We start from the raw sequence: 72,089 nt of genomic DNA, 5'->3' as shown, positions 1-72,089 counted from the left end.
GTTTTTTTTAATCATTGTTTTAATGTATACAAGTTCTGTTCTCTTACAGACTGAGATGACACTGATATTATTGCACACCCGTGGCTATAAATTTGGCTCGGCACCATGTGATTTTTCCTAGAGTACATACAATTAACGATTAACAAACAGCTCTTCCACTATATTTAGTTCTATTACGGGTCCTTGACCTTAAATTATATATTATATATATTGTACATGACCAAACAATTAAGAGAGGATATGAGTTCTACGAGCTTCCTCTTTGTTAATCGGAAACATTGTGTCTGATTTAATTACTAAGTAGTTTAATGAACAAGTTCTTGTAGGCGCACACATTTCAATGTGTCTTAAATTTCTGTGTGTGCATCAGTGCTGGTGCTCCTTCCATGTGTATAATATAAATTATAAACATGTTTATATGTTGAATCTGTATGTTTTTCTTAGTTTAACTTTAATCAACCTCATTTTGAATAATAATTGCAGTGACTGCTGTATCTGGTGGACTAGAAGCTTGGAAAATTTTGGAAGATCCATCTAATCACATTGATCTTGTATTAACTGAGGTAGAAATGCCATCTTTATCTGGTGTTGGTTTATTGGCCAATATGACAAGCCACAAAACTTGCAAGAACATTCCTTTGATTAGTAAGTATCTTTCCTTTTTACCAGCTCTAGCTAGATATATTCATCATTGCCAGTTTTTATTTTTAGTTTCTGAATACATTGCAACACTTGTTCGAGTTTATGTGTGCAGTGATGTCGTCTAATGATTCAATGGGTATAGTCTTCAAGTGCTTGTCAAAAGGCGCAGTAGACTTTCTAGTGAAGCCTATTCGAAAGAATGAGCTTAAAAATCTTTGGCAGCATGTTTGGAGAAAATGTCACAGTGTGAGTTATTATAATTGTATTAGTGTAGTTGATGCATATACTTACAGGAATACATGATATTATAATATACTCGCTATTAAGTGTGTTTTACATTGTAAAAAGAACTAATGTAATCTATGATAATAGGCAACAACAGGAATTTTAAAAAGTATCTAAATTTGTTGTTAATTTAATACGTATGTCTCTCGAATTTAGTATAAAACTAATTTTTCTGATTCGGAATTAAAATTAGGTCCATCTATACATGCGAGTTTTGCTCTAATCTCACAGTGTTTCGTTCTTGGGATTTTAATTCCTTTTTATCTGGTGAACAATTTAATTCTATAATCTTCTGCACTTGAAAATTCGTGCAGCGGTAAATGTTTTGTGGTTGTTTCAACTATACATGTCTTTAATTATCTTTTTTCATCGCTATTTTTTCAAGATATTTTACCATGTTCTTGATCTATGTTCGGTGCGATTTATGTACCATTATTGAATTTATACTTAAATAGGTTTCCATAAAAGTTAATATAGTGAGATGATAGTTCAGTAATTCATGTTGACTGTTCCTGAGAGAAAGTTTTGGTGATAATCTGATTTTGGTAAGAATCAAAAGGTTTAACAAACAAAGTGCAAGTTCTAACTTTATTAATTCAAAGATTGTATAATTACTCCGAAGCCAAGATTTAACTCACTATACTACACTAATGTCTAATTTATTGTCCTCCAATCAGTATAGCTCCAGCGGAAGTGAGAGTGGTATACGTATTCAGAATATCTCAAAGTCCAGCTTTGAAGAGTCAGATAATAATACTGGAAGCAACGGTGATGATATTAACTGGAGCACTGGTTTGAATGTTAAGGACGGAAGTGACAATGGTAGTGGGACTAAGGTATACTCGATATTAGCTATCATCTTTTGCTCCACTTATCTATGCTATATATTTATTGTATCTTGATGCTGTGAAATTGAATGTTTACTTGGTTCAGATAAAGTCTAAATAATATTATCATTACTAGCAAGAAGAGGCTATAATTTTTGGGTAAATTAACTCTAGTTTTAGTGATAATATTTGTCATCAATATTTTGCTGGTTTACCCTGCATCAATTGGCATCTTGCTGATCTAGAAAGGGTTTAACCACCATGAAAACGGCCTGTAAATGAGCTGTATCAATTACTTTATCTCTAAAAAGTAAAATATTATCAACTTATTTTAGGTAAAAGTTGCTTATCAGACTAAACAATCAGGCTATTCAGGCCCTAAATCCTAGTGGAATTGTCCTTGTGGGTTTACCATCACAATTGTATCTTAATCTTGAATATGAAAAGTAGAATGAGAAGTGGTTAGGTTTCTTCAGCAATAACTAGACAAGAGTGCAGTGGAGGCATAATGAAAGGGAGTGAGGTAAATGCAAGGAGATGAAAGATAGGCATGTGGAATAAGCAGAACAGCTGTTATGTCCGTGCATCACCTAATTTACATAGCTGATAGCTGAATGGACAATCTTTTTCTTGACTAGAGGGTTTCAAAATTCAGAAACCTGCCATTTTCGTTCTCAAGTTTACAACACCAAGTAGGGTGATTTTCACCAGATTAGATTGTCACGGGACTAGAAACTAGGTGTATCTATAATCAAATTTAGTGACATGCCAGCCTATTAAACATCGAACATCAGAACTCTGATGTGGGAATCTGGAATGCCTATTGGTGCTAAATGGGTTATGGGCGGGGGTTTAGCCATGATACAATGTTTTATTTGCATGTTATATATAGTTGTATGATATTGGAAGTCTGTCAATTTTGAGTGGCGGAGTCAGAGGGTAATAAAACTGGTATGAAATGTAAGAGTTGCTTCTGCGTGCTGGTAATTAGAAAACAGAGGTATACATCAATATGAATGTGATATATAATATTATAGCTTTTATTAATATCTTCACAGACATTTTAGCCCAAAGAACAAATCGAAACCAAATGTAACCTATTCATGTCCTTGTTTTCCAGAATTCTTGGTCAGAAAGGATGGCAGAAGTTGACAAGAGTCAAGCAGTGACACTATCTGACAGATTAGGGGGTCCAGCTGATAGCACTTGCGCTCAAGTTCGTCATTCAAGGTCCAGAGCACGTACTGACTACTGGGTAACAAGTGGGTGCAACAAAGAGGAGGTTGAACATGGTATGAGTACTCTGCCATGAAATATCTAATCTGATTCAAGTTAGAGTTGGCAGCTTCTTGTTTATATTAGCGTTGTAATAAGATGTAGAATTCCACCATGCAGGAAATTCATCAGTGGGAAAATACTTGGAGACAGCAATCCTTAAAAATCCGGTTATGAATATATCACTTGAACCAATCAGGAAGGAATCGAAGAAAGATAACGAGGAATCAGAAAAAAGGGTAGTGGAGCTCAATGATGAAGCAGCAAATGACAAGTCGAAAACGGGAACTTCAGACTATATGTGTATAATTACCAACAGTAACAGTACTAATCCTCGGATCAAAAGTGTACCTACCGAAGACACCCTGTCCAAGATTATCAATGTTAAAGATAAGACCATATATGAAACTAACGTATTGCCTTCCATTGAACTTGATTTGAATAAACCAATAGATGATGCCAAGATCACGAGAAACATTTTGAGACATTCTAACCTTTCAGCTTTCACTAGGTAAAAAAAATTACGATCTCCATAGCATCAAAATTACAACTATATGTTGAAAATCTTGACACTGATCATATTTATGATTTTATATAATGCAGGTATAACATTACTTCGAGTGTTAATGGAACTCCGACGGGAAATGTTGGCAGCTGCTCCCCGCTTGATAATAGTTCAGAAGCAGAAAAGACAAGAATGATGCACAATTTGGAATCTAATTCACTTGGAACTCCTAATCAGCATTGTGGTAGTAGCAATAATGATGATATGGGCTCATCAACTAACAATAACTTATCCAAGCCAGTTATTGAAATGCAAAAGGCCAGATCATTAATTAATGCTCATCCTGATACTGCATTTCAGTTCAAAAACTGTGATAAATCTTCTACGAAACCTGAAGTACAAGGTCTTGCTGATCCTGGAATAACTCAAGGACAGACTCCACATCGGCAGGTCCAAGTTCAGCACCATCATCATCATTACCACCATCACCACCACCATGTTCATGATATTAAAGAAAAAGAACAGCTTTCTGATCATAATAGCCTGTCTTTCAAAAGCAATGCATCAGCTTCACACTTTGGGTCTTCCGATGCTGTAACTGCACCGATTGAAGGAAATGCAGCCAACTTTTGTTTAAATACAAGTGCTTCTGGCAGTAATAACGGGAGTGGTGCTGAAAATGGTAGCAATGGGCAAAATGCAGACAAGACAGCTGGAACAGCAGAAGGAGCAACTATGGCTGGCGAGAATAAAGGTTCTAGAAAATGTGGTGGTGAAGATTTACATGGGAGTCGACTTAAGAGCGGGCTTGATCAAAACCGGTCAGCACAAAGAGCAGCCGCCTTGGATAAATTTCGTCAGAAGAGGAAAGATAGATGCTTTGACAAAAAGGTACCATTTGGTCTTTAATCATCCTCTTTCCACACTTAAATTTTGTGTGTGTGTGTGTGTTGTGGGATGGAGGGGGAGGGGGGTGTCCAACATTAGTAATGGAGCGAACTCCATTTAAGAAAACATGCAATACGAAGGCTAAGGAATGCTAGCACTTCCCTAAACTTATCCACTTCAGATATGAAAATTAAAGAAAATATCGCTCTTTAAAAGCTTAAAGCTCACATCTAAACATTTCTGATTTCTTATGCTTACATTATATAGATAGTATCAGCTAATAATAAAACACGTAACAACCCTACATTGGTTAATGACAATTCTTCACGATAAATACTGACTAGGCAACTCGCCATTTAGGGTAACTCACCTTTAGTGGAGGCAACTCAACATTTAAGGTAATCTGCAACACGAAGGCTAGGGAATGCTAAGCCCTCTCAAATGTATCCACTTCGGATATGAAATATAAAGACAAATATTATCCTTTAGAAGCTTAAAACCCAGATTCAAACATTTCTAAATTTCTCATGCTAATACAATGTAGATAGTATCAGCTAATAACGAAACAACAATACATAGGTAAATGAAAATTATTCATGATGGATAAAGAATAGGCAACTCGCCGTTAGTGATAGAGGCTAGCACCTCCCAGACGTATCCACTTCAGATATGAAAAATAAAGACACTATCATCCTTTAGGCTTAAAACCAAGATTCACATATTTCTGATTTCTCACTGCGAAACAACTCTACATTGATAATACAAAATTTTTCAAGATAGATACTGGATAGGCAACTTGCCATTTAGGGTAACTCGCCATTAGTGGAGACAACTCACCATTGAAAGAAACCTGCAACACGAAGGCTAGGGAATGGCTAGCACCTCCCAAATGTATCCACTCCCCCGGATATGACAAATAAAGACAATATCAACCTTTCAAAGCTTAAAACCCAAACTTAAACATTTCCGATTTCTCATGCTTAGACAATATAGATAGTATCAGCAAATAACGAACAATGCTACATTGGTAAATGAAAATTCTTCAGGATAGATACTGAGTAGGCAACTCACCATTGAAGGAACCTGCAAAGCGAACAATACATAATGATAGTACCTTTCAAATGTATATACTGGGGATACAAAAATTAAGAGAAATCTTCTGCAAAAAGCTTGAAAGTCCAAATTAAATCATTTCTGATTCTCATGCTCGTAAAATATATACACTAGCAGCTAATTTAGAAAAAACTCTACATTGGTTGATGAAATTCCTTTTAGATACTCAACGAGCAAACCTGCAGAGGTAGTAGTGAGTAGCCTGAAGGTATTAACATACTTGTGACGAAATGCAGTTAACACCTAGCAGAGGCTTGGAAACTTGGAATTCTGTCTTACTATGTTAATAGCAGTGCATAAAAATGATGATATCAAGCTTATATATGAGTTTAATGTTTGCATATTTTTGGTAGCTGTTTTTTTAAAAAGTATCAAGGGAGGGAAAAGTATCAAGAGCATTTCTGACACCTTTAATGTAAAAAAAATGTTTAAGAACAGGAAGCAGAACTGATTCTGTTTTTTCCTTCTATAGATGTAATGTTGTTTTTTTAAATAGTTTTTTTTTTATTTTAGAGCAACTCTTTTAAAGAAAATAAGCGTTTATCAAATAGCTTGAAAAAGAACATGGGTTCTTTGGTTCTGGTATCATATTATTTATTATATATGTCAAATTCATGAAAGACCTTATAATACAAGGCCACTTTTGGTTACAAGCTTTTTAATGTACAAGTTTTACAAATTATGAAATTCACCATCTAAATCTCTGTGGCTTTTCAAATAGAGTAATTCTAGAGCTTCCAATTTTTTTCCAAAATATGAGTTGTCAAATTTTGATTGATTTATCTCACATAAATAAAATGGAATCCGTATGTATTAATATGAATTCCACTAGTTAAATTGCGCAATGTGTCATTTAGAAATAATTTTGGGATCCATGTTGGGCTTGTGGGCATTGCTTTACCAACTATACGTAGAATTAACTAAAATCCGGAACCTGAAATTATGTTATTAGTACATAAAACAGCATCCGCTAAAATGTAAATATCATTGAACTAAGAACATACAAATATTAAATCCTATCCACCAGGTCAGTAATTTCTCTTACTAGAATAATTTGATTTGTATTTGAACATGAGCATTGCAAATGTATATATAATTATATATGTACGTGTGTGTGGGGCCATAGAAGCTATACAAAGGCTTAGGTCCGGCTTTTGATTTATAGTAAGAATACTGAATGCTAGTATTCTACTCTTTTTTTCATATTTTTAAAGTATATATTTGAGCTATATATTATCGAATGAATTATATTATTACTTAGCCATGCGAAAGAAGTGGTGATATTGGCCAGTCAATTACGAGTACAGAATGATACTACTATCGATTTATCATCATAGGACTACAGTGCAATTTTCTTTCTGTCAGTTGCCGTCAGATCCCTAAAACTATTTAATAAAATACTATTTAATAAAATACTGATACATAAATATGTTTTTCTTTCTTAATAATCTTCAGGTACGCTACCATAACAGAAAGAGATTGGCAGAACAGAGACCACGGGTAAAGGGGCAATTTGTCCGACAGGTGGTGGTTGAAGACAAAATTAGTGATCCAAACAGCTAACCCAGCCTTCTCACCTTGTAATGTAATGCGCAGTGTACATGAAGTTTATTGCAAGAAAATGGAGAGTATTTCACATCTTTTGGAAAAAAATGTGGTTGATAGGACAGCGTGGAACTGAAAGATGGTAAATGGGAAATCCAAGTTAATGTTGAACATGGGAGTACACTTGCAGTCACATGTTTGTATAATGTACCGAGACTAGCAAAGAATAACCTCTTGAAATAGTTTTTTCTTTTAATACCTTTTTTAAATAGTTACCCTTGCCTATGTGAATTATATGAATTTGTTGTACATGATCTTTCATCATCTCTTACATGTAAAAGAGGGCATCTATTTTGCGGCATGTGCGTCGTACACTGTAGATTTCCAACAAAAAAATATATATAGTAAGATCTTGTTTGTTTTGTCAATTTATGATCACGTAGGAACTTGAACTTCTACCGTAACCAAAATACATTAAGTTACATAAATTCAATTCAAGGAATTATAAGTTACATGATTAAGTTACATCGAAACAAACGAGGCTCAAGTTATTTATCCATTCATCTATATATTTTTAATGAATATTCATTAATTTATCTATTTTTCAAATGGGTACCCATAACCCATATTAAATATAAAATCACTAAATTCATGGATATATCCAAAAATTTACCCAATGGGTAAATAAATTTACCCATGACCCATATTAAGTATAAAATCTATATATCCATAGATATATCCATATAAGTTTATCCATTTTTTTACCCATCAAAACACTAAACATGGAAAAATTTTGAATTTTAAATTTAAACATCTTATCTAAGGAAAGATTTGCATGATTTTCTCACATCTGTTACAACACTAATTCAATGATAATTATTGGTTTCCTTATTCTCTCTCATTCTTTATTTACACATTCAATTGTTTTTTTTTTTGAAATTCAAATTTTCTTAATTATCTCTATCCAATCAAATTACCCAATTAATATTATATGCGTGCTACTCAAGATCCACAATTTTAGCCACGAATACGATAAAACTATCTATTCAAATATATCTACCTTCAAAAACCGCTATTTCAATTATATCAGACATTTATCTCTCTCATTCTTCTATTTTCAATTTTTTTTTCTTTTTATTCGACTTTTTACTCTCTTTTTTTGTAATTTTAGTATAATTTTTTGTATTGATTTGATATGTCGTCTCTTTTACTCTTTCTTTTTTTTTTATTTTATTATTATTTTTTTGTATTGATTTGGTATGTTTGTATAAATATTCTTAATCTACATTTATAATTTGAAATTCAAAAAGTAAGCTATCTATGGAAAAAGATTTTAGACTAATCAATCATGCATGATTTACTCCTTTATTTGTTATATTTTTAAATTTTGAATTTCATACTTATCTATAGAAATTATCACTCTTTGATTTGTAAATTGAGTTAAATTATTGATATATATACGTCTGTTATTCTTCTTCTCTCAAATTTCAAATCTCAGAATCTCATTTTCTCTCTTTCTTTTTGCAGGTTACATGTAGATTTTAATTGAGTTTCATTTGCTAATGAACAAACAAGTTAGTACATCATAGTTCTTCTTTTTTCTGTTTTTCTTTTAATTCGTCTCTGCACTCCTTTCTTTATGTAATTTTAGTGTTGTTTTTTGTATTGATAATATGTTTGTACTATTTCCAAGCATTGTTGGGTTAAGAATACTTGGAGGTCTGTTAGTTATGTCATGATGGATTTTGTTGTTATTTTGGTATTGCTGACGATGGCATTGCACTATGAGCATTACGTAATTTTGTAAAATATTACAAATGTGAGTTCCTGCAAGAGAATCAGCCATATAACTCACCATCAGAACTATGGAAATATTGAGAAAGATGAATTTTGGGTTCCTGTAAAGTTTCTTCACTCTCATACTCATTACTCAAGAATTATTTTTTCACAGTTCCTTATAATAAAATGTGCATCAATGTTTTATATTTTGGTTTCGGCTACCAGAAAAGATATATAAAAGTCTGTCAGTCCACATTAAACTTCTGAGATTCAAGATTCCTTTTCCCATATTTGCATATCTTCATATCTGGTGAGAAATTATCTCTGTTTTGATAGAAGCTAACATATGTCTCTAAGTTTTTAGAACATAAAAACTCATAATTTCTACGTATAATCTGCATAAATAACATATCAACAAAAGTCCAGGGAAGAAAGGTTCACAGTTCAACCCATATAGTGATATATTTCATCTGAGTGAGAAGAATTTGGTGGTAACGTCGACATTGTGTTGGACTGCAATGCTAGCTTTCCTTGGCTACATGGCTAATACATTTGGCTAGGACTGCTGTAGTTAATACTATTAAACTGCAGTGATATTGTACCTTATATCATGTATCATGCAAAGAAGTGCTGATGCAATTGGCAATGATGGAGGAAGCTAATGCTAGAGGTATGAATTGAAGTTTAATAGTAATGCCATATTTAAGTGTTAGTGTAGGTGATTTTTGCTAATTTGTAGTATGTTGCTTAGTCAGCTTCAAATTTCTAAATTATGACCAAGTAATGTAAGATTGTAAAGTAAATAGTGAGCGGGTTCTTTTTTAGTATATTTGGTCCAAGAGTATGTGAGACTGCATGTTATGTTTAATAATTGTATTAGTATCTTCTTCATGAGGTTTGAACTATCAGGGTATATCAATTGACTTTATAAAAAAAAGGACGTTTTTATAGTTACAGAAATTGCAAAGTATATAAATAATAAATTTAGTACAAGTTGATTCATTTTTACATTTTATTGAAAAAAATAGATTAAAAAGTGTCATAGCATATAAATAATAATTTAGTTTATATGCATACTTTTTATTGTATTTAACTAATAAAATTATTAAGTTCATTCAAATTATATACAAAAAAATATTATGAAGATAAAAGTGCAATATTAAATTATGAAAAGTTTGGATAAATTATGTAACCTTATGTAATATTGATTTTGAGGTCAATTATCTTTTGATATTAAAATCTCAAATACTGAATGAATTAATGAAAATCTCAAAAAATTTAAAAAAGAGATAGTGTGATATTTATGTGATATTTTTATGCATTTCAAAATATATGCATACACAGTTTACATTTTCAAAAAAATTATATTTATCTGCATTTCAAAATCATTGTTATATTTTATGTAATTTTAATTTTTTTACAGCAAATTATGTCGAGAAAATAAATATTTTAATTTTATAATATTTTTTCTAAGAATTAATTTTATAATACTTAAAATAGGAGGTGTCAATGTTAGGTGAATATAAGTAATATTAAATTGAATTTTTAATAAAAAATTCTGTTAGAAAAATAATTATAATACACTAATGTTTACTTTTGTAAATTGTATACATCAAATATAACATAGTGGTTGTCAATTAACATATTTTAAAATAACTTATGTAGAGTATTTATATATATATATATTTTTTCAAAGTTTAAAGTGTGAGGTATTGCCATGGCAAGTAATATTGAACTAAATTGTATATCAAAATTCAGCTATTTTGATATACTTTTCATTTGTCTATAGTATATATTTACATTTTGACAATTAATGTAATTTATATAATTTTAAATTTTTTTACATCAAACTGTGTCGAGAAAATAAATATTTTGATTTTATTATTTTTTTTGAATAATTAATTTTATAATGTTTAAAATTGGAGGTGTGAGTTTAAGGTGGCTATCAGTAATATTAAAATGATTTTTTAACAAAAAGTTTTTGTTGCAAAATAATATTAATGCACTAATATATATTTTTGCAAATTGTATACATCATTTATAATATAATAGTTGTCAAATGACATAATTTAAAATAACTTATGTAAAGTATATATATTTATTTTTTCAAAGTTTAAAGTGCGAGGTCGGGTGATATTGAACTAAATTGTATGTTATTTTGAATATAACTAAATAATTTTTATTTATATATATTTACCTTTTGACAATTAATGTAATTTTTGTAATTTTAAAATATTTTAATTTTATTATCTTTTTTTTGAAAAAATAATTTTATAATGTTTAAAATTGGAAGTGTCAGTTTAAGATGGATATCAATAATATTAAAATAATTTTTTAATAAAAAAATTTCGTTGTAAAATAATTTTAATGCACTAATGTTTTACTTTTGCAAATTGTATACAAATCATCAAATATAACATAGTGATTTTCAATTAACATATTTTAAAATAACTTATTTCAAAGTTTAAAGTGTCAGGTGTGGGACCCGAGTAATGTTAAACTAATTGATATGTTTAACAATTGTATTAGTGTTTTCTTCGTGAGGTTTGAACTATCAGGCTTGCTCTGTTCTATTTTAATATATTAATTGATTTTGTAAAAAAAGAACTTACAGAAATTGCATAGTATATAAATAATAAATTTAGTACAAATTTATACATTTTTACATTTTATTGAAAAAATCAGATTAAATAGTATAATAGTATAAAAAAAAATTAGTTTATATGAATACTTTTTATTGTATTTAACTAATAAAATTATTAAGTTCATTCAAATTATGTATAAAACAATATTGGATAGATAAAAGTGCAATATTAAACTATGAAAAGTTTGGATAAATTATGTAACCTTATGTAATATTGATTTTGAGGTCAATTATCTTTTTATATTAAAATATCAAATATTGAATGAATTAATGAAAATCTCCAAAAATTTAAAAAAGAGATAGTGTGATATTTATATGATATTTTTATGCATTTCAAAATATATGCATACACAGTTTACATTTTCGAAAAATTATATTTATCTGCATTTCAAAATCATTGTTATATATTATATAATTTTAAATTTTTTACACCAAACTATGTCGAGAATAGAAATATTTTAATTTTATAATATATTTTTCAATAATTAATTTTATAATGCTTAAAATAGGAGGTGTTGAGGTGGATATCAGTAATATTAAAATGAATTTTTTATAGAAAAATTCAGTTAGAAAATAATTTTAATGTACTAATGTTTGCTTTTGTAAATTGTATACATCAAGTATAAGTTGTCAATTAACATATTTTAAAATAACTTATATAGAGTATTTATATTTTTTTCAAAGTTTAAAGTGTGAGGTGTCGCCTAACGTGATGGCGGGTAATATTGAACTAAATCTTATATCAAAATTTAGCTATTATTTTGAATATTTTAATTTTATTATCTTTTTTTTTGAAGAATTCATTTTATAATGTTTAAAATTGGAAGTGTCACTTTAAGGTGACTATCAGTAATATTAAAATGTTGAAGAATCAAAATTTGTGTCGACGGGTATTTCAACCATCCTTATATTACTTCTATGTCATCTATGTCGTTTTCAAACCTGATTAGCATTTGATAACGTCATATTTTTTGTTAGAGTTCTCATCTCCTTTTATAATCTAACTAAAGTAGGTTATAAGGTTAATATCTAAAACAAGTGCATTACTGCATCTTTTTATGTAGATATTCAGTTATTATTACAATTTCGTCAATATTATTTTGTGTATGATGTTCCATGCACGGTTAATCTTAGATTTATGTGAAAAGTTTAAACATGATAGCGGTTTTAAGCATGTTGAAGGGGATTTTGACTCACAACAAGAAAATGGTTATCAAAACAACTTGATAATAATCACACGCTGCTCAAACATAGGGGAGTAAAAAAATGTGGTATCACTGATACACATACTACATTATTTGTTTATTACTTATTCTTCTATTTCTTTTTATTTTGACATTATTAGTGGCAAGTTTAAATACAACATATCTTATAAATATTCCAGAATTTAACTTTTTTAAGGGGAACTAATGAATATGCTTTCTATCCGGGTGATTATGTTATCGATGTGCGCATTTTTATACCTATATCCTTTTCATCACCCTCAAATGCAAGTTACGCGTGACCGGTTATATTGTTACATTTCTTACCGTGTTAGACACAATATTCATGAAACAAGTTTTCTAAACTCTCAATCATATTCTTTGGATTACAATTGACAGAGAATATTGTGGATACACAAACTTTCAGTCAATTAATCAATGAAAATAGTGCATATCTGTTTAAAAGTTGAAAATATTATGCAACTCTACCATAATCAACTTCATTTAACTGTTTTATATATTCACATGCTTGGGCTCTCAACCTATACTCAAACATCAGAAGAACATAATAGAGATACACATTCTTGATTTTCTCAAATATAAATTGAAGTTTTATATTATTTATTAAGTTTCTCCTCTTCTTGCATTCAGATATGAACGACCATCAGCATTTTTCCGCTTTGGATGCTACTCAAGTAGCTTGGAAATTGAAGGTTCCAGTGACAAGAATGTGGATATCAAGGAATAACCATGGTGAGGCAATCAAGCATAATCTTATTATGTTGGACTGTGAGGTGTGATTTAATTATATTAGTTGCATTTGAACCATTGTTCATATCTCTTGGCGCATATTCTGCATATTAACATCCTAATTTTAATCCCGATGATGAGAAATCCTGATTTCTTCTGCAACAAGATATGATCAAGATCATGATATGTTCCTGGATTTCTCCTTCATCAGGATATGAATCAATATCAGGATATGAATCAGGGTTTGTTAGCATCAGGATTAGAATCATCATGTGATTACAATCTTAACTTTCAATTAGATTCTCCATGATTACAATTCACAAAGAATATTATGGCTACACAAATTCTCAGTCAATTAATCAATGAAAATAGTGCATATCTGTTTAAAAGTTAAAAAGATTATACAACTCTACCATAATCAATTTCGTTTAACCGTACTATATATTCACATGTCTGGGCTCTCAACCTATACTCAAACATCAAAAGAAGGTTTAGAGGTACACAATTTTTATTTTGTCAAATATACATTGAAGTTCCATAGTAATATATTAAGCTTCTCCTCTTTTTGCATTCAGATATGGACGACCATCAACATTTGTCCGCTCTGGATGTTACTCAAGTAGCTTGGACATTGAAGGTTCGAGCGAACAATCCTATTTCTCACATCTATCGGAGCATACTCTACATATTAATATCCTGATTCTAATCTTGATGCTGAGAAATCCTGATTTCTTATGCAACAAGATATGAATCAGGGTTTGTCAGTATCGGGATTAGAATGAGGATGTGATTACAATCTTAACTCTCAATTATATTCTCCATGATTACAATTCACATAGAATATTATGGCAAATTCAACATTAGGATTAGAATCAGGATGTGAATACGAATAGTATATTGTTTCATATCTATGTTTTTAGTTAACTTTTTTAATAACATTTGCAGAACACACATATGCTTGCAATCTTGCCATTAGCTATTTGGAATCAATTTGTGAATTCCATTACATCTACTGTTCAAGAGACTTCCAACAAATCTTTTAGGAAATTGGAGAATCATTTTGCAAATTATAGAGCATTGATATGGATCTGTGCTGATAAAAAAAATATTTTAATTGTATAATGTTTACACGACGAGGCGTTACAATAATATTAAAAAACTTTTGAATAAAAAAATTCCTTTAGCAGAATAATGACTTTTGTTTTAATGCACTAATTTATATGTTTTGTATATGTATTCAGGTAAAACATTATGGTTTTCAATTCAACCGTTTTAAAATAACTTATATTAGTATTTATATCTTTTAATTTTCAAAATTTTAAACTGCGAGGTGTCGCCTGCCGAGTAATATTGCATTATTTTTTTATATTTAAGTTATATATATAGTAATACAGTTAGAGAGTAATTGTCAAAAATTGATTTCAAATTCACATGTGTAATCAATATATGTAGAAATATAACATTGTAGTTTTCAATTCAACTGTTTTAAAATAACTTATATTGAGTACTTTCATTTTTTAATTTTCCAAATCTTAAACTACAAGGTGTCGTCGTAAGGCGATGCCGAGTAATATAGAACTAATTTTTTTATATTTAAGTTATATATATAGAAATACAGTTAGAGAGTAATTGACACAAATTAATTTCAAATTCATATGTTTAAGCAATATATATAGAAATGTAACATTGCAGTTTTCAATTCAACGGTTTTAAAATAACTCATATTAAGTATTTACATTTTTTTAATTTTCCAAATTTTACACTGCGAGGGGTCGCCATAAGACGACGCCGAGTAATATTGAACTAATTTTTATATTTGAAATTTATATACAGAAATACAGTTAGAGGAGTATTTGACAAAAATTGATTTCGAGTTCACATGTTTAAGCAATATACGTAGAAAAACATATATGTGAACTTTAATAGATTTTTTTAATCTCAATATACAAATATAATCCACTGTCAACTTTCATTATTGAAATAGACACCATTGTATAATGCTATACAAAATTGAAATATCTTATTAGTAATGTTTATACATAAATAAAAATCAACTAAGTTTTTCTATATGCCAAATCTATTCACATACTGTGTACCAATCTAATGCAAAGTTTAAGCAGGAACAAGATTGATAAAAATATTCTCATACTTTAAAGAATCCTCGTGGTGTCCTATTTATGTTATGTAATATTTATTGGATTTTTTTAAAAAGTATTTAATTAAAAAAAATATTTACTCAGTTTTGTTGTATAAATTATTAAAATATTGACTACTAAAAACGTAAAAGAGAAATGTTAAAATATGAGTTAAAAGACTTTTAATTGGTTAAAATGTGAGAGAAAGAAAACTAAATTAAAATACTGAGATTTAACGTTAAATTATAATATCAATTTTAAATTTCAAAATAAACGGAACCTAAATAACTGTAATAAATAAATTAAATAAAACTAGAAGATAACCGTTTATGTTATAAAAATTACAAATTTCGTGAAAAAAAAATCAAAATTTAAGAAATTTGAAGCGCGAGTAAAGCGGACAAAAAGTCCCTAGTAATTATGAATACATGTGAAAAGAGGGTCGGCACACCAACTATTTAGGCCCATGCCTCCACACGAGCAATAAAAATTTCTACCAAGAATAACTTCCAATTGTTTTAGTAATACATGATGGTTGAAACTCTCTTCAAGTTAGACACCCTGGATAGAAGTATTCTGCAGAGCCCTCCTTCAGTCGGAAATGGAAATTATGCATCTTGTTCCTTGAGCTCCCTAAGCCATAACTACTGCTTTTGTTGATAACTGTCAGCTGCAGATAAAAAATTTATTATGCTGGGTTTTGACAAGACAAAAAGGTGCAGATGCCAAGATGGCAACTAATAAAGAACAAAAGAGTTGGTACGCCAACGAAATGAACTGAAAAAAAAAACACTCATGCACGAAAAAATATATATATATTAGATATACTGTCAGTAAGAAAGAACATATAGAATGGTTATAGCTGTCTCTTTCTTGGTGGTCTATGTTTTGGACCGATGGTATCATCTGTTTTAAAATCTCAAGCAGAACAAGCTAATTCATTATGGCATACTGGTGATTAAAAAAATATATACAAAACCAAATGTGAAGTGACAAAAGACAAAAGCTTTGGTCTCAACCACGTTAAGAAATAGAATTTGGACGTGGGGAGTTGGCATGCAAGTGTAACAAGTAGAATTTATATATTCTTTGCTATTTTGTATTTCCTGGATAATAGTGTCATTACCAATAAATCAAATGAACTGTGTGATTTTTGTGAATCGAAATCAAAAGGATAATTCAAAAAGAAATAATTCGGAGTTTACTATAGAGCTCATTAGAATTTATAAAAGAGTTGGACTAAAAGGTAGCCGGTAGACCAAAACAAATTTGACATGGTGATGGATGTATAATGCAAACATAATTTGTAAAATGAGAGATGCATTAATTATCACTATTACTGTTCCTATTTACGAAAAAAATAGATAAATTATGAATCATTGCATGTATAATTTTTATCTGTTCTTTTTTTATGAATATTTGCATTGACAACCGATTTCAACTAGCAACGGAAACCAATTACCTGTTTCACTTTGGCCATAGAATACAGATGCAATTAGTTTCTGCCAAAAATAACAAAACAAGAAAAGTACCTGTCCATGCACATCAGTTGCCAAACCAGTGGGCAAAGGTTCTGCCTTAACTAAAACATCTGCAAGGTACTCCATCTGTAAAAGAAGTGTAGCTCTATCGCCTACTGAATATATATCTTCATGTGTAAGAACAACAAACAAACAGCCCTGTGCAGAATACAAAGTAAAAGAACTTGTATCAACTCAAAAAAATATTGTAAACTATTTAAGAAATACAAAGTCTGCAAGTCAGAAAGCTAGTGTGACTTGTCTTACAAATTGAGTTGTTAATGTGTGGCAGTAATGCAGGAAGTCTAAGACATCGTCTGAAGAGCCATCTGCCGCTATCTCCATAACAGAGATATCATCAATCATAATAATGATGTCTCTGTTGCTTACTGATAACGAAGCCATTTCTACAGCTTTATAAATCTTGTGGTACAAAGGACGAAGTCCAGATTGACCAGTTTTTCTTAAAATTTCATCTAGCCGTAGAACAAATCAGATGAACTTTGTCAGCTTAAATAACTGATATCACGATACATAAACATTTCAATGAAGTGATATTAAATAGATAAGTGCAAATTATATGAATTCCCAAGAACAATTAATATATTATTTCCAAGAGAAAATTGTATAATCAAGCATAACTATAATATGTTCAGCACGCGATATAAATACTGTCAGATAACTCTAACGGGCAAAAGTACTAAAGTCCAAAACAATCGGGCTGCAAATACATAAACCAACGAATAAAACGATATATGATAAGTCTATATTTATAACCTATAATATCATCAGGACTGATCCCCATCACATTTTCCCTTTCTGGATCTCTAAAGTTCCATAATGTTAAACTTCTTCCATTCACAAATAGATTATAGGGTATCAAAAATAATTGTAGCTGCTTTATAGACAATGCGACCGAAGATAATCCCCAAAAAAATCAATATTAAGATTGACTATATCAACAAGGTAAGGGCATCTATCATACATTCATTCCCTTAATTCAATTTATTACTGCAACTCTTTTATTGGATTTTGTTTTGGAAAAATTATCATATATATATATGTATATGTATATGTATATATATAGCTACAACATGAAGTGTATCAATGCAATACAAAGTTATTCTCTTCAGACATCAAATTATTCATGTCCAAGAATTTAAGGTCACAATGCTTGCTTGCAAAATTAGGAACTTGTTATTTAAATCTCAGAAATTCAATTTTTTATATGCAGGATACGTTTGCATGGACAAAGTTTTGAATTTTGACCATTGATTCTGCCTAAGCGGCCGTTTAAGCGGAATCGGACCATTAAGCGCTTCGATTTTATACTAATCGGATAATGAAGCGTTTTTTAAGATTAAGGGGTCTTATAAACAGATTAAGCGGTTATTAAGCGGAATAAACGGTCATTAAGCGGTCAAACCGATTTTGACTTATCAAATTTTTAATTTTAAATCTTAATATTTATTTTAATAAAACAATGATCTTGATCAAAAAATAAAGATATATAAGTTTTTAAGAAAAATTATGTTTATATTCTTGATACTTTATTTATTTTTATTGTTTTAGTATTACACATATTATTATTATATAAAAAAATTTAAATAAATATTATTTATCCGCTTATGGACCTGCTTAAAATTCCGCTTAAGCGTGCGCTTAACCGCTTAAGCGCTAGAAAGTCTTCCCGCCGCTTAGGACCGATTTGCGCTTTTCAGAACACTGATATGGATAATAATTATATTTAAATCCAGACAAGGATACCAAAAGTTTACAACCCCAAGCCTGTATCTCTGTGCCAATCATAACTATTACGTTCAAATAATCTGTTTATATCTATAAATTACCATGGAAACTACAATACGAATCATTATATGAACCCGTTTTACCTGGTTTTCTCACCTGTTCGCTGTGGCATTAGCATATCAAAGAATAATAACCTTTTGTTGTCCTTTTGCATAGCTAAGTTGCAACCCTGTCATAGCAACAATCACAAATATAAATATCTTATTATGAGACAAGATCACATCCCAGAACTTGCATGCACTGGGATCATAATACTTTTATGTGGCATTTCTAAAACTGAGATATAGCAACTTCTTTAACAAAAATTGTTATTATAGGACCTTACCACATGACGAATACAATTTGTTTGTTACGAGTTACGACAGCCACTTTATAAATAGGGATTCACAATTTAATGGAAACCATATCGAAAGAGTAATCCTACATAATTTGCTTCCTTTGCCTCCTCATATTTCAGCTCTAAGTGTCATAAATTAATGAATTCCAGACACGTGTTTATAAAATGATATAAATGTGTATATTTAGTTGGGGAATTTGAGTCTTTTACTATAGTAATTTCATATAACAACGAAATAGCAACACAAAAACACCAGATAAAACTTGATATCTGGTAGTACGCATCTGAGCTCGATTCACGACATTCGCAATATCTAAAATCCTCATTATAGAAAAAATTCATACAAGGAGTTGTATGCTTATCTAATTTCGTTAGTCATTAATCTTGAGTTACGAATATTAATTTCGAATAGTTCTCTTTCCATTAGAATTTCAACCTAAATACAAGTTCTACTAATATAACATGTTTACCAGTCAATTATCAGTTAAACCTAAACTTTTGGCAAAAAGCAACACAACATCGCAATCGGAAAGGCCTTTCTTCACTCATTAACAATAAATATAAATAAATACAGAGAATAAACATACTTGTATTCTATCTTCATTTCAATTTTCAACAAAATATTTTAAACATCCTAAAACGAATAATCTCGATAAATGAATAAAATTCGGTGTACCAATTTATGAAGAATGCGGTCGTAGTGAGAGAAAGGATTAGCAAAAGCAACGAAAATGAGGAGAGAAGTGGAGGATTGAGGAGAGAGAAAGCGCTTGATGAGATGATGAAGCACAAATGCGCCGCTCGTTTCAACGCAATCTTCGATTAAAACGACTCTGTTCTTCGTCGTATTAGCCATGGCTTCGTCTAGAAGATTCGAAGTTCGTTCCATTTTTTTTATTGCTGGAGCTCTGAGAATTGGGGAGTTAGGGTTTAGAGGGAGGTCAAAAAAATACACAGGGGTTTAAATATATTATATATACATATAAAATAGGGTAATGGATAAATATAGCCGATTTTTAAATAAAAATTACCAAAATAACCGATCCTGAATACTTGGCCAATTTTAGCCGACAGATTACACATATCAAAACGGAATATTGCGCTATATATATTTGGGAGTGTAGTAACCTTTATTATGCAATCTCAAGGTATTACAAAATATATAACAAAAGATTCGTAATTGACACGATAGTATATAAACTTAAATATGCATTTACTTAATGCGTATTAGTATTAGTTATAACAAACCTAAGGAACAACCCATGTGAGTTGTGGGTCCAAGATCACTTCTTTTAGCACCTGTACTCTTACCTCTTTGCAAGTGGCAGCTGACACACACAGAAACACACCACATAATCCACATAATCGTCATACACAAAATAGCATTTGTTATTAGATATGCAAGTAGTAGTAATGTATTAGATATTATTATATACGCATCTGGCAATGGCCGGTTGGATCGGCCATTATTGGTCAACTTTATCATCTCGGCTATTTTGGTATTATTTAATAAAAAATCAGTTATTTATGTAATTTTTTCTTTTAAATATTATATAACAAATTTCAAAAATTGGAAATTAAAAATATTTATTTGTGATTTTTTGGATAATTTTTGTAAAATCAAATTGGTCAATTTTTTTTGAATGATTTATCCGCGTTTTATCAATATTTCTTAAGAAATTGACCAGTATAATCATGATTATACGTAAAAATTGTATAAATCTCTTACCGATAAACTAATTATAAGTTAGCCTTTGATCTTTTCTCCCGATAATTCAAACCTAAAAATATTCATATCTTTTTAATTTGATATTGTGTATAAGTATGAATTTATTTGAAAAATAAAGTTTTGTTTTTAACAATATTACTACTTTATTTTACAATATCAATGATATAGACTTATTTTATATTTACATTATAAATTCAGATATTGATAGGGAATAAAAATAACCCTAATTGCGAAGTTAATGTCGCATTAATCAGACCTGATTTGGTCAAAGGGAAAAACTCAATTAATGAAGCCCAAAATCCTATTTATTTATTAATTTCGTAATTAATAAATGGGCTAATTAAACAACCCAATAAATTTGTTCAAATAACTACTTCTACAAGAAGGAGCCTCCAAACAACATAAGTTCAGAAGGAAACTAATTCCTGTTTTCTACTACTCTAAAGTCCAAACAGAGGTGGAGACTTGCCCATCAGGTCACCCAATTTTACCCTAATTCCAAAACTCTCAACGTCTATATAAAGGATCTTACTCTTTCAACTTCAGCAGAACGTTTTGGGACAAAAGCTCCACACGTCACAAAGCTGCGAAGGCAACCTACAAGCCACGAGGCCATTACCTGGAACGACGTTTTAGATTTAGTCCTTGAACGACATGGTCACTGCGTCCTTGGTGAGCTCTCGCTATCATAGCCCCGAGGGCAAGCATCACCAAAAACTACGTTTTGGCTTGATCCTTGGTATACTCTAAAATACGTCGACATCATGTTAAGGCAGATTCAAGCCACGAAACACAAGCGCAACCATTAATATTCGAAACTTATTAAACCCTAACATTAAATACACAGAATAAATAAATCCATATTTTTTACCCATAACATTTGGCGTCGATTATGGGGAAAAGACGACAACTATGAGAGCACAGAGAAACCACTTGCTGGGATGCACAACGTCGCATCCACCGTTGAGATACCACCAGAGTTAAACCTCAATATTTGAGAGACTAATCTCTCAGGGACGAAGATCCCCATTACCCAACAGTTGGTACAACGGTCTCTGTTAGGCACAAAACACGCGCTAATAATTCACGCAAGTATACGCGTTCACAAGTAATATAGAATAAATTCTAGTTCGTTCCCACAAAGACTCAAACTAATTATGTTCAATTAACACTTACTCACCTATGTATGATTACTTCTCAATGTCAAGACAATCACACTTAGATTTGATTAACTAATTATTAACTACAATTAACTACGAGAATTAAACACTTAATTGACACTTGAATTAACAATATTAAACACACATGAGATCATAACTTCATTACTACTTCCTTCAATAGTTATTGTTATTACCCTTAACATGTAACAGTGATGATATTAATCGAACAACACGAAACTGATAAAAGCCAACTTTCATTGTACTAATACCATTCTACCAAACATCCACAATTAAGATAGAAGTTGAATATGCATCAATTCTGTTGAGACCCTATATGTCTACAGAATTTGACAACATAACGATTCAAGTACAAGTTATTCTTTATGATTACACAGGGCAAGTAAAACGATTAGAGTTACCCACTAATCATGCATACACATACATGAACCTATGCTAGCATGGCAGGTTCTAAACCTCGAGATCCACCATCGCTTCACATGAGATTAACAGACTATCTTATATGTTCGCGACGCACATAAGACGAATAAGTGCAACCTATGTTAGATATTATACAATCATCACACACTAAGGTATTAAACAACTAACTAAAGAAATCCATAGTAAATCCGTTATGATCCCATGATCACGATTAGCCCATGATAAAACTCATCGTCACCATGGGTTCATATGAAAGCATGACAATAACACACAATATAAACTAATAAAAATACTTATTAAAACCAGAGTACGTCACAAGAGTAATAAGGTTCAAAGTAAAGAAAATCAGCATCCACTGATACAACGAATAAAAGAATCACAAGAAAATGTATACTTCCTCTTTTTCGTTGTGTTGTGCTAAAACAGTCTTCTTCCTTCTCTCCTTGCTTGATACCATACTTTTTTTTGAAACGTCTCTGAGAACTACTTATATAGAAGCCCACAAGAACCAGCCGTCTCAGAAGTCCATCAGAATAAGGATTATAAAATTCAGTATTAAAATTCTCATCCCTGAGCGGCCGCCCCAGATTCCTGAGCGGGCGCCCAAGCTCCCAAGCGGCCGCCCAGCATCCTGAGTGAGCGCCCAAGCACCTTCTGGAAAATTCTGAATTCTGCTCCTGATTTTTGCTATGCTCTGCCCCCAACTTTCCACAACCAATGCCACACACTTCCCTAGGCTTATTTCTGATGAATTCTTTCTACATACGCAAGTTATACCCTGAAATGCAAAAACACTAGAAAAACACATCAAATACACAAAATACCTGATTTCAAGACATCAATTCAAGCCATTATAAGACGTTCTAAGTGGTATAAAATGCCACTTATCACACCCCCAAACTTAAATCGATGCTTGTCCTCAAGCGTCACAGACTCAAAAATAAAACAAAAATATGCATGAATGCAATCTACATGAAATGCAACAATCCCCCTAACAATGACTAAACCAACCAACTCATGACATCTCAACAAATACAATTAGGCGAATAAAGATCAAACAAATCATGCAAACTAACATACAACTAGAAACGTGATGTGTGCGGATGCTTAACAGATATGCTTCGAAACTAGATCAATTATCATAACTCGATTATCCTCAAGGCAATCACATGATTATACGAAGAATAAATTCTAGGCACAAAATGACATAACACTTCAAGATCACTGGAGCTTATTACGGAATCATGCTTTTATTCAACACAACAACAAATGCTTATTTGACCGTGAAATGAGTGAGGTCCACAAAAGACTTATGCAATGGCATCCATTTAGCGAGCGTTAGGTTAGCGGATCCCAGACTATAAAAGCCTTAGGTCACTAGGCACAAAGTCCCCTAAGAACTTAATAACTCGAATACCAAAGAGCCCACTCGTGATCAATTATGCATTAACTTTTTATTTTATTTTTTCTTTCCCTTTTTTCTTTTTTTTTCTTTTTTCTTCTATTTTTTCAAATTTCTGAGCAAGTGCGTTTCGCTCCATCTTGCTCAACCCTAGACTACTCGCATAAAAATACGAGCCGGCTACTAGCCATTTGACGCCTAGCCACAATTATCAATGAATTCCAATTTTTACTCCAATTTTTTTTTTCTTTTCATGCCTTTTATCATTAAGAGCCTATCATAAATTCTAAGCATAATCGATAGATTAACCTCAAAAACCATCAAACCATGACAACCATCTAGTCCTTAAGCATACTCTAAGACTTAGTGAAATTACAAGTGTTTCTAGCATGCATGTCAACCTACAAGACTCAATCATCACTCTAACGCTATCACTACACTTGCATCAATATCACAAATCAATCGGTAAAGCAACGCAAAAGGGATCATGGTATATGCATGAGTTAAATGACATGATAAATAAAGCTATAAAATAAATTAAAGAAAAACTATATATGGCAAAAATATGCAATTATATGAACTAAACTATCATGAATATGCAACTACATGACACACACATAAAAATATTCCTTAACTACCACCCCCAAACTTAAAATCTTCAATGTCCCCAATACGAGCCATCTTGCTCAACCCTAGACTACTCGTATACAATACGAGCCGGCTACTAGCCATTTAACTCCTAGCCACAAATAGCAATGAATTCCAATTTTTACTCCAATTTTATCTTTTCATGCCTTTTATCATTAAGAGCCTATCATACATTCTAAGCATAAGCAATAGATTAACCTCAAAAACCATCAAACCATGACAACAATCTAGTCCTTAAGCATACTCTAAGACTTAGTGAAATTATAAGTGTTTCTAGCATGTATGCCAACCTAACAAGATTCAACATCACTCTAGCACTACCACTACACTCACATCAATATCACATATCAATCGGTAAGCAACACAAAGGGATCATGGTTTATACATGAGCTATATGTCATGATAAATAAAGCTTATAAAATAAAAAACTATATATAAAAAAACTATATGGCAAAAATATGGAACTATATGAACTAAAGTAACATGAAAATGCAACTACATGACACACACACAAATATATTCCTTAACTACCACCCCAAACTTAAAATCTTCACTGTCCCCAATGAAGGTAATAAAAAGGAACACAGGGTATACCTACTCAGAAGAATCATCATCATCATTACCCTCAGAGGGTGGAGTGTCAGGAGGCGGATAAGCATAGTCCTCACCAAAAACGGGCCACTGGATGTCAGCTCCAAGGCCTCTGAAAGCAGTCCCAAGTGCAAGGGTGAGCTCCTGAAAGAACCTACTCTGCGACTCATACATCGCATCCATCCTCCTCGACAGCCTCCTATACTGGGCATCAGCCATCCCAGCACCTTCCTGGGCTCTAGAAGAGCCTGCCTCATCACGAACCTGACTGGGCCTAGCCATGGTAGCACCAGCTGCTGGACGTCCTTCTGGAAGACGATATCCCAAACCATGCTCCTCGGGCTCTCCACCCGTCCACTCCTGCATCGCATTCAGAGTCGCTGAGTCAATAGGAGCGACCGGCATCTGCAGCTGCTCGTGAGAAGGCCAATGAACTCCCACTGCTCTGCACAGCTTCGTGACTGTATATGCATAAGGGATGTTGATGTGTTTCGCCCTCTCAAAAACTTCAAAATCCCTTGGTAGATGAACTCACCAAGGTCCACATAATACTCCTCATTCAAGATCCCCCAAAACAACCTTGCTCTCTCGACTATAACATCATGTGCATGCGAAGTAGGCAAAATATTAGCACAAATAAAGGCATTCCATGCACGGGCATACCTATTCATCGCAACCGCCAGAAAAGAACGATACTCGTTAGATCCCGTCTTGAACTTCCACACCGTGCCCGACTGACAGAGGGTAGCCATAATTAAATCCAAATCAAAATCTCCGGGGGGCTTCTCATTCCAATTCTCCTCCGTGGGCTTCCGTTGTCGCTGCCCAATAACACGGCGAATCGTCTCCGGCTGATAATCCACAGTAAGCCCACGAACAACAGTAAACCCATTCTTTTCAGCCTTGGCGTTCGCATAAAACTCGCGAACCACACTCATTGGAACCGCCTCCAGCGACTCACAAAAAAAAATCCACCCTTTCTCCGCAATCATCGGTAACAACTCACCATCCCTCCCCGATGGTAAAAATCCCCTCTCCTTCAAAATTGGCTTAGTCAGAAGCCTAGTATACTCCTCCTTAGCAGCCCTATCCATCAAATTAGGTCTCACAGCAGTTCCCCTCGAAGAATCAGCAGTAGGAACAGTGTTGCTTCTATCAATAGTTCGGGATCTCTTAGGTGTCATTGAAACTGAGAAAAAGTGTTTAAGAGTTATGTTTTGAGTGTAGGAGAGAGTTTTAAAGTTGAAAGTATATGGGAGTGTATATGGAGGAGTTGTGTGTATATATAGGGTATGAATTAGGGTTAAAATTAGAGTAGGAGTGGGGTTTGTGGGAGAGAAAATGTGGAATTGTGGAAGAGAAATCATGGGTTTTTATGTTTTTTAGGTTTTTATGATTTTTTTGTGGTTTTTTATAAGGCAAAAAAAATTCTGGCAGAAGGGTCCTGAGCGGCCGCCCAGGACTTCCAAGTGGGCGCCCCAGACTCCGAGCGGCCGCCTAAGATTCCTGAGCGAGCGCCCAAGGGGTTTCTGGAAAAAACTTTTTTTCTGCCCAATTTTATGATTTTTTTGGGTTTTTTGGATATGGTACTAACATCTAAAGGTTCCTAAAGGTTAAATCCTTGGGTTGCCTCCCAAGAAGCGCTTCTTTTAAGTCATTAGCTTGACGTAGAGGAGTTCGATCAAGTTGACAATAAAACGGCACTAACCACTTCCCGGTTTGCCGTGTCCCCATAGTAATGCTTCAATATATGACCATTAACCTTGAATGCTTGGCCTGGCTCATTCTCAAAAATCTCCACCGCTCCATGTGGAAACACAGTTTTGACGATAAAAGGTCCAGACGACCTTGATTTCAACTTTCCAAGAAAAAGTCGGAGATGAGAGTTGAATAAAAGAACTTGTTGCCCCGGCACGAATGACTTAGGAGATAGCTTCCTGTCGTGCCACCTTTTTACTTTTTCCTTGTACATTTTGTTGTTCTCGTACGCTTGAAGTCGAAATTCATCAAGTTCATTTAATTGAAGCATTCGCTTCTTTCTAGCTGCATCTAGATCAAGGTTCAACTTCTTCAACGCCCAATAAGCCTTATGCTCAAGCTCCATAGGTAAATGACATCCCTTCCCATAGACAAGTTGAAACGGGGACATCCCAAGTGGAGTCTTGTATGCTGTTCTATAAGCCCAAACAGCTTCATCGAGCTTTAAAGACCAATCTTTCCTTGACGGACAAACATCTTTCTCTAGAATGCGCTTGATCTCTCTATTAGACACTTCAGCTTGACCATTAGTTTGCGGATGATAGGCAGTAGCAACACGATGATTCATATTGTAGTGCTGCATCATAGAAGTGAACTTACGATTGCAGAAATGTGACCCTTCATCACTTATGATTATTCGTGGCGTTCCAAACCTTGTGAATATCTGCTTATGGAGAAAATTCAACAATACATTTGCATCATTCGTCGGTAGAGCCTTGACTTCTACCCATTTCGAGACATAATCGACTGCTAGCAATATGTACTGATTATTGCAGGATGAGATAAATGGTCCCATGAAATCGATTCCCCAAACATCAAAGACCTCGACTTCAAGCATTACATTTAAAGGCATCTCATCCTTTCTAGTAAGATTCCCCACTCTTTGGCAATGATCACACCTTAAAACGAACTGATGCACATCCTTAAACAACGTAGGCCAGAAAAAACCTGCTTGCAAAATAGGAGCTACCATCTTCTCACCACCATAATGTCCACCATAAACTGTGGAATGACAGTCTCGTAATATCCCCTCCGTCTCACAGAATGGGATACATCTCCTAATGATCTGGTCAGCAACCTGTCTAAACAAATATGGTTCATCCCACAAGTACCACTTCACCTCATGCAGAAACTTCTTCTTTTGAGCTGCATTCATATTAGGAGGCATTATATTGCTGACAAGATAGTTCACAATATCTGTGAACCATGGCTCTTCCTCCTGAACTGCGAACAACTGCTCATCCGAAAAAGATTCGTTGATCAATGTCTTATCATGTGAAGTCGAACCGGGATTCTCTAATCTAGAGAGATGGTCAGCTTCTTGATTCTCAGTACCTTTTCGATCCTTGATCTCTAACTCAAATTCCTGAAGCAAGAGCACGCAACGAATAAGTCTAGGCTTCGAATCCTTCTTTGAGACCAAATAGTGAATGGCAGCATGATCAGTGAATACTGTCACCTTTGTCCCAAGCAGATAAGATCAAAATTTTTTGAAACTAAAGACTATAGCCAAGAGCTCCTTCTCAGTAGTGGTGTAGTTCATTTGAGCTATATTTAGAGTCTTACTAGCATAGTAGACCACATGAAAAAGATTATTCTTGCGCTGCCCAAGAACTGCTCCTACTGCATAATCACTCGCATCACACATCATCACAAAAGGTTATGTCCAATCAGGTGTCGTAATAATTGGTGCAGTTATCAAACTCTTCTTGAGAGTCTCGAATGTCGCCAAGCATTCATCGTCAAATTTGAAAGGTACATCTTTCTCGAGCAAGTTGCACAACGGCTTAGATATCTTTGAGAAGTCCTTGATGAAACGCCGATAAAAACCCGCATGACCAAGAAAACTACGGATTCCTTTCACAGAAATAGGTGGTGAAAGATTTTCAATGAATCCCATCTTGGCTTTGTCCACCTCAAGACCCTTGACAGAGACTTTATGCCCAAGAATAATGTCTTCACGGACCATAAAGTGATATTTTTCCCAATTGAGCACCATATTAGTTTCCACACACCTTTTGAGCACCGAACGAAGATTATTCAAACATTCATCATACGAATGTCCAAAGATGGAGAAGTCATCCATGAACACTTCGATATTGTTTCCAATCATATCAGAGAATATAGCCATCATACATCTCTGAAAAGTGGCAGGTGCACCACATAAGCCAAACGAAACTCTGCGAAAAGCAAACGTGCCAAATGGACAAGTGAAGGTAGTCTTTTCTTGATCTTCTGGTGCAATGCAAATCTGATTATACCCCGAATAGCCATCTAGAAGACAATAATACTCATGACCAGCCAACCTGTCAAGCATCTGATCAATAAATTGAAGAGGGAAGTGATCCTTCCTCGTGGCTTTGTTCAACATCTGTAATCCATGCATACCCTCCATCCTGTGACTGTTTGAGTGGGGATGAGCTCGTTCTTCTCATTTGCTACCACAGTTATACCTCCTTTCTTAGGTACACATTGCACGGGGCTCACCCAAGAACTGTCAGAAATAGGATATATGATTCCTGCATCTAGCCACTTCAGAATCTTTTTCTTCACCACTTCTTTCATGATAGGATTAAGTCTTCGTTGTTGCTCAACAGTCGGCTTACTACCTTCCTCTAACAGAATTTTATGCATACAGTACGAAGGGCTGCTCCCTTTTATATCTGTTATAGTCCATCCGATGGCCGATTTAAATTCTCTCAAGATCCTTAAGAGCTTGTTCTCCTCACTTCCTGAAAGGTCAGATGCAATAATGTTATTCCTAGTGGACTAACAATGAGATTTACAGAAGGGGGGTTGAATGTGAATCTCAAAACTTTTTCAAGTTTTGAGCAGTTTATGAAAGTTGTGTGTTCAAGAAGAACAAGTGTGTGAATTGCTTTAAGCTAATACAGACAGATATATATTCAAGCACAAATGTAAAGAACACAACAGACCTTAAAAACTTTTCTGGTGGATTTGTTGTTCCACCAGAGATGGTATTTTTGAAAATCTGTGATTAAACAATGTTGATCACAGCTGCATCCTAGTACAAACTAGATGAATTTTCTCTCAATATTTTTCTAAACAGCTCTGGAAAATCTCTTATCTAATTACTAGCTTCTACTTGGTTTATATATTACCAAGTGTACAAGTGAAGAACAATATAAAATACAGTAATAAAATAAGATCTTCACTTGCTTCTTTTCCTGTTCACTCCAGTACTTTGTTGACTATTGCATCTTTGTACTAGAGAAGAACGGCTGCTTTTTCTGTTGTTCCTGAAATTCGGCTACCACATCTCAGTTGTCTCTATCAACCCATGTGCCTCTGTTTGTAGGTACAACTACCCCTTATCAACGGCTAATCATCAGAACATCCGTTGAAGCTTTCATCCGTTGATGCACTCATCCGTTGAAGGATGTTATCCGTTGAAGCTTTCATCCGTTGATGCACTCATCCGTTGAAGGATGTTATCCGTTGATGACTTTATCCGTTGAAGCTTTAGAGACATCCGTTGAAGCTTAGCTTCTCATCCGTTGAAGGTCTTTAAGTCATCCGTTGATACCACTTCACTTATACAAAATTACAAGGCATGAAGTATTTACAATTGGCCTTCCTATCTGCATATCATCTAGTAGTCAACATGACTCATAGTTTTTCTCAACTTCCAAGAATTACATTTTAAATACAGAGACTGAAATATGCTACAACACTAGACTTATTTCTAAGTAAAGCTACACCATCAACGGATAGCCAAAGTGGTCTTATCCGTTGAGGCTACAGACACTAAATTTCTACTTAAGTATTTTGTTAAACATATCATCAAACTAATGCACATACATTCCTAACAATCTCCCCCTATTTATGTCTATAAGAATTGTAGGCATAAATTCAGGGTTAACTTGATGATAACAAAACACTTAACAGATATATGAATTGAAACTAAGTAGAAATTTAAAAATGCTGCAAAAGTGTATGTACTAGGAGGTTATTGAAGATTTACAGTGTTTCCAAGGACACTCCTTTAGTCTGAGCAAATCATCTTTTTCTTCTTTGTTCCCTGGTTTTCTTTCCTAGCCTTTTGTCATTTTCCTCAATTTGGAGTTGGAGTTGTCTGAAGAATTCAGCTTCATCTTCAACACTGACATCCAACTTAGATTGCATTTCTTTGAGAGTTTCATTGCTGGCAATCTTGAGTTGGTCTTCAAGTCTGAAAAATCTTCTGACTCCTTTATCATCTCTAAATTCCATCAACCAATGAGGTGATTTGTGAATTTTCATTTCCCTTTCTTGAATGAGTAAAGTCCTGGGTAAAGCATTGGGTTCCCTCCAAGTTTTCCTTATATTGGCTATCTTGTTGAGAATTTCAGTCTTGGCAGTTCTGGTAAAGCCAGAATCCTTTTGTATAGCTGAATAGACTCTAATCAAGGTAGAGTAGCCTTCATCCAGAATCCTGTGGAGAGGCCATGTTCTTTCCCCAGCTCCTTTATATCTGAACACTAATCTCTCTGGTAGCTGTCTGTAGGCAGCTATTCCCCTTACATCCTCCAGCTCATCCAGATAGAGTTCAATGTCTGAAATTTCTTTTATGTCACTGATGTGAACATAATCATCTTTAAAAATGGGTGACTTAGGCTTAGGTTTTTGTTTTTGAGTGAATTTCTTAGAGGTTATGGGAGGTGTAGATTTTGGTTTTCTTTTCTGTTTCTTTGGTAGTGGAAGAGTGGTTAGAAAGGTAGGCAATTTGATAGTGTCCCAATCAATAGGTTCCTCTTTTGGAATGATTGGTTCACCATGGATGTTTATTGTGGGATCAGCAACAAGGGGTTCAGGTATGGAAGGTAGTGGTTTAGATATAGATTTGGTTACTTCAGTGTTATCTCCACTCCTTCTATGTGCCTTGGCCTTTCTTCTGTTTCCCTTCTGCCATTCCTCTCTTTCTTCCACACTCTCACCAAATATACTCCCTAAAACCTCATCTAGGTTTGTAGTCTTGTCTTCACTCCTGACTTCAATCCCTTTTTCTTTTTCAACTAGACTTGACTTTAGTTGTTGTTCAAGCTTTGCTTGTGCTCTTTTGTCAGCCTTTAATTGCTTGTCTTCTTCCTTCTTGGCTATTGAGAATTTGGGATGTCCTTGCATCACACATATGCTCTTTCCCTCTCTAATGATAATAGCTCTATTTCTCCTTACAGCCTCATCCATGGTCTTTTTGAGATAAGCAATACTCCTGCCTAAAATCTTGTTCTCATCAGCTTTTGGAGGAGGAAAGTCCACTTCTTTTAAAGGATTCTTTGTTGAGTCCTTATTGGATCTTTCATTGGGCTTGAGAATTATAGCTTGTAGTTCTTTGGAAGAAGCTTCTCCATCCTTATGACTCCCTACTGGCATGAGCTCCATGTTGATTGGTTCAATTTTTGTGCTGTATTTCACAGATGTTGATTTGTCTTGTGTAGAACCAAACAACAGTTGCAACCTTTCATCAATTCTCCTCCTTTGCTCTTTCACTTGAATTTCAGCTGCTGCTAGCTGAATCAAATCAATTCCATCAGGCTTGCCCTTGATTTGAATGATTGGAGAAGTAGTGATGGCAGGAACTAGCACTTTAGATATGTTGACTTTTGTAGATGGCTCTCCTTCCCCTTCCCTTTTACTCTCCCCCTTTTTGTTATCATCAAGGAGAGGGGTCAAGCCTTATGCTTTTGCCAGCTGCATTAGGAGACTGGTTTGAGATTGTTGATTGTGAAGAATGGTGGCCACAGAATCTTCAATAACTTGAACTCTGTCTTCTAACTTGGCCAACCGTTTTTCAGTAACAGATTCTTTCTTCAATCTCAAGACCAAGTCCTGCAATGTACCATAGGGCATGACTGAATCCAATTTTTCTGAAGTATAGGTTTTCAAGTCAACAATATCCTTCCTGAGATCATCCATACTCAGATTCTGCTTCACTTGCTGCAGCTTCATGAGATGCAGTGAGTCCAGGTGAGCTTGAAGGATAGCCTTGATACTTGCATGTGAAGTATTCTGAATGGCCTGTTGAATAGTGTTGATTTGTTTGACCAAAGAGACATTGAATTCCCCTGATCTATACTCCTTAGTCAAGGCCCATTCAGGTAGATTTGGAATTGAACTAGGGCCTTCATCTCCCCCTAAGTTCATGCTTCCATCAAAAGAAATAGAGTCATCATCATCAGAATTTGCTCCAAATTCCTCAGATGGCTCACCAGCTGTAGAAGGCATTTTGTTAATGGCAGCTTTATCCCTTTGAAGAGATTCTGTTGTGTGCACTAGATGTAGTGACCTTTCTGCCTTCTCATTGCCCTGAGCAGCCAACAGTTGATAGGCTGTCACAGGATGAGTAAAAGTGTCAGCATCCAAGGAAATGTTATCAATTACAGCTTTGTAATGTTGCTGAAATTGTCTTTCCTTTTCAGCATCATTCACAATCATTGACTCATTAGCAATGGCTGTTTCCACCCTTGTATCTACTGTACCTGCTTTTCTCTCTTTTTCTCTATGTTCTTGCATCAGGGGCTCCCCCTGGCTCACACATCTCACTCCCTCACCTTCACCTACTAAGGTGGTACTCCACTCACTTACTTTTGCCATGCTGGAAGAAATAGCATGCATTTTTGAGCTCTCAATCTCTCCTTTTGCCTGGGAGCAACCCAGCCTCTCACTCAAATTGTCACTCCCTTCCCTCAATCCTAAGAGTGATTGCACAGTATTCATGTCTTCTACACTTGGGATTAATTCAGTTATTTGTGTAGAGACTGTCAACGGATGTGGAATATCCGTTGAAGGTGAAACTGATGTTATCAACGGATAACTGCTGTTAAGCTTATCCGTTGAAGAACAACCACTTGTCAACGGATGAGTGATATCCGTTGAAGAAGGAAAAGAAGTTGAAATTGAAAGTGATATAACTGTTAAATCTGTGTAGATTGATTTGAGATGTGGTGACACAGATCCTTCAATTATATCTGAAAGAATTTGCGGGTGATCCAACAAATCATCTAAGAGATGATGATCACCTGTATTTGAGTGGGGCTTCTCCCTGAGTTGTAAAGAGGGAGAATCAGGAATTGATGGGAATAACATATCCACATCCAGAGATGGTGATGAAGTGTTTGGTGATTGATGTGTGATTATTGTGAGAGAATGGGGCTGTGACTCCACATTTATTGGAGTCACATCAAACTGAGTTTGAGAAGGCATAGATACAGATGGATGTATCTGTGCAGTGTGTGCACCCTGTGTAGAAGATTGGGTTCTGGCCTTCTTTCTTCTAATAAAGGCTTTTGTTGGTGAGTGTTTGGCTTTAGTGTCCCTCCCTCTTTTGTTCTGTGTTCCTGGTTTGGAACTATTTTCAATAGTAACATCCTTTTGGGAGGATGCTACTAGGGATGTGCTAGATACCTTTTCAACCACTACAGCTTTTTGAGAAACTGTGGCTTGGCTAGCTTGGGAAGCACTCAACTTTCCTTCCTTATCCTGGGGGTTTCTTTGATGTTCACCCCTCCCCTCACCACTCACACCCTGTTCACTCACCTCAGGGTTAATAGTTGGTGTTACAACTGTTGTCTTTTGAGAAACAACAGAGGTGGATTTCTTTGTCTTGGATTTTGAAAGTTTAGTTTTGGTGACCTTGGTAGAAATCTGTTGGGGCATCACAGATTTCATGGACACACTAGAAGATAAAGAAATAGAGAGGTTGGAAGAAGTAGGAGTTGTAGAAGCAATTACCTCACCTACCTGAGGTGCATTCATGATTGGTAAATATACCAATGGCACACTGCTGTTAAGATCCATTCTCTTCAAGTCTGCAAGAACTCTTTTCTCTTGTGCCCAGCACTTGAGTCTATTATTCTCATTGATTACGACTAAACCTTCAGCAACATGGTTAGCCAATAACATAAAGAATCTAGCATAATAGATGTTATTAGGTCTATTAGCTTTGTTACCCAATCTAGTACCTAATTCTAGCATCACACAGTTGCTAAAGTTAAAATACCTATCAGAAACAAGCATATAGAGCATATTAACCAGAGATGAAGTTATGGCATCAAAATTACTAATTTTCCCAGAGAAAACCTTTATAAAGGCATCCCCAAGGAAACTCCATTCTTTCCTAAGGCCTTTTCTTCTAATACTCCCTAAATTAGCAGAGTTAAGAGAATAACCTATGGAATCTAACATGCTGGATACATCACTATCAGTGTGTGGTGTCATGGCATTGTTCTCAGGCAATTTAAAACATGCTTGTAAATCATCACAGTTAATACAGTGAGTTTTACCTTTGAGAGTGAAGGAGATAGTCATATCCATGGAGTTGAACTCAGCAGTTGTCCAAATCTCCTCAACTACTTCACAGAAAATTGTTGGGGCTTCCAGCATTGCATAGCTAAGTTTACAGTTTTTGATGAAGTTCATCATTTTGTGATAGTCTGAGTGGGCTTCATTCTTTTCTACCAAAGCTATGAAATTGTTCTTTTCATAGATGAACCCAGATTGAGACATAATCTTCACGACTGGTGCCATTTTTGTGAGTAGAAATTGCAGAGAATAACTTGAAGTTTTTTTTTTGCAGAGAGAAAATGGTAAATGCTTGAAATTTCAAGAAAGCGTAAAGTAAAAATGAACAATCAGAAGGACTTATATGCTTTCTCAAATTAATAAACAAAAATATAAAAGAAAGATTTATCAATAAATATGCGTTAGTGAATTTCAGCCGTTTAAGAATAAACTGTAAGTATTCTAAAAAACTACCTTTAAAACCAATACATACAGACGTATGTATGAGTATCAACGGTTAAGAGAATAGAATCAACGGCTGTTAAACACCTGAATCGATTGATGTGACATTTCAACGGATAAGGCAAATTGTCATCCGTTGAAAGGTACTTTAGTTTTATCCGTTGACGGATAAAAATTCCAGAAATGTATTTGTCTTTCAACGGATAATGACTATCCGTTGATAGAGCAATTTTGACTTTCAACGGATAGGGAACATCCGTTGATGGAATAAACTATGTTAAAAGTCAAATTTGTTCTTAGCAACTAATATATTTCAGGCTTCAAATCAAATTGCAATAAAGACATGAATTTTAAGAGTAATTAAGCATACCTAGCTCACTTACCAATCTTGTGAATGTTGATTCATCAAGTGGCTTGGTAAATATGTCAGCAATTTGTTGTTCACTTGGAACAAAATGTAGTTCCACTGTACCATTCATGACATGCTCCCTAATGAAGTGGTACTTGATATCAATGTGCTTGGTCCTTGAGTGCTGCACAGGATTCTCTGTTATGGCTATGGCACTTGTGTTGTCACAAAAGATAGGAATTCTATCAACATGAAGTCCATAGTCAAGGAGTTGGTTCCTCATCCATAACACTTGAGAACAGCAACTTCCAGCAGCAATGTATTCAGCCTCAGCTGTAGAAGTAGAGACTGAATTTTGCTTTTTGCTAAACCATGATACAAGCTTGTTTCCCAGGAATTGGCAGGAGCCGGTTGTACTTTTCCTATCTATTTTGCAACCTGCATAGTCTGCATCTGAATAACCAATTAGATCAAAGCCAGATTCTCTAGGATACCAAATACCTAAATTTGGTGTACCCTTGAGATATCTGAAAATCCTTTTGATAGCAATTAAGTGAGACTCCCTAGGATCAGCTTGGAATCTAGCACATAGACATGTAGCAAACATTATATCTGGTCTGCTAGCAGTTAAATATAAAAGTGAACCAACCATGCCTCTATAACTTGTAATATCCACAGACCTTTCAGTCTTATTTAATTCAAGTTTGGTGGCAGTGGCCATGGGAGTTTTTGCAGATGAACATTCCATTAAGTCAAACTTCTTTAAAAGATCATAAATATATTTAGTTTGACTAATGAAAATTCCATCACTAACTTGTTTAACTTGTAAACCAAGAAAATAGGTTAGTTCTCCCATTAGGCTCATTTCATAATTACTTTGCATTAGCTTAGCAAACTTTTTGCAAAGTTTATCATCTATAGAGCCAAATATTATGTCATCTACATAAATTTGAACAAGTATACTAGAGCCATTAACATCCCTAAAGAAGAGAGTTTTATCAACAGTACCTCTAGTGAAGTGATTCTCCAAAAGAAATTTTGATAAGGTTTCATACCAGGCTCTAGGTGCTTGCTTCAGTCCATAGAGTGCTTTCAACAGATAATACACATAGTCTGGAAAATTTGGATCTTCAAATCCTGGAGGTTGACTTACATAGACTTCTTCCTCTAATTTCCCATTTAGAAATGCACTCTTGACATCCATTTGATAGACTTTGAAATTGGCATGGGCTGCATGGGCTAGAAATATTCTGATGGCTTCAAGTCTTGCAACAGGAGCATATGTTTCATCAAAATCTATTCCCTCTTGCTGAGAATAGCCTTTAGCAACCAGTCTGGCTTTATTCCTTATGATAATGCCATTTTCATCCATCTTGTTTCTGAATACCCACTTTGTGTCAATAGGACTCTTGTTCTTTGGTTTGGGTACCAGCTTCCATACTTGATTTCTCTCAAATTGGTTCAGCTCTTCCTGCATAGCTAATATCCAATCTGGATCCAATAGAGCTTCTTCCACTTTCTTAGGTTCCTCCTGAGACAGAAAACTACTATACAGACATTCATCTTGAGTGGCTTTTCTTGTTTGCACTTTAGATGATGCATCACCAATGATCAGTTCAAAGGGATGATTCTTGGTCCATTTCCTTTGTGGTGGAAGATGTGCTCTAGATGAGGTGGCCTCAGTATTGTCATGATGTGAGACAGAGTGTTGACTAGTTGAAACTCCCCCTGAGTTGTTGGTCCTTTGCAGGGAACTTGGAGTTTTATCAACTGATGATGTAAATCGATTATCCGTTGATGAACTATGATCAACGGATGCTTCATTTTGTACTTCAACGGATGATGCACTATGTCTTTCAACGGATACTGCATTGCCTCTATCAACGGATGCAGTATTTTGTGCATTATCTAAGGGCATGTTTTGAATCCCTTTTGAAGTGTCATCTCCATCAGTCTCCTCTTCACTATCATCACAATATATCTCAATGTTGTCAAATTTGAGTCTCTCATTATGTCCCTCATCTGTTAGTCCATCAATCTTTTTATCATCAAACACAACATGCACAGATTCCATAACAATGTTGGTTCTTAGATTGTAGACCCTATAAGATTTTCCAGCTGAGTAACCAACAAATATCCCTTCATCAGCCTTTGCATCAAACTTCCCTTTATGGTCAGATTGATTCCTCAGTATAAAGCATTTACATCCAAAGACATGAAGAAAGTTTAGAGTTGGTTTTCTTCTCTTGAACAACTGATAAGGAGTCATGCCTTTAGCTTGATTGATCAAAGAAATATTCTGAGTGAAGCAGGCACAATTAACAGCTTCAGCCCAGAAATATGTTGGTAACTTTGATTCTTCAAGCATTGTTCTGGCAGCTTCAATTAAAGATCTGTTCTTTCTTTCAACAACCCCATTTTGCTGAGGTGTTCTTGGAGCTGAGAACTCATGCATGATTCCATTTTCTTCACAGAACAGCCTTAATGTCAAATTCTTGAATTCAGTTCCATTGTCACTCCTGATATTTCTAACCTTCAAGTCAGGATGATTGTTGACTTGCCTGATGTGATTGATAATGATTTCACTTGCTTCATCCTTTGATCCAAGAAAATAGACCCATGAGAACTTTGAGAAATCATCTACAATCACTAAGCAATATCTTTTTCTTGCAATAGACAATACATTGACTGGTCCAAACAAATCCATATGTAGCAGCTGTAATGGTTCATCAATTGTTGTTTCAAGCTTCTTTTTGAATGATGCTTTCCTTTGTTTGCCTTTCTGACAAGCATCACACAAACCATCCCTTGAGAATTCAACTAGAGGGATTCCTCTAACTAAGTCCTTTTTGACTAGATCATTCATTGTCTTGAAATTCAAGTGAGATAGCTTCTTGTGCCATAGCCAACTTTCAACCGTGCTTGCTTTGCTGAAGAGACAAGTAATGGATTCTACATCTGTAGAGTTGAAGTCAGCTATGTACACATTTCCTTTTCTAACTCCAGTTAGAACCACTTTGTTGTCTTTCTTACTAGTGACAACACAGGCTTCAGAATTGAAGGAAACTGTATTCCCTCTATCACATAGTTGACTGATGCTCAGTAAATTGTGCTTGAGACCATCAACTAATGCAACTTCATTAATGATGACATTCCTTGTTGAAATCAAGCCATATCCCATAGTAAACCCTTTGCTGTCATCTCCAAAGGTTATGCTAGGGCCAGCTCTCTCCTTGAACTCTGTGAGCAGGGAGAAATCTCCTGTCATGTGTCTTGAACAACCACTGTCCAAGTACCATAGATTTCTTCCATTTCCCTGCACACCATAAAATCAATCAATTTGATTTTGGTACCCAAGTTTCCTTGGGTCCATTCTTGTTAGCCTTTCTCCTAGACTTCATTCCTCCTGCATCTTTAGACTTAGGTAAGTTTGAGTCAACCTTGGTCTTAGATGTAGTTGGTTGAGGTGTAGGGTTAGTCACAGAATCATTTAGCACATTTGTAAAATTATTAGGCATTGATTGTGCAAACATGTTATTCCATATGGGCATATTGTATGGCATTTGAGGCATACTAAATGCAGCAAGATAAGGATTGTTAAAATATGGCATGTTTACAAAATGTGCATAAGGATTTTGTTGAGACATAACAGGCATAGCATGCAGAGGTGATGCAGACATATTAGGCATAGAAGAGGGTACAGTTATGGGAGTCTTCTTAATGGATTTACAACTAGCAGATAGATGATTAACACTACTACAATGCACACAGCTTTTTCTAGGAGCATACCTATCAGGTGTGTAATTGTTGTGTTTATTAACTCCTACCTTCCCATTTCTGTTGGATTTTCTTTTAGATTCCTTTTTATCCTCAACCATCTTGAGCCTATTATTTAACTGTTCTAAGGTCATGTGCCCTACATTCACCTTACTGACATCTTTGGATGTGCTTGCTTCTTCTTTGACAAAGTTCTTTGAAGTTGAACCAAACTTTTTGTTGAGTTTCTTTAGATTCTCTCTTTTAGAAACATCTGCCTGTTTTGATTGAGGAACCTTCAATGGATGCTCCTTTTCTTCCTTCAACGGATAACTTTCATCATCCGTTGATTCCACATCCGTTGACAGCCCATCAATTAATTCCAGTTTCTTTTTATTTTTATTCCAGGCAGTTTCACAGAATGATTCAATTCCTTGGACCTTAGCAATTTGAGCACTTACATCCCTAGATGTCTTCCAGGCTTTAATCACCTCTTGCTCTTTCTCTAATTGATTGGAAAGTATTTCTACTTTCTTAACAGATTCAGCTAGTTCATTTTCAACAGATATACAATGCAACTTTGTTTTCTCTAGGTCAATCATCTTATCTTCTAACAAAGCATTTCTATTACTTAAAAACAGATTGTTCTCTCTAATCCTACTATTTTCTTTAGCAAGAGATTTAAGAGACACACGCAAATGATACAATTCGGTAGACATGTCATTAAAAGCATCATTGCACTCTTCTTTAGTAAGCTGTGTTAAGTCAGTAGTGATTACCTGATTGCTTGATGAACTAACTTCATTTTCTTCAGAATCAGCCATGAGAGCAAGGTTGACATACTCCACATCTTCATCCTCTTCATCTCCATTAGCTGCCCAGTCCCTTTCTTGAGTAATGAAAGCCCTCTCCTTTTGCTTGAGTAGATCAAAATATTTCTTTTTGTAATCTACTTGTTCAAATTTCTTCTTTTCAGAAGTTGGCTTTCTGCACTCACCTGCAAAGTGTCCACTTATACCACAATTGAAACACTTGAACTTGGATTTGTCCACAGTGTTTTTGTGAGGTTTAGTGGCTCTAGTGTTTTTCTTGAATTTCATCTTTGCAAATCTTCTGGACAGAAATGCAAGATGCTCATCAATACCATCTGAGTCATCTTGGCTGGAGTTGTCTTCATTTTCAGCAACTTGCTCTTTCCCCTTGCTTGATTCCTGATTTCTTATACCATCTTTGAAGTTTGATGTAGATCTCGCAGTTTCTTGTCTGCATTTCCTCTCATCTTCAGCTACCAATGCAACTGAACTTCCTTTCTTTCTCCCCTTCTCCAATACCTCATCCTGTTCCAGCTCTAGTTCATAAGTCTTCAAGATTCCATACAATCTTTCAAGAGTGAAGTCCTTATAATCTTGAGAGTTTCTTAAGGAGACAGTCATGGGTTTCCATTCCTTTGGCAAGGATCTTAAAAATTTAAGATTTGAATCCTTCACCTGGTACACTATTCCATACAGCTTCAGTCCATTCAACAGCTTTTGGAACCTATTGAATGTTTCATTTAAAGATTCATTTTCTTCAAAATGAAAGTATTCATACTGTTGAATGAGAAGCTGCATTTTGTTTTCTTTCACTTGTTCTGTACCTTCACACAGTAGTTGAACTGTGTCCCAAACCTCTTTGGCAGTTGTGCAATTTATCACATTATCAAACATATCCATGTTAAGACCATTAAACAAAATGTTCATAGCCTTCTTATCCTTGTGGACTTCTTCTGTGTCTTCCATTGTCCATTCTGCTCTAGGTTTTGGAATGGATTGACCAACAGCAACTGTGGCTGTAGCAACTGTTGCTACTTTGTGGGGAATGTGAGGACCATTCTCAATGCAGTTTACATAACCTTCATCTTGGGAGAGTAGATGAAGGTGCATTTTCACCTTCCAATGGTGATAACTGTCTTTGTCAAGAACTGGGATCTTTACTCCAATATCCTTCTTACTCATCTTTGTTAGATTCCAAGATCTTTAAACTCTTTGTATGTCAAGAGCCTGCTCTGATACCAATTGTTATTCCTAGTGGACTAACAATGAGATTTACAGAAGGGGGGTTGAATGTGAATCTCAAAACTTTTTCAAGTTTTGAGCAGTTTATGAAAGTTGTGTGTTCAAGAAGAACAAGTGTGTGAATTGCTTTAAGCTAATACAGACAGATATATATTCAAGCACAAATGTAAAGAACACAACAGACCTTAAAAACTTTTCTGGTGGATTTGTTGTTCCACCAGAGATGGTATTTTTGAAAATCTGTGATTAAACAATGTTGATCACAGCTGCATCCTAGTACAAACTAGATGAATTTTCTCTCAATATTTTTCTAAACAGCTCTGGAAAATCTCTTATCTAATTACTAGCTTCTACTTGGTTTATATATTACCAAGTGTACAAGTGAAGAACAATATAAAATACAGTAATAAAATAAGATCTTCACTTGCTTCTTTTCCTGTTCACTCCAGTACTTTATTGACTATTGCATCTTTGTACAAGAGAAGAACGGCTGCTTTTTCTGTTGTTCCTGAAATTCGGCTACCACATCTCAGTTGTCTCTATCAACCCATGTGCCTCTGTTTGTAGGTACAACTACCCCTTATCAACGGCTAATCATCAGAACATCCGTTGAAGCTTTCATCCGTTGATGCACTCATCCGTTGAAGGATGTTATCCGTTGAAGCTTTCATCCGTTGATGCACTCATCCGTTGAAGGATGTTATCCGTTGATGACTTTATCCGTTGAAGCTTTAGAGACATCCGTTGAAGCTTAGCTTCTCATCCGTTGAAGGTCTTTAAGTCATCCGTTGATACCACTTCACTTATACAAAATTACAAGGCATGAAGTATTTACAATTGGCCTTCCTATCTGCATATCATCTAGTAGTCAACATGACTCATAGTTTTTCTCAACTTCCAAGAATTACATTTTAAATACAGAGACTGAAATATGCTACAACACTAGACTTATTTCTAAGTAAAGCTACACCATCAACGGATAGCCAAAGTGGTCTTATCTGTTGAGGCTACAGACACTAAATTTCTACTTAAGTATTTTGTTAAACATATCATCAAACTAATGCACATACATTCCTAACAAATAATAACAGGCAAAGTAGATGCATCACCTAAAAAAACATACCTCAAGTGTTCAGGCAATGGTTTAAGCTCCAAAGTAGGTGCTTCCTCAATAGATGGTTTGAGCTTTCCCTCAGTATTCTTGAGATCAATAGTACCAAGAGATTCAAATGGCATGTCTAGCTTTCGCCTCCAAGGAGAAGCATTTAGATATTGTAGTTGCTCATTGCCATCCTCATCGTCACTGTCAAATTCCCCCACTAAGGCTTCCTCTAAGGCATCAGACATTAGCATATGATCAAGTTCTGAAGTTACCGCAAAATCAATCAAATCCATCTTTAAGCACTCCTCGTCTTCTATAGGGAATTTCATTGCCTTGAATATATTGAATGTCACATCCTGATCCTGCACCCTCATAGTAAGTTCACCTTTCTGTACATCTATCAAGGTACGGCCTGTAGCCAAGAAAGGTCTTCCCAAGATTATGGGAATATTCTTATCTTCCTCAAAATCCAAAATGACAAAGTCTGCAGGGAAGAAGAGCTTATCCACCTTTACTAACACGTCTTCCACGATGCCTCGTGGGTATGTAATAGAACGATCAGCCAATTGTAGAGACATGTGGGTGGGCTTTGGATCAGGCAAATTCAAATTTTTGAAGATAGACAATGGCATCAGATTGATGCTTGTTCCCAAATCGCACAGGCACTTGTCGAAAGACAACTTGCCAATGGTGCAAGGAATTGTGAAGCTACCTGGATCTTTAAGCTTTGGAGGTAATTTTTGTTGTAGCACAACACTACACTCTTCCGTTAGAGCAACGGTCTCAAGGTCATCCAGTTTCACCTTCCTTGAAAGAATACTCTTCATAAATTTTGCATAACTAGGAATTTGATCCAGAGCCTCAGCGAAAGGTATATTGATGTGAAGTTTCTTGAACACCTCCAGAAACTTACCGAACTGCTTATCCAATTTTTTTTGTTGCAATTTCTTAGGGAAAGGTGGTGGATGATAGAACTGTTTCTCCCAGGCAGAGTGTATTCAACAGTAGTCTTCCTTGGTTCCACCGCTTTCTCCTTTTGCTTCTCTTCTTCATTCACAACTTCAGCTTCTCCATCTTTTACTTTTTCAGCATCAGCAACTTTTCCAGGCCTTAAGGTAACAGCATTTACTTGTTCCTTAGCTTCCTTCCTGCCTGGCACTTCAGTATCGCTGGGAAATGTGCCAGGTTGATGATTGAGTACAATATTGGCTAATTGACCGATTTGATTTTCCAAGGTCTTGATAGAAACAGCCTGAATTTTGCACAACAGCTTGAGCTCCTCAAAATCAGCACTAGCGGTGGTTTATCCTGCGGTGGATGTCAGCGGTTCGACCTACGCCGAGGTATTATATTGACGGTAGTAGAGCAGCACCTCCTTGTTGAGGATATGATTGCCTTTGAGCGTAATGCTGTGGTTTCTGGAATCCAGATGGATTAAATTGTTTACTTACGCCTTGCTGATATGATTGTTGAATAGCATTCTTATTATTGCTCCAGCTGAAATTGGGATGATTTCTGTTGTTAGGATGATAAGTAGCTGGTACAGGCTGCTGCGGTCGCTGATAATTGTTCACATACTGAACATATTCATTAACAAGAGAACACTGATCCGTAGCATGAGAACCTGCACAAAGCTCACAGACCATAGCTATCTGATTGACTCCATAGTCGGCTAAAGAATCGACCTTCAAAGACAGCGCTTGGAGCTACGCTGCAATAGCTGTAGCTGCATCGACTTCCAGAATACCTACTACCTTCCCAGACATCATCCTTTGAGTTGGGTTTTGATACTCATTTGCAGCCATAGTTTCAATAAGATTATAAGCCTCAGTATAGCTTTTGGCCCACAAGGCGCCTCCAGCTGCTGCATCGAGCATGGGCCGAGATTGGGCCCCCAAACCATTATAGAAACCAGTAATCACCATCCAGTCAAGCATATCATGATGCAGACACTTTCTCAACATCTCCTTATAGTGCTCCCAAGATTCGCACATAGATTCTGTTGGTTTCTGCGCAAACTGAGTAAGAGCACTCCTCATAGCTGCAGTCTTCGCCATTGGATATAACTTCACCAGAAACTTTTGCGCAAGATATTGCCAAGTAGTGATGGACCCAGCTGGTTCAAAATGTAACCAGTCCTTAGCTTTATCCCTCAGAGAGAATGGGAAAAGCCTCAGCTTGATAGCCTCATCAGTCACACCATTATATTTGAAAGTACTACAGATCTCGACAAAATTTCTGATATGCATGTTGGGGTCTTCAGTCGCAGCACCTCCGAAAGAAACAGAATTTTGCACCATCTAAATAGTGCCCGGCTTGATTTCAAAAGTATTAGCCTGAATAGACGGATGAAGGATGCTTGACTGAATGTCATCAATTTTAGGCCGAGAAAAGTCCATAAGAGCTGGATCTGCTGCTGGAACTATACGATCACCCATGATTACTGGTTCTTTCTGCTCACTCTCTTTATCCGAATCTTCAAAATCTATCTTCTCCGGAATATCAAGAACTAAGTATATCTCCTCAGCCGTATTTAAGGTTCTCTTGCGAGTGCGAGAACGTGTTTGTATAAACGCTCACTAGAATATCTGAAACACAACCGGAAACAATAAGTAACATGGCTTAATCAATGAGTCCTAATGACCACTGATGGCAAGTACATAAACTAAACAAATATGCCGAGTCCCCGACAGCGGCGCCAAAAACTTGTTAGGCACAAAACACGCGCTAATAATTCACGCAAGTATACGCGTTCGCAAGTAATATAGAATAAATTCTAGTTCGTTCCCACAGAGACTCAGACTAATTATGTTCAATTAACACTTATTCACCAATGTATGATTACTTCTCAATGTCAAGACAATAACACTTAGATTTGATTAACTAATTATTAACTACAATTAACTACGAGAATTAAACACTTAATTGACACTTGAATTAACAATATTAAACACACATGAGATCATAACTTCATTACTACTTCCTTCAATAGTTATTGTTATTACCCTTAGCATGTAACGATGATGATATTAATCGAACAACACGAAACTGATAAAAGCCAACTTTCGTTGTACTAATACCATTCTACCAAACATCCACAATTAAGATAGAAGTTGAATAGGCATCAATTATGTTGAGACCCTATATGTCTACATAATTTGACAACATAACGATTTAAGCACAAGTTATTCTTTATGATTACACAGGGCTAGTAAAACGGTTAGAGTTACCCACTAATCATGCATACACATACATGAACCTATGCTAGCATGGCAAGTTCTAAACCTCGAGATCCACCATCGCTTCACAAGAGATTAACAGACTATCTTATATGTTCGCGACGCACATAAGACGAATAAGCGCAACCTATGCTAGATATCATACAATCATCACACACTAAGGTATTAAACAACTAACTAAAGAAATCCATAGTAAATCCGTTATGACCCCATGATCATGATTAGCCCATGATAAAACTCATCATCACCCTGGGTTCATATGAAAACATGATAATAACACACAATATAAACTAATAAAAATACTTATTAAAACCAGAGTACGTCACAAGAGTAATAAGGTTCAAAGTAAAGAAAACTAGCATCCACTGATACAACGAATAAAAGAATCACAAGAAAACGTATGCTTCATCTTCTTCGTTGTGATGTGCTAAAACAGTCTTCTTCCTTCTCTCCTTGCTCCTTGCTTAATACCACACTTTTTTTTGAAACGTCTCTGAGAACTACTTACATAGAAGCCCACAAGAACCAGCCGTCTCAGAAGTCCATCAGAATAAGGATTATAAAATTTAGTATTAAAATTCTCGTCCCTAAGCGGCCGCCCCAGATTCCTAAGCGGGCGCCCAAGCTCCCAAGCGGCCGCCCAGCATCCTGAGCGGGCGCCCAATCACCTTCTGGAAAATTCTGAATTCTGCTCATTATTTTTGCTGCGTTCTGCCCCCAACTTTCCACAACCAATGCCACACACTTCCCTAGGCTTATTTCTGATGAATTCTTCCTAAATACGCAAGTTATACCCTGAAATGCAAAAACACTAGAAAAACGCATCAAATACATAAAATACCCGATTTCAAGACATCAATTCAAGCCATTATAAGGAATTCTAAGTGGTATAAAATGCCACTTATCAGTCTCCAAACTCAAGGGATGTATAATTAAGGAAATAATCCCAAACTGTATATAGTCCTCTCACCAATGAACACTCGAATTTCAGATGTTAATATTTGTGCTTCCCTCAAGGGTGAATAATCATCCACCTTATGGGATATACAATTTCGAGAAGGAACGTAACGTCGAGTACATGGATTACGAACCTCGCTATTTGTATTGGCTAAACCTCATACAAGGGAAAAGTTAAGCGGAGATTACCCCAAAAGGGTGTAGCCGAGCAAGGAACCTATTGTCAAAGGGAAATTTTAGCCCCGAAGACGTGAAGGAGCGAATTCTCAAAATCATAAAGAAGAGGATCCGTGCTCATGAAGCACACAATCAGAAACCCAAAAAGATCTGGAAACATAAAGCGATCAAGATCTACCAGCCACAACTCAAGTTGTCGCTTCCACCATTGAAGTACCACAACTCTCAATCACAAAACCACCATAATAATGGGATTTCCTGTGACCCGAAAGCTAATTCTAGGAACCGATACCCAATCTAAAGGAATTCAAAATCAAGGTACAAATCCTCAATCGGATTTCAGAAGTTAACAATTATATTTTCGTCTAGGAGGAACGCAAACCCACCTGATTGAAATAAACTTCAACGTCGACAACACTAAGGGTACGAATCCTGGCATTTCTTTTGTCCCAATACCTAGGACAGTGATCATTTATATGATGAGGAGATCGGGCCATGAAGGAGATGACCAAATAAAGAGCCCGTTGTCTGAATACGTTCTCAGTCTTGAGGGCACGAAGGGATGATTCCTTAAATCGTTGCGAAAATGAATTCGAGCTCATAAACGACCAGGTAATCACTCTTTTATATGCATCAACAAAGAAGAACACTAAGCATTTAACAAGTTTGGAGATGTGTTAGGCGAAGACCCGATCTCAGCCTGAGGGAATGATTCAAGATCCCTAAATTTGAAAGATAGAATCCTCAAGTTCAAGGATCGAATCCTCAATCTCAGATGGTAGTTGAGACCTTAGCTCTAGCATGCCTCGAGGGTCAAAATTCTCTACCAATGATCTTTCTTGAACCATGGTTGATCTGGGATATGCTTTCAAAAATTATAACCAAGGAAGCGGAATTTAACGTCAACCGTGCAAAGGCTATACGACCCTTTATATTCAAGGATTGAAACCCATCGATGACCAACTTTGTGATTATTCAAGTCCCTCTATAGAGGATGATGAAATCTGAATTGATAAGGATGTCACTCCAAGAAGGTGACATCCAGGAAGTGGCCTACCAAAAGATGTCCCAAGCCTCGAGGGCCTCAAGGAATAAAAGCTTATGATTATGAAGATCGGATTTTCATCTCATAAAACTCGTGACTTAATGGAGGAAAAGAAATATGAAAATGGAACAACAAACTCGACTACTTGCAAAAATTGGAAGGCCTGGAACCCCGATGGCCGATTCCCCGATATCATTGGTCTGAACGGCCTTCCATGAAGAAGGAAGATGGGAATTTCAAGGGTTGGTCCCAAAGATTTAATGCCCCTTGAAGGTCTAAATGATCCAACGTATTTTACCACGAGAGAAATTATGAATACCTATATTTCAAGGAAGATGAAGGTACCCCCGTCTGAGCGTATGATGAAGTCGGTATCCGGCTAACTATGTAAGGAAGTTCACAAACTCTCTATTACAACAGTCGATGTACGAGTTTATAAAATGCATCGAGTTTTCTTAAACCTCGGGGGACATGGCTCAATGATGGTTCAAGAGTGCATGAGAAGAATTCTGTATCTCCCATGAATATATATATATAGGGATGAGCGAAACCGAAACCGAAACCAAAACCAAACAAAACCGAACGAAACCGCACCATTAAAAACTGAACCAATTAGTAACCAAACCGAATAAAAACTGAACCGATAATATGGTTGCAGTTTGGTTTTAATATTTTTTAAACCAAATACAAACCGAACCGAACCAAATAAAATTAATTATATATATATTTTAATATATATAATAATATATGTATAAGTTTAATAATATAATATTAATAATATTTTAATTTATAGATTTCTTTACAGTATTGTTATTTGCTATATATCAGTGGTAGAGCCCATGTTCAAAATATATATACTCAACCCACAGAGAGCCCAGTAACAAGTATTACTGTAATAGGCCTGACTCCTGAGAGGCCGAGAGACGCCTTCGATAGTTCGATCCCTAGCTTATTTACTAATTAGGTCGAATACTACTTTACTCTCTGTCTCAAGTCCTTTGGGGTAATAAAATCGCGTTAATGATTCTTCTCTAGTATGATAAAGAAAATAGCCCCTTGCTCAAAAGTCTGTGACGAAATGAGGGATATATATAGATATAGAAATGTAATTACTTCTGCATATTCTAATGTACAACTCTCGGTATGTGGTTATGTGTTGAGCTTTAATGTTTGAATCTCCTACTTAGTCCTGGGCTCCTGACATCAAATTTGTAATGTGCAGATTGTACAATAAAAAAAAATTAGGAAATATAAGTTGTTTGGCCTCTAACAAAGTACATGTTGGATGTACTCTTTCTGAAATATACTTGGGTTAATATTACATAAACAACTTAGAGTCAACAAGATTCTCACGATTCTTTCAATCTTTACTTGATAGGTTGGTGCATATCAAAATCTGCTCGTGAAGGATCACACTCACACATTTAATTTCCTTGAGTTCTATTTTTTATCAATCATTTTGCCTTATTAAATTATATTTAATTTTGTTTGGTTTTAAAACCAAAACCATACCATGTCAAACCGAAACCACAACTAAAAACCGAGAATACACCAACGATGTTCGGTTCGGTTTTGTTTTTTAAATCTAGAAACCGAATGAATTTGGTTACGGTTTGGTTTTAGGTCGAAACCGCACCAAACCGAACCATGCCCATCCCTATATATATATATATATAACGAGAATATAAGGAATTCTTGTATAATGTGGACCAATTCAAAGAAAAACCCTCAAGACTACAGACTTGAATAATGGAATGACAATGATAGCCCAACAAGGAGCTTTGGACATCAACTTTAAGTTTTCATTGGCCGAAAGCCATCTGAAAAGTATACACAAGTTATAATAGTGGGAAGGAAAGTATGTCAATGTCAAAATAAACAACATAAAGAAGAATTTGACCCATAATAAGAGGGGATAAAGATTACAACTAGAAGCCAAAGAAGGATCAAGAGTGTTATGATAAGGATAAATATCCCCGATGGAGACCCTGATTCTCCCTCGAGAAAGAGCAATAGAGAACCAAAGTTAACCAAGTGTGCACATTTTAATGCTCTAAGAAGCCGCATATTGATGAAAATTAAGAAAGATGAAGATTGTCGATGGCCGATGCCACTGCGCACTAACCCTAAAAAGAGGAACAAGAATTTATGTCCAAGATTTCACGAAGATGACGTCGATGATTGCCGTCACATAAGAAATACAATTGAGTTATGAATCCGAGGAGGGATACTGAACAGGTTCACCAAGATGGTGAAGGAAGTAATAGAGTGAAAGATTATAAAGAATAAGAAGGGAGATTAAGATACTCCAGGAAAACACGAAGCCCCGAGGGTCGATTATCGATATGGTCTTTGAAGGAAGTTTTATGCTCGAGGAGTCATACATATAATTGGAAAACACCAAAACATGAAAGGCTGGAGTTGGTGTAGCCTTTAATAATTTACATATTGAAGGGGTAATATCCCTCATTGAATGCCCGCATGTCATAATACCTATGATCGATTCTTTTTGAAGTTAAAAGATTATGGGTAGACATTGCGACCTATGTGGATATCTTATTCCACGATGTGTTCTTGAAGACGGGGTAATGCGATTCCCAATTCACACCTTCTGACAAGAAGATTAATGAATTCAATGAATTCAAATTCAAGGTGGAAGGGTCGATTCAATTGCCCATGATTATGAGAGAAGACCCCTGAGAGGCCACACAAATGTCGAACTTCTGCATAGAATAATATTCTTGGACGGACCGAACTACATGCCTTTAAGGCCACAACATTTAATCATTACGTCAAGATCAAATTTTTCTACGTAGAATAAAGTTGTAAAAGATAAAGGAGGCCGTAGAATGACTAAGAAATGTTATGTAGCCGCGTTAAGGACCAAAAAAATCGGAGGGGGGAGTCCTCTCAATGAAATGCATGAAAGTTCGAGATACCAATGAGTAAGAAGGAAGGCCAACATAGGATTTGATTTTTATCACTTTATAACCTGAAAAACCAGGTAGGATCACTACACTGGAGCTTCGATCCAAGAACCCTTTGAGGGGAAGATTAATTATACTCTGACAAAAGAATATCATTGTGTTTGCATGGACATCGGCTGATATGCCCGGGATTGGTCCTGAGTTGATTACACGCATACCAAACATCAATCCTAATGGGAAGACGGTGAAGCAAGAGAAGTGGAACTGTTCCCTTGATAGACAAACGACTATAAAATAAAAATATGGTAATAAGGAAGACATTCATAAGGTAACACTCTTCACTAACTTCGTGATATTATGTATCTTTTTGTTGATTTTCTTGAGAATTCAGATAACAAAAGTTAGAAAACTGTTAGAAGACCATGAGAGTTTATGATATAGTATAATTAAGAGCTTCAACAAGGCAGAATATGTAGAACACCTCTGAGAGGCATTTGAAGTGTTGAGACACCACAAGATGATGTTAAATCCTACAAGGTGTGCCTTTGAGGTAAGACCTGAAAAATTGTCGGGTCCCATAATCTTAGTAAGGGAAATCAAGGCCAATCTTGACAAGATTGAAGCTACGCATGGCATGGAACCCCCACATTTCATAAAGGACGTGTAGAAATTAACAAAAAAGTATGACCTTGGAAATGTTGATCTCTGAATGTATTTGAGGAATTGAGGAAGCAAAAGAACGCACTGGTAACGCCAAAACCTAGAGAAATATGAATCTATGCATCGTAATCTCGGTACGCATATAAGAGTTATCCCTTTGAGGAAAGATATAAAGGTTTAGAAACCTATCTACTATGAGAAGTGAAGTTTTATGTGACAGACTCTAGTATTGAGAAGTTCGCATTAATCAAGACTACGACACGAGGAAATTACCCATGTAATACTGGGTGTACTAGATTAGATCTTGAAAAACTAACCCTCGAGAGGCATAATGAGGCTAATGGAAGATTGATTAAGTGGATAACTGAGCCTGATGAATTTGGTATAAACCCCGTACAATGACTAAGATTCAAGCTTTGGCTGACTTCGTGGTTGAATATCATTAACAACCAAGAAGTCGAGAGGCAGGAAGAGATACCCATGAGTGCAAGGGTACATGTAAGCAAGGAAGAGAGAGGACACTCAAGTACTATTTGGATCTTCATGAAATATTCAAAATAAAAGGAAGTAGGTTCAAATTCGTGACAGATTAATGATAAAGTATGCCTTCACATTAAATTTCTCAAATAAAGAATGATGAAGATGAATATGAGGCCTCGGTGGCCGGACTCGGCTTAGCTAGAACTCAGAGGTCAAGAACCTCAAAGTCTGTGGAGAATTAGTGTTGATTTCTCAAGAAAATGGGAAGTTGAAATAAAGTATGAGATTAGAAAAATATAAAAGGCTTGTGAAGTCATGACTCAGTTCAATGAATGATACATAAAGGTTACATCCTAATGGAGGAAAGCATGAAGGATGATGTCCTATTTGATTTTGCCTATTCCAAGATAGAGAGTTGTAAGTCTTGGAGACCTGAAGTATGTATTCAAAGTTGATACCACCAATAGTTGTAGACTGTTGAGTAAACCTTATAAAGACTCACCTAGAAATTTGTGGTTGCACAAGGCATTGAATGTGTTAAGTCCATTGGAAAAATGCCGAGGTACACTCTGATTAAGGGGATGTTACATAGGAAATCTTTTGTGTTCCATACTCGGAATATCAAAGGACCCCAAGAAGCAGAACTAAGCTCAAAGGAAGTTCATCCATGAGTAGCACCCGGAGGCAGAGCTGACACTAAAAAAAACTTACTTGTTGGAATTCTATTGGCTAAAGATGATGGTCGATGCCAAATATTATGAGAAGAAAGTTTACTTGATGTCGGAAGCACACACATGTTGTTAGGAAATCTTATAAGATATTGATTTTAACCAATTCACACGTCTCATCTACAACATATGAGATTGATACTCTTGATACATTCCCATAGCCAGTGCCCAGAGGTAGCCACTGACACGAAAAGGATTGAGGCTAAACCCCTTAGTTGTATAGCCAACATTCAAGTGGCACAATACCTGTAGAAAAGTGTGATATTAAAGTATGAACTCCCACGAATCCCAATGACGGGTGATAGAAGACCGTACAACATCAATGATGTGAGAAGAGCGATAGTAAATCCTACTCCACAACTATTTCTCACCCCTAAACGAAAGGGCAAGCTGAGGTAGGAAGTCGAGTAATCCTTGATGGACTGATAGAGGGACGAATAATCGAGAAATGATTAGGAAAACGATCCTACACTTAGAAAGGGTGTATCATGCCACTTACAAAGAAAAGATAGGGTACATTTTTTACGGCTGATAAAGATGAGGTTATTATGCCATTAAGAATCACTCAAATAACTCCAAAGGTTAAGGTCTTTGAGCCCGAGAAGAACGAGGAAAACATGGCACATACTTAAGTATTAGAAACAAATCTCTCATTGCTATAATAACGTGAGGGTAAAAGAAAGGTTTATTCGATCGGAAGACTAAGTCCTCAAGAAAGATCGAGGCATCATGAGTCAGGCAGAAAAGAAAGCCAATACATGTATTGGAAGGGTCGTATATAGTCAAAAACATATTTTGGAAAAGAATCCCACACTTGGACACGCTTCAGGAAAATGAGTTGCTTAGACTCGAAACACCTTAAACCTCAAGTTTAATCTAATTGAGCATCTAAGTATGACAAGTTACCTCGTTAGAATACCTAGAAATAAATCTCGTATATGCCACGTTCCCCTCAAATTGAAGTCTCGTACTGGTCACATTCCCTCCAAATTGAAGGATCAAGGAATGCAAGCACTAGGCTGAAAATTCCATAATGCGTTAGAGCTCTGAATAAGCTACAATTCGGTATATTATGTGCTCAAATCAGAACTACGAGCAAAAAGTTATGGCTGTTAAAAGGCTTGTAGCCCATAATTCAGGATTCCTGAACTGAAGGGCTAGGGTTCCTGGTATACGGGGTCAGGGTTCCTGGTCGAAAATCAATTCGACCAGAGTGTTAAAATCGGTCATAATCCGAGGAGAATCCTCGTCACAAGAAGGCTGCATCCTGGTCGAAAATCAATTCGACCAGAGTCTTAAAATCGCCCATAATCTAACGAGAATCCTCGTCACAAGAAGGTTGCATCATGGTCGAAAATCAATTCGACCAGAGTGACAAAATCACCCATAATCCGACAAAAATCCTGGTCTAAATTCTAAAGGTTACCGATTCCTGGTTTAAAGGGTACTGATTCCTGGTCTAATTTGACCAGGATTTCTTTTCAAAAGAGTGCGGATTCCTGGTCTACACGGGTCAGGATCCATCAATCGTGGTGCATGAGACACCTCTATAAAAAAAAATATTTAAATAATAAATATAAGGATGAAAAATATTATTAGAGATAATAATATTAAAATTCGGATCGAATTTTATCCGATTGAAATTTTATTCGGGTTGGACACTCCTGATTTTGGGGCCAATATTATTCAAAAAAAATGAATTAATTGAATATTATTATTTATTAATAACATCTTTAAAAAAAGAGAGAAAAGAAAAAAATTGATCGGAACTCGAATTCAGTTTGACCAGACTAACAAAATGAGAATAAGTCAATCAGAATGTTGGTGTAAATGGGACGTTATATAGAAAAGTTCAGTTTAGTACCTGAACTTCCGTCCGATTAAAAAGATGGCTATTGAAGTTTAAAAAGTGATACATTATTTAGCAAAAAAAAAAAGTGATACATTTATCCCTACAGTCTACAAAAGGACAAAATTATTCCTCAAGTTTGCAATTTTTCAAAAAAAATACCCGGAGATATGGAAAAATTCCTAAACTATTAGGAAAACTTATGAAAAATACCCGGAGGTACGGAAAAATACCTAAAATATTTGGGAAAATTATGAAAAATACCCGAAGGTACGGAAAACTCCTAAAATATTAGGAAAAATTATGAAAAATACCCGGAGGTACGAAAAAATTTCTAAAATATTAGTAAAAATTATGAAAAATACCCGAAGGTATGGAAAAGTTTCTAAAATATTAGGAAAAAATATGAAAAATACCCTGAGATACGAAAAAATTCCTAAAATATTAAGAAAAATAACCGGAGGTATGGAAAAATTTCTAAAATATTAGGAAAAAACAGGAAAATTACCTGGAGGTACGGAAAAATTTCTAAAATATTAGGAAGAATTATGAAAAATAACCGGAGGTACATAAAAATTCATAAACTATTAGGAAAATTATCCAGAAGTACGGAAAAGTTCCTAAAAATTTAGAAAAAATACATGTGAGTGCGAGATAATCCCTAAAAATTAAGGAAAAAATACTAGAAAATTCCTAAAAATGGGAATATGTACGAAAATGAATTGGGAAAATTATTCAAATTTCAGAAATATCCTGAAGCCCCGGATGAGACAACTCGTTGTAAATGTGTAGGTTGCGCTACATTTTATGCTAAAAACCATATCCCTAATAGGGTAGGAGATAACTTAACTTCTACGAAACATCGAGTGTGTTTCCCAGAAGTTGGGGGGCAAATTATTGGGAATAAAAATAAGCCTAATTGCGGAGTTAATGTCACATTAATCATACCTGATTTGGTCAAAGGGAAAAATCCAATAAATGTTGCCCAAAATCAATTATTTATTAATTTTGTAATTAATAAAGGGACTAATTAAACAGCCCCAATAAATGTGTTCAAATAAGTAACTACTTTTACCAAAGGCAAGCATAACATCATTATGAACATAAAGTCCCAAGGTATGGAACCCAGAAAGAGGCGCATCTGGTTCCATCTTTCTTTAGTTAGTAGCCTCCAAGCAACCTAAGTTTAGATGAAACTAATTCCTGCTTTTTAGGATTTCAAAGTCCAAACTGAGGTGAAAACTTGCCCATAAAGTCACCCAATTTTACCCTAAATCCTAGACTCTCGACGTCTATATAAAGGGTTTTACTCTTTCAACTTTAGCAGAACGTTTTGGGACAACAGTGCCACACGTCACAAAGCCGCGAAGGCATTCTACAAGTCACTAGGTCATTACCTGGAACGGCGTTTTAGACTCGGCCCTTGAAGGACATGAAAGTCACCGCGTCCTTGGTGAGCTCTCGCTACCATAGTCCCGAGGGCAAGTATCACCAGAAACTACGTTTTGACTTGATCATTGACATACTCCAAGGTACGTATACATCTTGAGAGGGCAGATTCAAGCCACGAAACACAAGCGCAGCCATTAAAACTCGAAAATTATCAAACCCTAACATTAAATACGCTGAATAAATAAATCCATGTTTTATCCATAACAGTTATGCAACTACTTTTAAAATTTATATTTATCTTAATCTAAAGTCATGACTTCAATTGAATGTGTGTATTCAGTTCAATTAGTTATCTTAATTTTTAAAGTTTCCATAAAAATATACATAATTCCTTTTTTGTTTGACAGAATACATAATTAAGATAATATACATAATTAAGAAGATATAATTAAAATATACATAATCCCCTTTATAAAGGTAAATGTAGAATATTATGTATAAGTTTAATGCATACAAGTTACAAAAATATTAATAAATTTATCAAAACATAATTTATAAATAAATAAAATTAAAAGTTTCCAATGAAATAAAATTTGCTTTAATGTGAAAAAATACAAAAATAACCGATTAAAAAAACAAATATAATCATTCTCAAAAAATAATCAATTTTAACCGATTGAAGTTGAATATCCAGTTTGCATAAGATACCCCACTGCTAGTTATTTCAGACTCACAGTAGAGTATATCTCATATAAAATAAATATTACGCCAACAATTGAGGATCCATATAGTCCATGTATCCTCCTTTTTAAAAGTTAACGTAAATAAATAGACTATAATGACACCGGGTCCGATTTATGTTTTTATAAATACTATACATTGACGCTTTTTGATCTACATCTATTTAAATAGGAAACACCAAGGATCCTTTTCCTATAATAAAAGATAAGAAGAAAGTATAAGGTCTTGTAAAAAATTTAATCACCACCGTTTACAATTTTAGAATAAAGAATAGATAGAACTTTCGGTTAAACTAATATCTAGAGTTACATTTTCCTACGAATACAAGCTATAATTGTTTATAAATTAATCATACAATTTTGTGAAATTGGCGCAAATGTTATTTTCAAAATCTTGCTTTGTGATGACCTATACTATCGCAGCTTGACCAAAAAGACAGCTATATATGTTGGAAAATTACTTGTGATTCCAGTTGGGGGCGGGAAAACAAATACAAATATGGAATAGTGTAATTGCAGGGGGGGCTGTAATTGATCGCTTTATATTGTCTCCTGAACCTGGTGTGCTTGTTCGTCCCTTGTGTGAGTACTTGGACTTGGACTCTGTCTCTCGGGGGTAGACAAGTGCTCGTTCAGTTCATTTCGTTTGTCACTATTATTTGTGGGCTTGCCCTGTTGCATTAAATACATAATTTCAGCATGTTGACATAATTATTTAATTTGCAACACACCAAATAGCAAAATAAAAGAGTGAACAAACTTGTGCAGTCTTTATTCAAGTGAGAGGTTTGGTACACAGTACTATACACCTTACACGCAACACATTCGAAATAACATCTCAGCATTGATAGGTGAAAATCATCTCATTGCTAGTTCACTATAGATAGTTCGTCATACTTGAGCCAAAAATTTACAAAATAGATATGGGTCTAAGTGAGGAACATGCAAAGAAGCTGACTTCAGTAATTTTCTTACTAAACCATGAAGAATTCCCATCGGTGGGCATGTTTAATGACATATTGAGAAGGGGTTAAATATCAAAGTGGTCACACAACTCAAACCCATATATCAGTTTAATCATTAAACTTAACTGGATATCATCATTCGAATCACTAAAGTCATTATAAATATCAAACAGATATCTTAAAATATATGTTCGAGAATTAAAAATTATTTTATGGAGTTCTGTCTATTTTTCTTGAATTCTATTACAACCAAATGAAAATGTATCAATTCTAGTATTTTATTTAATATAGTAATATTTTTAAAAACTTATCTACTATTTTTTTTAATTTTACAGTCTTTTTATTTATTTAAATAAAAATAATTAGTAGATAAATTTTTAAAAATCTCACAAAATTATCTGAAATACTATAAATTCATAACTTTTCATTTAGTTCTAATAGGATTTAAGAAAAATGTTTAGAACTCCATAAAATAAATTTTAATTCTCGAGCACATATTTTGAGGTATTTGGTTGATATTTATTATGATTTTAGTGATCCAAATGACACCCCATTAAGTTTGATGATTAAACTGATATATGACCTTAAGGTGAGTGACCAGTTTGATATTTAACCCTATTGAGAAGTTTGGGAACCAAATTAAACAATTTGAGGCTCAACCTTATGCCTGTTTCATGTGAGGTCTAACAAAAGTTTGACTTGTGACTTTTGGAACTGTCTTTGTTCCTCACACATGATTGTACATTTGTTCCAAAATCCAAACCAAATAAGAGTATTTCAATGCAAAGTTATTACAGCATTTTTACAACTCCGACTAAACCAATACTAGAGATAAAGCAATTCTATGCTTCTAGCAAGTTAAAATTAATTTATTTAATCGAACTTCCATACTAGACCTCGTGAGCAGCATTTTATTTATTTTTTGCTTTTAAATTAGCTTACATTTCACAGAACAGAAGGTTTCAAAAGTCTGCCAGACTAGATTATAAAATCAACTGAGGAGTTCTTATTCTATTTTTGCCAATAGTTAGGAGGAAAGGGTCACCTATTCTGCACCAGTTGAACCCTAATCATTGACTTCACTAATAATTAGTTATGTCCGTAACAACTAAAAAGGGAATAATCCTCAAATGAAGGAAGATGAGTGGACTTACCTTATGCTTATCACGCCAACCACTTCCAAACGGTCGAGATAACAAACCAAGTTTTCTTTCCGGAAAATCTTGTAAAGACTCTTGAATTCTTTGAACTGCAGATGAATCTTGTTGAACGGATCTGGCATATAAACTCACGTTTAATATATAGGACCACGATTAACCAAATTTTATAAAAATATAAAATGAATAATAAGGTACAAATCTTATCCCAAATGCATTTCAAACATATTACCTACTCCGTCCTGTATTATTCGTCTTGTTTAATTTTTGAACACATTGATAAAACTTAAACTTTTAGTTTAAGAATAATTTGCCCACAATTTTAAGTCGGCCATGAGGAATTCAAATTTACAAGTTATTATGTATGTGTGCCAACTGCCAATAAGAGAGTTAAATAATGTATTCATCGTCTTCTAGTCCTAGGAAACGTATATCTAGTCTAGAAACTCAATTTGTTCTTTTAAATAAGGATATATAAAGAAGACAAAACAAGACATATAGGAAATGAAGACTGATTTTGAGACAAAATACAATTGAAACAAAGACAAACAATATGGGACGGAGGAGTAAAAAGTAAGGTAAAATTTTAAAATAATCAAGCATCTTCCACTGTTGCAACATTTAAAGAATCACAATATTAAACTATAAATATCAAGATACGCATTAAAGACTCGCCTTGATAAAAAAACACCATTTCCTTGATTTTGTAAGCACAAAAGTAAATATGTATTTTTTCAAAATAAGAGAGGAGAGGGTACTGTCAAGAAGAAATGGTATCACATGCCATTTCAGTAAATTCGAAAGTCAAACATCAGAATCTGACATGTGCACAACAGAGCATATACCTTTTTGAAGGCCGCGGCTTGTTTTGTTTGGACTGATACTGCAAAGTAGCTTCTAACATTGATTCAGCCATAACGAGCCTATTCTCCATTTCTGCTAAGGAAGCAGTAGCTGCTTCATATTTTTCCTGCAAAAGAGTTGTTTAGTCGCATATTTGATATAGTTAAACAATAATAAATTACAATCTGGACATAAAAATTGAAAATTATGTAGTAAGATGTCAGACTAAAACTGATGAACAATTAAACACAAATAACCTATCCTTACATAGCTTTCTCCTGTAAGCCCTTTTCCAACTCATCATCTAATCCAGATTATAAGATTTAAGAAATACTGATATATTTTAACATTTACTCGGAAAAAATTACTACCCATGAGCAAAATCATAACTAGCCGGTCCCCACAACAAGCTTTATTCATAAACAATATAATTGAATAGAATAATTCGCTAAAAACTTCAGCTAAAATTAGAGGGAAAGAGCATAATAAGAGAAAGAAATGTCTTTTTTTTTGCCAAGAGAAAGAGATGTCAAAACCTGTAAAATATTAGTTCTGCCAACTGCTACTAGATGCTTATTAGTTACCCTCTAATTTTACAAATACAACATATACTCCCCCCATAATTTGCACCTCTATAATGGTGTGCCCTTTATTGTCATGTGTATTCATATGTACATAATTTGAAGGGTGCTTACTGCTTAAAAGGAAAGTAAGGCTCTTTTACTGAGCAAAGCTGTGAGCCTACAGTACACTTCTCCATCAATAGTTGGGGAAATCCACGTGCAAATGATCAGCTCTTAGGAAGATATGACTGGTGGATCTAATCTAACCCAACCTGCTTTAGCCATAACACTCTAACCGGAAAGAATAAGCTGACATGAAATGAGTTCCCGCCTCCTTATTCTGGGGGCTCCCCAGCAGGGGAGGGGCAGTGTACAAGATTCTAACCGGGGTGCTAACTATAGAGATGGGTTTCATATTTCAGTTTTCTGTTACATATACATCATATTCCTTGTTTTTGGCTATTTTGCTATATATGCATCTCTGGCCAGTATTTGTTGACAATTTTATTAGTTGACTTGATAGTAGATTTTAATGTGGTAGTTACATTTTTTACGCAATAACACTGTTTCTCCCAAGAAAATTGGGCCTAAGGAATGCCATAAGCTTCCTCAAAAGTTTAAGCAGATGTTACGTAGGAAATAAAGAAGTAAAGGTAAGTGGCAACAAAAAGCAATAACAATGAGTGAGGTAATGGGATACCATATTATGTGACAGCGGAAGAAGAAGATGAACATGAACATATTCTTGCAGAGCTTAGACGTAAAAGACCTCTTAATCCTAGGTGAAAGTGCTGGCAAGGATAGAAACATTTCGAGTGCAACGACTAGCGTAAAATCTCATATGATGACTGAAAGCACATTGTGCGTGCATATTCCATGCTGTACATTATTCGTGGTGCAAGGCCATAAGAAAAAGAAATATGAGGGTGATGATATGAGAAGGAAGTTGGGACCTACATCACCTACAGCTTGCACCACAACTGCAAGATGGATTATGAGGTGGGGATTGCATTCAATCGTGTTTCTCCTAATGATTGTTGATAATGGAAAGTCTGATCTACGCAAAAAAGTACCCAGTCATGATGAGCGAGAGTTTTGTTACTCAAAAGAAAAGCCACCTCAGACAAACAGAATTTGGTGGGGCTGGGTCAAGGAATAATTAATGGTTGATACACAAAACTTTGTATTACTTTTAAGTTTGATAATCCTAAATTCCAGCAGGCAATTGTTTCATTGATGTTTCCACTAATGCAGAGAGATAATGGTTTGTCAATCCACCCCCCCCTCTCCCGCGCTCTCTGTTTCACACGTACAAAACTTGTACTACCGATTATCCATAATCAACAAACAAATGATGAATGATATTAAATACCTGAAGCATCTGAGCAGCATATCTTTGTGCTGCTGCATCTTGCTCAGCAAATCGACGAGCATCTTCTGTTACCCTTTGATCTTGCTCTACTCTCATCAGGACCTACAAAGCAAGTGAATTCCACATAATTTACTCTAGGAAACGACCAAAATCGGGCAAAGAGACCTTAAGCAGCAAACTCTAACCTGAAGCATGGCATTCTCTTGTTCCTGCTTATTAGATAGGGCCTCACGAAGCTCAATAACATCTCTCTCTAATTCTTCGACCTGAAATAGAGCACACAATTCGTTAAATATTATGACATAGCAATCATCTGTCGATAATTTTCAGTACTCATCAGATTATTTTCAGCCTTCCAGGAACATGTATCATGTAGAAGTACAAACTTGTACCAGATTCGTGCTATTCTTGCTAAATTAGAATAAATTTAATTGTCTCAACCAAGGAAAGAAGGCGTGGAACTATGATGCAAATCAATAAATATTTGAAGATGTAGCTGTATTTAAAATAATCCTTAAAATGAAGATTGACATTGTAAGAAGCAGTTCACAACTGGCAGCGTACAAACTCGAGATAACTAAAATTTGGAGGGCACATACTACTTTTAATACTCAATGTCAGCAAATGACTGATGAAACTACATAAAAATGAAGCTACATAAAAAGTTCCTAATTTCATTACAAAACAATAACTAGAAGAACTGTTCTAGAGGAAGTTCTGATCACCTTTGCACTCAGTTGTCGTCGATTATCCTGCTTCACCATCTCCATCAATGCTGTTTCTAACTCCTCAGCTCTGGTTAGGGGAAAAAGTCAAACAGATGATTGAATGAACATCGAAACCAGGTGACACATCGAATGATCTAATGTGCATAGCTAAGAGGAAAAATGGCAAATTACTTGCAATTTTTGAAAGCATAAGTCTGCCACGATATAATTGTGGATGAACCAAGACACAGACATACTAAAAAGAAAGCTAAATACTTGGATAGGCATGGCTATTCAAATTTTTAATATGGACTGTCATGTAGAAGGACCCTTATCATTGCCCTATACTAACATGTTTCACAATTATAATTTGTGTTCTTAATACAAGTATACAACTTGAATTTGCTACATTCCAAAGATGTTAGCTTGTACTGGCGATGGATACTTAATGATGCAGAAAAATAAAAAAGAATTAAGAATAGAAGAAGAAAAATAATGAAAAAAGTAAATTGATAGACTTCGGGTGAATTTACTGCAGTGAACACATTAGAGAAACCTACGAACTTTGGAAGATTTTTTAATATAGGGGCCTCTCTTTTTTTTTGAACGAGTAACCTAAGCACTATGAAACCACACCTCAAAATTACGATATCAACCTTAGTAGAGCAGCGCACTTCTCCTCCAGCGACTTGCATAATTCAACCTTCAGCAACACCACCTGCAGCCATATTAAAAAAATATAACTGCAAAGAAAAATGTAGAAAATAATTTGGAGGTAATGAATCTAACAAGTATTCTACTATAGATGAGTATCTCTCTGTATATTAACTAAACGTCTAAACCGAATCTAGTGTTCAAAAGTTAACTCATTATTGCATCAACCGAAATTGAAAGATTGAAATCTAGAATTAGGTTATCATCTAATATATATATCTAATAATAATCACCGGTTACAATTTCTGTAGGTCAACGCCTTTACTCATAAAAATGTTCTGTACGTCAAAGCAGCCCTCCTGAGCTACAACGCTGATCTACTTCGTCCAAGCATGCATAATTCAGTAGTTTATACTGCATAAATCTCCGGACTTTATATACTGTAAGATGTATTTGCAGCAGTTGTTTTGAAGGATTCCAAAACAGATCAGAAATATTTCACCCCCTTCTCCTTTGTCTTAAATTGATCTTCATTTGCAGGAAGAGGAACTATCAGTTTTTTATAATTCTTAACAGAAACTGTTCCGAGATTCTATTCTCCTCTGGCTTTAAAAACTGAAATTTCCTGGGTGGAAAAAGAGAATGTGGTTATAAGGGGTATCCTAAAAGTTTCTGGAACTCTACTGATCCTTGGATCAGATGTCTAACACCTAAAACTTTATACTACGCACTGCACCTTGTCCTCGAGATGTGGTGGGAGATAAGAAAGAATTTGTAGCCAAAGTAATTTAGTTAATAAAATCTAAAACCGCTAATACTAATACAATTGGTATGAAGTTCTAACATCACAGCCATCAACTAAACTGCAACAATCTAGAGTAGATTAAAAATGATGATGGATCTAAGCTGTTTTATCAAGCAACAACGATGTATAGAACAACTCATTATTTCCTCTTTTTTTAATGAACATATGTTGACCTGACCACAATATACATATACCACCAAAACATGTTAGAAGAAGACCAGTGAACTATTGGATCGCCTTCTAAGTAAAACTAATAAGCTGAGACAAACACGCCCCAAGTTGAATAATATAATAGGCGCTCTTCACCTTATCCATTATCAGAAGAAGTTTATGACTTTGTTCATGAACAAGTATCATGTCGTTAAGCCCTACTCTATATAGGAATATATCAATTATACTGAAACAGGGTAGTTAAGTAATAAAACATTAAGATACCTGCTCTTGAAGATCTGGAACAAAATCATGCTCTACATCCTCAGTACTGTTCATAGCCAAGTTATCTGAATTGGCGGAACCCCTCAAAGCTCGAAGGCCAATTAGTCTTTCCTCAGCAGCAGCTCTTACAGCTGGTCGATGCTTGTTTCTTAGTTCATGTAATCTGGATTCATGTACATTTGGATAACCCATACAAGCTGTCAAGACTAGTTGACTGCTATCAAATGTCGAACCAGTTAGTGATTGTAGCAGAGTAACTGCATCTCCAGCATCCTTTGTTGTAACCAATGCAGGTCCTGCACAAAGCTGACCATGATTAAGCTCATATGGAGATGATTAGAGAGTGGAAAAGAACATGTGAATCTGTGATTGTTTAAAAAAAATCAATAGAACTAATATTATTAATCAGTACCATATAACTCCATCAAAGCAAGTGCTGTTCGAAACAGCATCACACGATTTCCCTCAAATAATAGCACATCCCAAACTCTAAGAACTGAAGCCAAAGGAGATACACCCATCAGATAACAGAGCAGTGGTAGACTGCTAGTTCAAATCTTGAAATAGAATCAAATGAAACATGCACGGCTATCATAAATAATTACAAAATTCGCATTCTTAACATAAAATCAAGTTCTTAATTGACGTAGACATAGAAGCTGACCACTTTCCCATGGCATCATATTCATAAATATTGTGAGAAACCATGGTCCAGTGACTGATGCTACTGGTACTTCAAGGTAATCAAGATGATTGACTGCAAAAGATTACATTCAGTAAGAACCCCAAACTTTAAATACAAATGGAGCAGGTGGTACTGGTAACAATCTAGGAAGCACCGACACTGACACGGCGACACGGGACACGGGACACGGGGATTCGTCAATTATCAAAGTGTCCTGGATACGGGACACGGCAAAAAAAATATAAAAAAATATAAGATTTGTATATGTCAAATATTGAACAACTTCATTCATAATAATAATATACTCCCTCCGTCCCTTTCAATTGTTTACATTTTCTGGAGAGTGTTTGACACGCGTTTTAAGGTGCATATAAAGTATAATTCTGTAAAAAAAAATTACAATTTTGTTTTTCTGAATAAAAATTAAAACATTCAACTTTTATTCAGAAAAAGAAAATTGTAAAAATAAGTTACATAACTATACTTTTTATGTACCTTAAAATGCATGCCGGACATTTCCTCAGAAATATAAACAATTGGAAGGGACTGAGGGAGTAGTTTTTTTCATAATAAGTGATAAACTAGTGTAAGATCTTTTCTACATTTTCATTCATCTTGTGTAAAAGGAACAGCTTCCATTTCCAGTTCATCAAGACACAGATTTAGTGTTATATATATAAGAAAGTAGAAGATTTAGTGTTATATATATATATAGATGTATGTATATATATAGGGTTCTGTATTTTATCGGATGAAAGATGAAGAGGGATGTTATAAAAGACAGAGAGACGTGAAATTAGGGTTAATATAAGAAGGTTTGAGCTTTTTTAAGATAGTTTTGGGCTTTTTTTATATGGGCCGAGTCGGTGGGCCGAGTCGGTGGGCCGTGTCGGTCGCATTTGCGTGTCGACACACCACATGGCGAGTCGGACACGTACTCAGCCGAGTCTCCGTGTCGTCCGTGTCGTCCGTGTCTGACACACATATGGCAGCCTTTTTGAAGTGTTGGTGCTTCCTAGGTAACAATGAAAAATTATAATAGAAGTGTACCTAATTTTGGAAATCTCTCTCGCACCAACTCCTCAAAAACATGCTGGTCAACCTGATTAAACAAAAAACATAATGACACATCACATTATAATCTTCTTACTCAACACTCAGCTTTGATCATCAGATTACTGAGAAACTTTACTAAAAAAGCGAAAAGATGAAAAGGAAACCCAGATTTGATTAACAGATATGCAAACCAATTAGCAGGTAATTTCAACCTGAGATTCTGTCATTTCCTCTGAGAAATAGCCATCAAAGTAGTCATCAAGGATTCCCATCAAAGTCCTGACGGCATAACAAACTTAAGAATACATATATCATATGAGCTCTTCGTATACATAACATGGTAAAAAAAATTATTACATATATTTATTGCATCACTAGCATCATGTTAAGGATGCTTTTTTGTTTCAGTATGAAGATGGCAAAACACAATCAAGATTAAAACCTACCAGAATGCATTTTCTTCAGGCATCAGAAGCAGTAATAATCCTGCAAAAAAATTCATAGCCTGAACAAGATATTGACACAAGCGTAAAATCACCAAGATCAGTATGACAAAAAGAAAATAAGTTAACTTTAGCAGGAGCAAAAAAATTAGATATAAATACAATTTTAGCTTGAGAGAAGACGGTAAAAAGAAAGCCAGCCATAGACTTGTGTCCACTAACAAAGTGAACCTTGAAGATCTAACAAAAGTTTGATGTAAGATATATTTACAATATGCAGAAAGCCAAAATTTTGTCATATAATTGTCCACATCTGAAACTTAAAAAAAAAAAGTAAGTGTTTCCTTACGTTTCCTGTATTCCAACCAGGACCAACATTTACAAATTTTATTATGTTAAATCAAAGTCAACCCCCCCCCCTAGCAACTAGTTAGGAAGAGGAACAGGAATGTTGAGTCTTTTTCAAGATTATCAGCCTGAAGCACCACTCGCCATTCTGTACCATACTACTAGAAAAGAGAAAAAATAACTATTTTGCGGTACCTGGCAGTACCCAACAGATGGATTATGCCGAGCATATGCTGTTAGTAGACGCCTCAAAGCATTTCTACCGTCCTCATCCAGAGCAGGATGACCTGGGAAAGTTCGAGGCAAATCCTGCATTGAATACCAAATGGTTTAAAGTGAAAGTGATGTTAGAACTTAAATTCTGAAGTCACTAAATATGAGGTTTTGATCATCCCGTATGTCTAACCTTCTCGATTTGCACTTTCCATTTCTCAGGTATACAAATGGGCTCTTCTGTCAAGGACCCCAGAGAATTGCTGTCTAATTCTAAATTTCGATGTTCAGCTCCATCATCTGTAGCTAACAAATTTTGATAATATTTTTCAACTCTACGTTTTCGCACTCCTACAAAAGCTTGCCAAAGCTGCAATTGAATGTTTAAAGCATATGTCAATGAAATGACTTCAACAAAAATAAGGGGGCAGGAGTTGGCAAACCAACCTCTCCCCTCAGAGCCATTGGAACTCCTCCTTGAACAAGACACTCCAGTTCTTCCTTCCATGGAGAAAATGATTCGGGATAAAGTACATCACCATCAAGATCATTATCAAGATCACCTACACTATCACTTGAAGGTATGTTATGAGATGAATCAGATTTGTCAATATCATAAATCTCCTCCTTGGGGTCTTCTACATGTCCTCCTTTAGTATGTCTAGCATCTTCAACCGTCAAATGTTTTTCAGTTCCCTTGTCTTTTGCAATTTTGGTAGTGGTCTTCTTCACACGACGGCTCATCATATCTTCTATTATGCAGAGGGATGACCTGATCGTAGTCCATGTTAGGTCCTTATGAGGTTTATCCAGCTTATTCGATGGCGCTCTGTCATTTTCCATCACATTTTCAGTCAAAAAATCAGCTTTAGACTTCTTTCTATCCGAATCGACCACTGCAACACCATTCTCTGAGCTACCATTAGCCTCCACCTCGCTTGCCTCAGCATGCAATTCCATACAATTTTCCTCCATGGATAACCCTTTTATTGGCAACTCGGCACACTCTGCTTGCCGTTCCAGAAAATCTTTCCACCTATCCGATCTTTCCATCTCTTCTTCCTAAAATGAAAAGAATATATATCTAGAAATGTTATTTATAATAAAACAAGCTTTAATAAATTTCCATACAGTAAGGATCGTGAAAATATTAGTTCTAAATCTTGAACTAATATGTTTTTTACAATTTAAGCTAAAAAAAGGAACACATATACCAGCTCATTAAACATTCCACTCATATTACAAACAAAACATGCGAACCTTGTAAATATTAGCATATTCGCGGTATCTGTGGACGTGTTGAGGTCTGATAGCAAATCCATAAGCATCCCTGTCAAAACATATCTCTATTAGTAACTGAATCCAAAAACCACTATCCGCTCTCATCACATCAACATTAATTCATAGGAAAGATGAGATTTCCTGACTCAAACCCTAAATTTCTAACTCAAACAAATCCTATCCTGTCATTTCTTTTTCCAAGCACACAATCAAACACGAAACTAAAATTCCACATTACCTCCGAACAAAATCAACAACACATTACCACCAAACAAAAATCGAGTTACAACAAAATGTACTACCTGCCATCAGCATCCAACGCTTTCTGGCTTAAACTTGACAACAACATACTTCACAATAAACACGAAAACACCAATTCATAGACCTCATACCACATTTATTCGTAATTTATTCCAACACAATAATAAAATTCACTTGACCTATTCATTTCAAATCCAAGTATAAATTTATTTAAAACCTAATTTAAAATATAAATTGTTATATTGTAGCCAGATCAAGAGCTGAGTATAAAAACAAGTTGATGATCGATACTGATGATTAATTTGTTTTTTTAAAATTAAATTACGAGAACAATTTAATTAAAAAAATGGAAGCGAGTACAATTTAGAAATAAATATAGATACGGGAGTCTGTGTGTATATATATACCTATGGATTTGGAGATTGATGAGAGGAGTGTTTCTGAGTTGAGATTTAGGTGCTGATTTGGCCTTCATCTTCGGACGCATTGGCTATTTAGACTTTGTTCTTTCTCATTCGTTCCTTCATTTCTACTGTGTTCCCTTGGACTTGCACTGTTATAACTCGGGCCTCTTTCCTCTTTTTTCCTTTTTTTTATTTGGGCTTAATACCTCCTGCTCACCCAACTTGGGCGGGTATGAAGCATATTCGGTTCGGCTAATCAAATAATCGAAATAATTTTGGTTAATCAAACTTAGTATTTTGTTCAGTTTTTGATAAAAAAAAAAATTGAAAAGGTCGATTTTTCGTTACTGAATTGTTATAAGTTATAATAAATATCCATAAAATATAAACATATACTCTATTAATTCTTAAATCTTAATTTCTTTACTCTTCAACAGATTTACAAGTATGTCTTAAATCTTAATTTATTTAATCTTCAACAGATTTACAAGTTACATACAACCGTCGACAATACACACAGCGCGGCCAGTGACCAAAACATCTCAATTCAGCATGTCTATTCGATTCGATTATCTTGAGAAGTAAATCCCTAATTCAATTCAACATGATTAATTCAATTTGATTTTAATAATCTCTTAAATAATTGATATGTTGAACTTGAATTATTATCACGATTTGATTATATATCATTTATATTTAAAATTGTTGAATTTTGAGTTTTGACAGTGGGTTGGGCAGTGGGCATTGTACAGTAGCCTAATATTATTTTGTTGTGTTCATGTCTTGTCCATAGATAGAAGATGATCGTGATTATGAGGAAAAAGTTGAAAAGAAATTGAAACCTTTGCTTTGAATCCCCGAAAAAGAAAGTCGATGGAATCGAAAAGCAATTTTTGGAATCATTTTCACAATATTATAGATGAACAAGGAAACATTATTAAAGATAAATTCAAATATGGTTCTAAGGATTAAAGTGCAAATACTTCAAGAAATGGTACAAGTAGTTTGCATGATCATTTAAAATCTTGCAAGTTATATAATGTTAAAGGTCGCCAAACAAAATTACCTTTTCAAGTTAATAAGGATAGTGGGAACTCATCATTAACTAGTTGGACTTTTGAAAAACCACAAAATACGTTTTGCAACTTTGAAATTATTTTACAACCACGTTTACAACTTGAATTTTGAAAAAAAATTGAGAAAATAAGTTCTGCAAATTTATAACCATATTTGCAAAATAATTTGTAACCTAAAATACAAATTGAATGCAACATGAAATGCAAATTAAAATAGTTACACGATTCAAACTAAATGCAACATATTATGCTATTTTTGCAAATATTTTCAGAATAAAATAATATTTTTCTGAATATTTTCATAAATTGGTAAAATCGCAAATGATTTTACAAAAGTTGTATTTTCATAAATTCCTTTTTTATTATCATAACTATATTAATTTATTAGTATGTAATTTATATCAATACATTTATTTTTCTTTTTAAGTAGTAAGTGGTTAACAGGATCAAATGAATCAAATAGGTGAAAACTAACCTCACAAATTTGGACACGTGAAAAATAATCACAATCTTTTTTCTAAATGTGATTAATAACGGTTAATTGGACAGTACAATTATCACTTAAATTTATCTATATTATAAAAGTTATTGTGTTTTTACGATGTAAATGACCACATTACTCCTCCATATTTTCAAGTATTTACGTATTTTTGCCACTTGACCCTTTTGTCTTATACTCGTCTCATCTCAACCATTCTTTTTTCTTACACTATTAAAATATGTGTCCGGAATCAGACAACCCACGTCCCTTCTTTATCAAAATCAAATTTTATTTTTCATTTTTTTGAATCCCAAAATTAGTGATCTTTCTCTCTCTATATATATATATATATCCCCGATTGTTTAAAAGATTTTTTTGTATGATTTATCATACTTGCTTTATTGATATTGTGTTACATGTTAGAGTAATTACAATGATGATGTTAAACTAGATGTAACTATTGTTATAATTTGAAATCAAAAAGTTACTTTTTTGTGCCAAAATAAAATTTACGGTCCAACCGTACATGTAAAATGGCACCGAAAATTCCAAATATAGTTATATTCTAATTAACTAATCTTAAACTATACAGCTTTATTTGTCACTATTACTTTATTAAGGCATTTTGACCCTTGCATGCTTATGTGGCAACGATAGCAACATCTATAGTTGGTACCATATATAACACCCAACTATAATATTTTGCTATTTTGCATCCAAGTTTAGCATCCCATTAAAATTTGTCTTTTGTCTTTGATGCTATATTATATCAATAGCACCCACTTTAACACAACCATTGGACTTACTCTTAGTGAGTTTTTTATTGCTTTTTACGTGGGTTTCCTTGAAACTTATTTAAAAAACTATTTTTTATCTTACAAATTTGTTTACCTTGATGTTTGATGATGACCGAAATTGTTCATCAAATCGAAAGTTGAAAGAATGTATGTGGTGGTGATAAAAAACAAAATGAGGTACTTTCTTCCCTAATTGTTATGAACGGTTATGACACAAATTTGTGATTTAACTGTTCGATTTGTAGTTTGTTTCTTAGGTTGCTGATTTGGTTTTAACATATTCACATTCGATAACATTAATGGTTACTGAAAAAGAGGAAGTTAACAATTTTATTTTTTATTAATGCGTTTCACCAAGTGTTTG

At 34.8% G+C, this 72,089-nt stretch overlaps 3 protein-coding genes across 4 annotated transcripts in view; 1 reads left to right on the top strand and 2 right to left on the bottom strand.

Moving 5' to 3' along the window:
* LOC141693883 (two-component response regulator-like PRR73) overlaps nt 1–7,411 on the top strand; it is an 11,601-nt gene extending 4,190 nt beyond the window's left edge. For both annotated transcript variants that reach the window (XM_074499073.1, XM_074499072.1), the window contains exons 3-9: nt 484–645; nt 755–888; nt 1,605–1,763; nt 2,875–3,046; nt 3,150–3,540; nt 3,633–4,425; nt 6,991–7,411. In XM_074499073.1, coding sequence (XP_074355174.1) covers nt 484–645; nt 755–888; nt 1,605–1,763; nt 2,875–3,046; nt 3,150–3,540; nt 3,633–4,425; nt 6,991–7,098 — 1,919 coding nt within the window. In that variant the 3' untranslated portion in view covers nt 7,099–7,411. The remainder of the gene's footprint in view (nt 1–483; nt 646–754; nt 889–1,604; nt 1,764–2,874; nt 3,047–3,149; nt 3,541–3,632; nt 4,426–6,990) is intronic.
* Nucleotides 7,412–15,875: 8,464 nt separating this feature from the next.
* Nucleotides 15,876–20,219, bottom strand: LOC141689041 (elongator complex protein 6). The gene is made up of 5 exons (XM_074493202.1): nt 19,933–20,219; nt 19,016–19,088; nt 17,378–17,586; nt 17,123–17,269; nt 15,876–16,260 (listed from the first exon to the last, which is right to left on the bottom strand). Exons 1-5 carry the CDS (start codon nt 20,143–20,145, stop codon nt 16,138–16,140), a joined length of 765 nt encoding a protein of 254 aa, XP_074349303.1. The 5' UTR covers nt 20,146–20,219; the 3' UTR covers nt 15,876–16,137.
* Nucleotides 20,220–57,391: 37,172 nt separating this feature from the next.
* Nucleotides 57,392–69,538, bottom strand: LOC141690115 (uncharacterized). The gene is made up of 18 exons (XM_074494762.1): nt 69,375–69,538; nt 68,686–68,755; nt 67,873–68,487; nt 67,619–67,795; nt 67,408–67,521; nt 66,868–66,926; nt 66,634–66,700; nt 66,416–66,467; nt 65,345–65,437; nt 65,093–65,176; nt 64,681–64,976; nt 63,443–63,504; nt 62,805–62,874; nt 62,265–62,345; nt 62,080–62,181; nt 60,147–60,271; nt 59,299–59,419; nt 57,392–57,851 (listed from the first exon to the last, which is right to left on the bottom strand). Exons 1-18 carry the CDS (start codon nt 69,452–69,454, stop codon nt 57,720–57,722), a joined length of 2,400 nt encoding a protein of 799 aa, XP_074350863.1. The 5' UTR covers nt 69,455–69,538; the 3' UTR covers nt 57,392–57,719.
* Nucleotides 69,539–72,089: the final 2,551 nt, after the last annotated feature.

This window comes from Apium graveolens, chromosome 10, assembly GCF_009905375.1.
Source record: "Apium graveolens cultivar Ventura chromosome 10, ASM990537v1, whole genome shotgun sequence".
NCBI lineage: Eukaryota > Viridiplantae > Streptophyta > Magnoliopsida > Apiales > Apiaceae > Apium > Apium graveolens.
Note: the sequence above shows the minus strand (reverse complement) of the source record. Positions and strands in the feature narration are given on the sequence as shown.

What these genes read in the sequence shown, in the direction of transcription:
- LOC141689041 (XM_074493202.1), bottom strand. Translation starts at nt 20,145, where the DNA reads ATGGAACGAACTTCGAATCTTCTAGACGAAGCCATGGCTAATACGACG. An exon ending in GCTAATGCCACAGCGAACAG is followed by an intron (nt 17,587 to 19,015) that starts GTGAGAAAACCA and finishes TTCTACGGCTAG; the next exon opens with ATGAAATTTTAAGAAAAACT. An exon ending in CAACTGATGTGCATGGACAG is followed by an intron (nt 16,261 to 17,122) that starts GTACTTTTCTTG and finishes TTTTATCTGCAG; the next exon opens with CTGACAGTTATCAACAAAAG.
- LOC141690115 (XM_074494762.1), bottom strand. Translation starts at nt 69,454, where the DNA reads ATGCGTCCGAAGATGAAGGCCAAATCAGCACCTAAATCTCAACTCAGA. An exon ending in AATATGCTAATATTTACAAG is followed by an intron (nt 68,488 to 68,685) that starts GTTCGCATGTTT and finishes TTTTCATTTTAG; the next exon opens with GAAGAAGAGATGGAAAGATC. An exon ending in TATGATGCCATGGGAAAGTG is followed by an intron (nt 65,177 to 65,344) that starts GTCAGCTTCTAT and finishes CTTTGGCTTCAG; the next exon opens with TTCTTAGAGTTTGGGATGTG.